Here is a 72089-nt window from a genome sequence, read left to right on the forward strand (position 1 = left end):
GCATAGTGCGTGCACCTTAGAGCTTTTACGTAGAGTAATTGTGTCACGTGCTTACATCAAAGGGCCCCAAAAGCTCTCAGAGTTCAAAGACGAGAGATTAATTTCTTTCTCGCCTTCACTATAATCTTTCTACAGGCACTATCCTTTTCTCGATATGTATTAAATGCGAAGCATTTCTAAGCGAACTTCGGTGACTTTGAGCGTATCCATCCATCCATCCATCCATCCATCCATCCATCCATCCATCCATCCATCCGTCCGTCCGTCCGTCCGTCCGTCCGTCCGTCCGTCCGTCCGTCCGTCCGTCCGTCCGTCCGTCCGTCCGTCCGTCCGTCCATCTATCTATCTATCTATCTATCTATCTATCTATCTATCTATCTATCTATCTATCTATCTATCTATCTATCTATCTATCTATCTATCTATCTATCTATCTATCTATCTATCTATCTATCTATCTATCTATCTATCTATCTATCTATCTATCTATCTATCTATCTATCTATCTATCTATCTATCTATCTATCTATCTATCTATCTATCTATCTATCCATCCATCCATCCATCTATCTATCTATCTATCTATCTATCTATCTATCTATCTATCTATCTATCTATCTATCTATCTATCTATCTATCTATCTATCTATCTATCTATCTATCTATCAATATATCTATCTATCTATCTATCTATCTATCTATCTATCTATCTATCTATCTATCTATCTATCTATCTATCTATCTATCTATCTATCTATCTATCTATCTATCTATCTATCTATCTATCTATCTATCTATCTATCTATCTATCTATCTATCTAGCCGCCTACGACTTTCAGCTCTCCTGGCGGTTTGGCAATGGTTTCAAAACCAAACTTGGTATGGCATAACATGACTGTATGACGAGCATATTTGACAAGTCATACCATGAAAACCATGATATGCATGTCATGAATGCCATGATTTACATTTCATGGTCTTGGTGCATTTCAGGTGGTTTCATTCACATGACATGTTGCAAAACTGCTATGGTATGACATGATTACATGGCAACACAAGCGACAGACCCTAACACGAAAAATATGACATGTGTGTCATGTAACAACATGACTACATGTCACGCTCATGGTGCTCTCGCAGCCATTTCGCTAGCGTCATATATACAAAATTCCGTAATACGGTAACTGAATGTATGACGATGGTTTGTGACTGGTGCAAACATGATAATAATGAGATACGTGTCATATAGCAAGATGACTACATGCCACGCTCATGATGCGCTGCTGCCTGTTTCGCTAGTTTCACTTATACCAAATTTGGTATTGATTGATTAGTGGAGTTTATTGGCGCAAGGGCCAGATGTGACCAAAGAGCGCCAGAGCGATGACAATGAACTGTGCAATGTGCAGTGTAGATAAAACAGATGTGACGTGGCTGTAAATGGGCCTAAAACAGTCGCTGTAGGTGCATATATATATATATATATATATATATATATATATATATATATATATATATATATATATATATATTGTAAAATTATGGCAATGATAAATGATATGTGCTATGGAAACATAAAATTATATAAAGTGATATGTATCTGAAATAAAAAACTTGGCATGGAGCACCAGTGCCTCGACAGAGCCCTTAAAACAAGAGCATGGAGGCCTGGGCTCATTGAAAGCTGCTATCAAAGCGGCATCCTCAGAACAGAGGATTCAATACTACATCCTTTAAAAAGCTTAAAACTGATTTTGCATCAAAAAGCGGCTCTTCACCGAGAAACATAATCGGATGTAGAGGAAGATTATAGCAGTATGCTAAAGCAAAATATTTATTTCTCTCACTTTCAGCTTCAGGACACTCCAGGAGGACGTGGAGGACGGTTAGCCTCTCACCACATCTACCACAAGTAGGAAGTTTATCGCCAGTCAGCAGAAAGCTATGAGTACCATAAGTGTGTCCTATTCTGAGGCGACAGAATAGGACATCAGTTCGCCGTGTTCTTGTAGCGGAGGGCCAGTAACCCAACCACGGCTTAATCAAATGAAGCTTATTATTTATTTCTGTGTCCCACAAGCGTTGCCAGTGGTTTCGCAGTTTCTTACGTAGGAAGGGTTTTAGGTCTGTTGCAGGGACAGTAGCGGTGGGGTTCATAGTGCGCAATGTAATTGAGGTGGCCATTTCGTCAGCTAACACATTGCCCTCGATGCTTCTATGGCCAGGTACCCAGCAAATAGTAACATGCTGGTTGGACATGTACGCAGTACATAGGACGGAATACAGCTCAATATTTACCGGATTTCTCAATCTGAAAAGTGATCCTAATGCATTTACGATGCTTAATGAGTCTGTGAATATAATTGATTTTTGTATGTTTGATTTCCGTATATGCTTCACAGCCGACAATAGTGCATAACCCTCAGCCGTAAATATACTTGTTTCCGGGTGCAGCACACCGGATTCCGAAAAGGATGGTCCGACGGCTGCATAAGCCACCCCTGCATGCGACTTAGAAGCGTCGGTATAAAACTCTGCGCATGAGTACTTGGACTGAAGTTCTCGGAAATGCATTTTAATATATGCTTCTGGTGCGTGTTTAGTGATCTCGACAAATTAGGTGTCACAGTGTATAAGCTGCCACTGCCACGGCGGTAAAAGTATCGCTGTGGGCGTAGGACAAAGTTCTAGCAGCGGAACACCCATTTCCTTACTTAAGTTTCTCACACGCAAAGAGAACGGCTTTCTCACTGTGGGGCGATTATGAAAGAGGGTGGCAGCGGTCATATCGTTTATAGTTGAATAAGATGGATGCTTGATGTTTGCGCGTACCTTTACAAAATATGTGAAACTGCTATAGGATCGCTGCAGGTGAAGTGACCACTGATTCGACTCTACATAGAGGCTCTGGATCGGACTTGTCCCGAAAGCACCGGTTGCAAGTGGGATACCCAGATGGTGAACGGGGTCTAGGATTTTTAATGCACTTGGCGTTGCGGAATGATAAATGATAGAGGCATAATCAAGGCGCGACCCGACAAGGCTTTTGTATAACTTCAAGAGGCACTTTCGATCACTACCCCATGTTGTACGTGACAGGAGTTTTAGGACGTTCATCGCTTTCAAACATTTCATTTTGACATATTTATTATGGGGAATAAACGTCAGCTTAGAATCTAAAGTGGTTCCCAGGAATTTATGCTCGCTGCTCACAGAGAGTTGGTCTCCCTTGATCGCAACATTTGGTAGTGGCATTACCCCTCGTTTGTTGGAGAAAAGTATGCAAGTACTTTTCTTCGTATTTATTTTAAACCATTTTCATCCGCCCATTTAGAGAATTTATTAATTCCAAGCTGCACTTGTCGTTCGCAGATAAACATATTGCATGATTTGAAACTCATCTGCACATCATCAACATACACGGAATAAAGCATCGTGCTTGGAATTACTGACTGCAGGGAGTTCATTTTTACAAGAAAGAGTATGCAACTAAGCACGCCCTCTTGCGGAACACCAGTCTCTTGGGTAAAAGCTCTAGAGAGAGCATTTCCCACTTTTACACGAAAGGTTCGGTTAGACAAATAACTTTTAATTGTGTTTAGCATGTTCCCACGGATGCCCATGGTGACAAGATCGTGGAGAATCCCGAATCGCCATGTGGTGTCGTAGGCCTTCTCTAAGTCTAGAAATACCGAAAGTACGAACTGCCTATGAATAAATGCATCTTTGATGTATGTCTCTGTACGAACAAGGTGGTCTGTTGTCGACCTCCCCTCTCTAAAACCACACTGAAGGGGGTCTAGTACACTGTTGATTTCTAGAAAGTGGATTAAGCGCCGGTTTATCATTTTCTCATATAGTTTGCATAGACAGCTTGTTAGCGCTATTGGCCTGTAGCTGGCAGCCAAGGACGGATCTTTGCGTTGTTTAAGTACTGTGATGACTATAGCTTCTTTCCATGGCAATAGAATATACCCAGCTGCCCACATGATAGTGAAGAGAGTTAGGAGTGTTTTTAGTGCTTCGGGGTGAAGGTACTTGACCATTTCGTATGTTATACGATTGACACCTGGCGCCGAGTTGTTGCAGCACGCAAGAGATGCCTTAAGTTCAGCTAATGTAAATAGGCAGTTGTAAGTCTCACTGGATGGACGTTTACATTTAAGGGGCTGCCGCTCTTCGCGTTCTTTGAATTTTAAGAACGTTTCTGTATAGTTTGATGCACTTGAGACGTATTCAAAGTGTTCGCCTAGGCAGTCCGCCTGCTCCTGTAGGCTCTCACCTCGGCTACTTACCAAGGGTAGGGGGTGCGACTCCCGACCCATTAACTTGTTTACCCTATTCCAAACTTTTGTTTCGTCGGTGTAAGAATTGATACCAGAGATGTACCTATTCCAACTTTCTTTCTTTGCAAGACGACGCGTTCTTCTAGCTTGTGACTTCACCTGTTTGAAATTGACGACGTTTTCAGCCGTTGGGTAATTTCGGAGTAATCTCCAAGCTTTATTTTGACTATTTCGCGCTTTCCGACAATCGTCATTCCACCATGGTATGTGACGCCTATTAGTCATTCCGTTAGTTTTCTTAATACATTTCACTGCAGCGTCAATAATAAAATCTGTTAGGTATGCCACAGCATCGTCTATATTAAAATCAGCAATGTCCTCTCCATCTAAATATGTGTTTTCTCGGAACAGTTCCAGTTGGCTGACTTGGTGTTCTAACGAGGAAATTCAGGTGAGCATGTATCTTCTTTAGTTAGCTTCAACATTATCGGGAAGTGGTCCCTCCCAAAGGGGTTCTTGAGAACAGACCACTCGAGATAAGGAATTAGTGTACTCGTGACAATACTCAGGTCTATAGAAGAGTATGTGTTGTGCGTAGTGCTATAATATGTTGATTCTTTTTTGTTAAGTAGACATGCACCTGACGAAAACAGAAAGTGTTCTATTAGGCGTCCTCGTACATCGAAACGGGAGTCGCCCCATAGAGGATTATGTGCATTTAGATCACCAACGACTATATAAGGCAGAGGAAGGTCATCAATGAAACTTTGAAATTCTGTCTTCGAAAGTTGATAGCACGGAGGAATGTAAATAGAAGTAATTGTTAGTAGCTTCCCGAACAGCACTGCTCGGACAGCAACTGCCTCAAGAGAAGTTCGGAGGTTTATTTGCTTACAGGCAACACCTTTATCAACTATTATAGCGACACCGCCCACGAGGCGGCATCGTCGTCATGGTCTTTGCGGAAGATGGCATATTGCTTTAGAAAGTTTGTTTGTGTGGACTTGAGATGTGTTTCCTGAACACACAGTACCTTTGGAGTATGTTTATTAAGGAGTTCTCCAATATTATTGAGGTTATGGAGAAGTCCTCTCACATTACACTGTAAAATCTGCGTGTCCGTTTTAGATGTTTTGTGCTGTGTGCTCAAGGATAGAAAATTAGCTCACGAACCCTTTCCAGGGGCCGTCACACGAGATTTTTCTGTTTTGGATCGGTCGACGGAGTTGCGCCGATCCTTAGGCGCTTGCTGCACCCTCATGCTCGGAGTTGTGTCCATTGCCTCTAGCGAGGCACTGGACAAGCGCTCTTGCGAGCGCTGCAGTTGTTTTGAGGGCCTCGCCTCTAAAGACAAGGCCTTCGCGGCCCCCAGCCCGGAGGTTGGTGGGTCCTTCTTCGATGGCGGAGCAGCACTGGCTGCAACCACCGAGGCGGCGGATGGCGTCACCGCTGGCTCACTACGCGTGTGCCAGACAAGCGCCGGGGGCCGTCGTGGCATTGCCCCCTGACGCACCACTTCGGCAAAGCTGGTTTCTGGCAGGTAGGACACCTGCCTTCGTGCCTCCCTAAATGAAATGTTTTGTTTTACTTTAATTGTGACAATTTCTTTTTCTTTTTTCCAGCTTGGGCATGACCGTGAGTATGCGGCATGCTCCCCGTTACAGTTCGCACAGTGAAGAGAGTTTTCACAGGCATCAGATGTGTGTTCGTCAGCACTGCTTTTCGCACAAGTTAGGCGGCCTCGGCAGTTCTGAGAACTGTGGCCGAACCACTGGCATTTCAAACATCGGAGGGGGTTTGATATATATGGCCTCACTCGAAGCTTGATATACCCAGCCTCAACGGAATCAGGCAGTACACTTGAATTGAAGGTAAGTATCAGGTGTTTAGTCTGGACTTCTTTGCCATCACGCCTCATGCTAATTCGTTTCACGTTTATGACATTCTGTTCGCTGAAACCCTCCAGGAGTTCAGCCTCCGTCAGCCCTAACAGGTCATCATCTAAGACAACGCCACGGGTGGTGTTCATGGTTCGGTGTGGGGTTACTAATTTTTTGGTATCTCCAAATTTCACTAGGTTAGGCAATTTTTTCATATTGTTTCTGGTCGCGGAGCTCCAACAGGAGGTCACCACTTGCCATTCTCGAAGCTTTATATCCTGGGCCAAAGATTTCTGTCAAAGACTTTGAAACAAGAAAAGGTGAAATTGTTCGCACTGGTTTGCCGGGTGTGTGAGCGTGGATAACGTGGAATCGGGGAAAGGATACTCTCTGGTGACCAAAAAACTGGAATACTTGATCGGTGCGCCCTCTTTTCTGAGGGCGATCAGGGAGTGGGGGGAAGGAGCTAGCCATAAGAAAAGGTTTATTTCGGCAGCGGCGCCAGCCACCCACCATGGAGTCCTACAAGGGGACGCTGCAGGGTCTGTAAGCACAGGACCTGCAGACGCCAGCAGTACACCACCACTATAACCGAATATGGTGTATCCAAGGTAGGATAGCCACACAAGGTTAACCCTTGCCGCCAGGAAACACAGAAGTCAACGGAAGAGAGTAGAGGACAGGAAAGATTTAAAGTAAGAGAAAAGACGAAGATGTGAGGGGGAGACAGGAAAAGGCGATTGCCAATTCCCCCCCCAGGCGGGTTAATCCGGGGGTGCCGTCTACGTGAAGCCAGGGCCAAAGGGGTTTGTTGCCTCTGCCGGGGGGCCTTAAAGATCCAATCACCCAGCGTCAGCTCCACCCCTAGGATCCCCTTTTCCCCGGACACGGCAAAGCCACGCACGGCTAGGCGTGGGAGGGAGTCAAAACTTCCCCGTTAGCTCGGGTCCGTGGTGTCGCTACACACCAAACGCCTACCTGCGCAGGCGGCCCTGCGGGGCCAAATTTTGTATTACGGGACGTGAATGGAGGACGAATCTATGAGACTGGTGCAAGCATGGTAAACATGAGATGCGTGTCTTGTAACAACATGACTATATGCTAGGCTCACGATGCGCTCGCGGTCGTTTCGCTAGCTTCATATAGGCCAAATTTGCTATTACGTGACATCAATGGATGACGAAGGTATGTGACTGGTGCAAACGTGATAATCATGAGATGCGTATCATTTGACAACAAGACTACATGGCACAGTCAAGGCGCCTATACACTTCCTCTTGACAGGGCGCGCGTGCGCGCCAGCATTCGTTTCGTCGCGTCACTCTAGAGTGGCCACGCCTGGCGCCAGTCGTGCCATATACGTGCCGGCGCACGCCACGCTACGCTTATTCACGCATGCGCGTTTGAGTGCGTCCGGCGTCCTTCCGTCCCTAAAAGACGCAGAGGCAGTGATGTCTGGGTAACGGATCGGCGCGAAACGCAGCATGTCGCATTTCGCTCCGGTTACCATAAGGCCTATAGAGGCCTGTAGACTATCAGGCCTATAGACTATAGAGTTCGCGCATTTTGTCAAAATAGCGTAGCTGTGCCCAGCCTGCGCGTGCGTCAACGCTACATGTGAGTATATTAGGCCCTCCATAATGCGCTCGCGGCCATTTTGCTTGTTCCACTTATACCAAATTTGATGTTACGCGACGTCAATGGATGACAAAATATATGACTGGTACAAACATTATAATCGTGACACGCTTGTCATGTAAAAACATGACAACTTACGACGCCAATAGCGTGCTCGTGGCCGTTATACTATATATACATATACTACATAAGCTATCATGGGACATGAATAGATGCCAAAGGTAAACGACTCATCCAAACATGATAATCATGACACGGCATTCATGTACGGCGTCATTTATCTCCACCTCATAAAGTTGTGCTGATTTGAAAGTGACATATGAACCTATGGTATTCGCGCTTTGCATATCATCGATTCCCACTGTACGTGAGATCTGCATTTTTTTTCTTCATAAAACATGTGCAATATCACGGCTCATTATTTAGGCAATCAAAATCTCACGCTTTTCGAAAAAAGGCTGTGAGTTTTGCTGGCACCATCGAGAACGCGCAAAAGGAAATGAACTCACCTGAGAGCGCTCGATAGGCAATCGAGACGAGGTAGAACGGGCGCGACTGCTCAACGAAGTACAGTGACAATGGACAACTGATATCCCTCGTACGTGAATAAATTGAGAGCTCATTTTACCATGATGTCACGTGATTAGGCTCCTGTCAAAAAAGCGACAAAACCCAAATAAAGGATTGCTTGATTGATTTGTGGGGTTTAACGTCCCAAAACCACCATCTTCAGAAATTTCGACCACCTGGGGTTTTTTAACGTGCACCCAAATCTGAGCACACGGGCCTACAACCCTAATTAAGGATAATACACAAACTCTTCAAGGCTATTTATCTCATGCTTATCGAAGGTTTTCAGGTTTCAAACTGGCAACAGTCAGAGGGTTGAGGGGGGCTTGCGCCATGGTAGCGTTGTCGAAGAACTTGCATGATAACGAAAGCCTCAGCCTTTACGCTGATCCTACGCAAAACAAGTACAGCATTTGCGCATTCAGCTACAAAATGAAAGTGTGTTCATGTTATACATATTCATTTGTTGTTTCCCAAATGTATTCGATAACTCAAAATAAGTTATTTCGAATATTTTTTCCGGTGTGGTGAGATACTAATAACAAATTTTACTGCAATTGACAAAATAAAACTTGCGAAAAGGCTTCTTCAGAAGATAATGCAGTTAAGGAATTGGAGAAAAGAAAGCTCCAACAAACGTTTCATTTAGGAAAAATCGGTGAATCCTACGCACCGTGGCAATCGACCATGTGCAAAGTACAGATTAGGAAGGTTGATATGTCACTTTAAAATCAACACAACGTTACTAGTTGGACGTAAGTGATGCCGTACCCCACTACCATGTCATGATTATCATACTTTCGCCTGCTATTTATGTTCATCGTTCATTCATCACACGTAATGCCAAACTTGGTATATATGAAGCTAGCGAAACGGTCACGAGCACGCTATTAGCGTAGCAGGCAGTCATGTTTTACGTGACACGCAAATTAATAATATCAAGTTTGGACATGTCGTTTAGCCTTGTCTCCTATTCACGTCACGTCAAACCAAATTTGGTATATGTAGAGCTAGCGAATTGGCCGCAAGCACACCGTGAGTGTATAGCATGTAGTCATATTTTACATGGCACACACGTTATAATTACCATGTTTGGAGGTGCCATTCATCTTCTTCGTTTATTCACGCCACGGGATGACAAGTTTGGTATATTTATTGCTAGTGAAACGGCCACGAGCACGCTTTGAGGGTAGCATGTTGTAATGTCTCACGTGACACGCTTGTCGTGATTATTATGTTTTGACGTGCTATTTACCTTCCTCGTCTGTTTACGTCAAGGAATACTAAATTCAGTACATGTGGTGCTAGCGAAACCACCAATAGCCCGCTATTATCGTAGCTTGTAGTCATGTTCCACATGACACGCATGTCATTATTTTCATGTATGGACGTCTCAGTTGCCTTCGTCCTCTAATCATGTCCCGCATACCAAGTTATGGTGTATGTGGAGCTAGTCAAATGGCTACGAGCACGCTTCGAGCTCAGCTTGTTGTCATGCTTTACATGACACGCTTATCATGACTATAATGTTTCGACACGTCATTTACCCTTGTCGTCTGCTCACGTCACGTAATACAAAATTTGGTACATGGGGAGCTAGCGAAGTGGCTGTGAGCGCACTTTGTGCGTAGCATGTAGTCACGTTTTAAATGACACGCATGTCATAATTATCTTGTTTAGACGTGTCATTTCTCTTAGTCGTCCATCAAGGGCCCGTAATGCGAAATTCACTATATGTGACAGTAGCGAAACGACCACAAGCGCACCGTGAGCGTTATGTCATGCATACGTCATGCACATGGCATGCATGTTATGAATTTCACGATAGGGTCTGTCATTTACGCTCGCCATGCAATAATGCCTTACCATACCAGTTTTGCAATATGTCATGTGAATGAAACACCACAAGAGCAGCAGGACCATGAAATGTAAATGAAGGCATTCACAGCATACATATCGTGATAGTTATGTTATGACAAGCCAGGTATGCTCGTCATACAGGCTTGTTATGGCATACCTATTTTGGTATAGATACGATTATCGAAACAGCCAAGAAAGCTAAAAGTTTTAAGTGAATAATTTAGGTAGATAGATAGATAGACAGATAGACAGACAGATAGATATATAGATGGATAGATAGATAGATAGATAGATAGATAGATAGATAGATAGATAGATAGACACGTTCAAAATTGCCGAAGGTCTCTAAAGGCTGGTGCACACCGGCGACTAGCAGCAGTCTCGCGACCATTAGCGACTGGTCACAAATAGTCGCGAACGGTCGCAACGGGTCGCAAAGCGACTGCTTTGGCTAGTCTCTTCCTGACCAATTTTGCGGTCACGCGACTGTGGTCGCGAAGTTGCTGCAACCAATCAGCGATGCTCAACTTTTGTTGTTTGTTTTTCACTGCGCTGGCGAGAACGGATAAAAACAAGAGATGCGGTACGCTCAGTTTGATCAGCTGGCGGCGATCAGCTGATCAGCGCCAGTCTCCAGAGTTCTCACTAGTAACGAGATCTGGACGTGACTCCGCTTTTGCTACTTCCGGTCGCTCGCATGCAGCCTCTGCCGGTGTGACCATCAGTCGCTTTTCGGTCGCCATTCGCAAATGGTCGCACGACCGCTGCTATTCGCTGGTGTGCACCAGCCTGAAGCGACTAGCCAAAGCAGTTGCTTTGCGACCATTTGCGACCATTCACGACTATTTGCGACCCAGAAACGCTTCACAGTTAAACGCATCGTTTCGAAGCCTGACCAGCTTATTCTTCAAGGGCGATAAACCCGAGATGTGTAGCGCTTATATACGATTGCTTGTCGTACGTGCGAGGTTTACTGTAGCTCGTCGCAAGCCCTGGCAGTTGAGGGAGAGCCCTGTATCATTGAGAATTTTATGTTTACCACTTTCTCTTGAATGTGCCTGGATTGCAGGAGGAGCCACTGGCGAAGTTTACATTCGTTATCCGAGATCACCGCGTCGTCTGGACTGAAATGGTGGTTAAGCAAGTCGCAGTGTTCTGCCACTGCACTCCACTCACTGTTCCATTGACGGAGCTAGTTCTTGTGCTGCCACATTATTTTGTCGGAAGAGAAGGTATTGGGACACTGGCCGAGACCGTCTTAGGCGCGCAAGGCAATGAGAGCGTTGTTGCGCTTCTTGCAGGCAAGTGATCTTAGAGACCGACTGTAAGCAGCGTCATGGATTGTGTTGTTGTCCATTTGCATTTTTTTCTTTAACGTCTCTTTTATGTCATCTTTCATTCCCCAACATTTCCCCCAGCACAGGTTAGCCAGCCGGTCGGAAAAATGACTAACCTTCTCGCCCTTCCTCCGTCCATCTTCCTCCTTGGTTTTCCCAGTGTGTAGAGCGGGAGAGGCAGTGCAGGCAATGCGGTACTTGACGCCTTGAGCTTTTTCCGCAGGTGCGTGATTTACGAGCTTAGAGATGGAGGTATGGGTGTGGGTGCATTCCCATAAGTCATCCGCCCACCTTGAGTAGTTTTATTCCTCTGCCTAAAGTTTCCGAACCTGCGTAAAAAGCTCAGGGTGTCATGTATCAGGTCACGCACGCCGGCTGCCCCACTTCTATACGTTATGTGAACCAAGAGCTTTCATAAAAGACTGTGGCAGCACCAGAATGTGCCCCAATAATTTAACGGGGAACGTAGCGCAGTGGCAGATTACTGCGAGCGGTTTGACCACCAAGTCAGTCCTAAGAATGCGGTGATCTTGGGAAAAAAGGGAACCTTCTCTGGCGGCAACTCCTCGAATTCTGATACATTCAGCTGACAACGGAAAACATTAAGCCGTCCAAGGAGACATCTTATCCCTATGGTCAGTGCTTGTGACGAGTCACGGCAAACCTCACGCACCCTACATGCAATCGCAGGTAAGCGCTGCACGTTCCTTGCTGTCTCTCTCTTGAAGAGAAAGCTGGTCGGGCTCTTAAGCGTCAGGTTTTCTTCAAGCGTGAGAACCCCTTCAAAAACGTGCGCAAGGTTATTTGCTTTGTTTGCTTATATGTCCTCCCTATACAGTATCTACTCAATGACTTTAACGATTACTATGACACTACAGCAAGTGCAAAAAAACATTCTCTAAGAATCAAGACGTACAAAAGGATTCTACTGGTTTAGGCCACTCTATCGAGTGATTCCTCTCCGTTTGCTCACTTTCGCAGAAACGCGACGGCCCTGAAGTCATGGTTCGTTAAGGAAACTGGTACATGAACGAGAGATTGCAGGCTGTTCTCTCCGTCACGGCTAACCTCTGCAGCATCGCTCTTCTGGTTTACCATAGCTTGACTCTCCGGATCCATATTAAGCACTGTGACATCCTCCGCGCCAGCACAAGAAAGGTTTTCGCGGACCATGGAGACCTACCACTGTTCTCTGGATGCGACGACATGGTATGCGAGCAATACAAGGCTGCCATGAAACCCCCCATGAACAAGTCCTACGGCCCTTGTAAGAACTCTTGCGTGTTTGTCTGCGATGGTTGGAAGCACCAACATCGCTGCTCTCTGTCGTTGACGCGGCTGAAGACTCGATGTATAAGCATGCGCCCGATGCTGTATTTCACGCTTCCTACAATGGCCATAAGCAGGTTCGAACCTTCTCGTCCGCGGCGAGCGTCCAAATGTAGGTAACTGCTCTGGCAAAGTGCTGCATGACATTGTCAGAGAGCAGCCTGCAAAATCTGAAGAGGTTATGTCCGAACACCATCTGTCATGGCCAGAAGAACCCCACTCTGGCCCACTTGCGATTCTTCTCGACCTCTTTGGAAGATGGAACACTCAGTTTCGGTTCCAAGTCAACGTCAGACTGTCACCGTTTCGCGTGGAGAGCAACAAGCCGGAGCTGAAATTTGTTCCTAGGGCTCCTTTTCGTTCATGGATCGCTACCATGCGGCTATTAATCGGCAAGTTCACAGAGTCGACACAATCGCTTCACTACGAATGGTATCTTCGAGGAATGCCGCGCCTCTTCGACGTTCCAGCGTCACGCTCTAGCAAAATAATTTCCAGTATTAAGGGAATGAACAAACTCACACTAGACATGCTTGTCCCAGCCATGACAGCACCCGAGTCAAGAATAGTGCGAATGCCAATGTGTGACCTTACTGAGACAGCGATTCCCCTCTTTGCAACTGGTCGTCTGGTCTTGCTCTTGAAGGAGTACTTAATGTGGGCAAGACGCTTCTCGCCCGAGGATATCGTAGAAGTGGAAAACGTGTGTCTCTGCCGCTTTGTTGTCCGTATTTTGGGGCTCGGGGTCGAGACACAACAGACGCTCAAAGTGATCCCGGGCCTACGTGTCACCTACGAGCTTGGCTGGAAGGCTCACAATGAAATGGCGGATGTCACATTGAGGATCGCAGGTCTGCTTCAATCGGCTCATGCACGCCACTGCCTTGTCGAGATTGAAAATGCAGAAGGTATCGAATGGCTCAGCGTGTTTCTCATACGCCTGGCACCTGAAAATTTCATTCGAGACATTAGAGATGTCCTCATCAATAGTGTGTGCTTCGAAGTAAATTATTCTTTCAGCTCCGTGCCCAGAGCTCCGGCATCCCGTGGAACAGTGATTGTTTTGTGGCTCGTGTTCTGCCAAAACCGTCACGGCGAGCTAGTTTTTTTCTCGACTGGTTGAATCTAATGATCGCACGCTGGCGGCTGCACGAGCAGGGCATAACCAGCGTTCTCAAGCCGGGCTCCTTACAGAGACATCGATGGAGCTTCCGTGGCGCCCTGACGGTTGCCCAGGACTACTTTTTATTTCTTTTGTACCACTCAGACCTTCAACCAACCACCAACCACGGTGGCAGTGGCCGCGTGATTGCGGACGAAGTGATAAGAGGCCTGCTACACGAGCTGATGTGCAACCAAACCTGCAGTCGAAGCAACAGAAGCCGAGTGGGGCATGTCCAGCTTTCGAACAACACTCTACTGTCATACTAGCCCCGCACCACGTGGACATCAAGGCACTTCTGGCTGCCCTGTCCCCATACAGGCTGGCCGTCGTGCAGGACTTGAGTACTGCGTACGCAAGGTTGTCTAGACTTGCTCAGGACAGAATTTTCTTCGTCGCATCGTGCTACTCACTCTCCTCTAGCATCCACTATGTGGGCTTGCTGTACGGCGATTCGAGGCGTCGCTGCAACAAACCCGTGAAGGAGCTCCCGGTGTTTGCCGCAGCGTTTAGCTGCAAGCTGCCTTTCCCACATATCTTGACTGAACGTGGTGTGTGGCATATGTTTTATTTATTTTCGTATTCGTGATTTTCTTCAGAAGCCTTTTTATGGTAATTGTGGGACAATAAACACTTGTGTATCTTCGGGCCATTTTGCTCTTCCTCTTTCTTCCTTTTTAAGCAGCGTTTTTTTTATTTCGCGTGAGTGAAAGCTTCGAGCAGAACATTCACAACTGAAAAGGTGCTTTCTAATTTTGGTTTGCCAAGTAAATACTGAAAATAATAAAATACTTAATTACGTGTCTAAGAAACCGCTATTAAAGAAAGCCTGCCTTAGGCTAACCACACATATTCAGGCATTTTTCGATGAAGATATTCCTCATTTACCTATGTAAGCCAAATAAATGCCTGAAGTACTCAAATCCTTATCAACGTATCCAAGAAGCCGCACTTAAAAAAATGCAAGGCCTGCGCGTAAGCACAGCACAGTCGGAGCGAAAGCTAGAAGAGTGGCCTTACAGAGCTGTCCGGAACACTCATTGGGTAACTATTGCAAGCACACTTGCTTGACGCCCGCTAGGACAATAAAATGAAGTTTTTCGGGTAGTAGGCCGCCATTCGCTATGCTATTTTTCATCATTCTTCTGGGAAGCGTCGTATCCGGTAAACATTTGCAAGGAACTTGCAAAAAAAAGGAACTTGAAAGGAATTTAAGAACCCGTGCTTAAATTAAAATGAAACGCTGCCATAGGTTACGTACATCTTTTCAGGCAATTTTTGATGAAGAAGATAGCACTCGTTTTAAATTCGGAGCTGACGAAGGCAGTTATCTCGTCTGATGTGTAAGCAATCACATACAGACAGCTGCAGACTCGTACACACATCACACCAACGACACTAAGAAGGATAAATCCTGACTTCTCCAGCCCCACCGCGGTGGTCTAGGGGCTAAGGTACTTGGCTGCTGACCCGCAGGGCGCGGGTTCGAATCCCGGCTGCGGCGGCTGCATTTCCGATGGAGGCGGAAATGTTGTAGGCCCGTGTGCTCAGATTTGGGTGCACGTTAAAGAACCCCAGGTGGTCGAAATTTCCGGAGCCCTCCACTACGGTGTCTCTCATAATCATATGGTGGTTTTTGGGACGTTAAACCCCACATATCAATCGATCCTGACTTCTCCACTGTATGTCTGCACTGTGGCAACGAATATAACGATTTCAACCACATGCTCTGGCTGTGCCCTGACAACGTGGGTACGGAGTTTTCTGACCAGTCTTTTGGGACTTCGCCTTTCTAAGGACAGAGCTCATCGCTCCGCTCAAGGCTGTACGGAAGGCGCGGGCCGTCGTCGAAAGTCTGTCTACCAGTAGCGACTTGCACTCGAAAAAAAGCGAGTAAAAAGGGTGTCTTTTTCCCACAACAATTATCGTCATATATATTGTGTTCCATTCTTGCGCTATCGCCCCGCGCCCGGCACATTCCGGTCATGATCGACATGCCCATTATCAGGGTTACATTGCATTCTCGATAGGAATGTGGCCAGCACCGAATTTTCAAGAAAGGAAGCGCACGCAAGCCTGATGACGATTAGTAGTGTGGGCAAAAAGACACCCTTATTACTCGATATTTTTTTAGAGTGTGGGTGGAGCCACCGGATTGATTAGTGGGGCTTTCAGTACAGCTTTCTTTCTTCTCAGGACCTCAATAATATTCATACCCAGTCACGTGTTACGGTTGTATCATATCGCGCATTCACAAACATCACCGTGTAGCCCGCCCGTCTTTCACCACGTGCGGCATGACATTTGTCTTTTTGAGCCTCTCACGACGTCAAGAACTCCGTCGCTGCAAGAAAAAAAAGAAAAACAAAGCAAAAACTTGAAGTGGCTTGGTTTGCTTTCGTTTTTTACCGACAACGACAGAGATAAGACCAGCGAGTTATAATGCAATAAATAATTGTATCGGGCCAGTTGGTAAAAATCCATCTTGCTTGGAAGCACAGCCACTATTACAAAGAACACACAACACAAGCGCTTGTGTTGTGTGTTCTTTGTAATAGTGGCTGCGCTTCCTAGCAAGAAGAAGAGAGTTATAACGGTATAGAGGCTAGTCATTTTCTAATTCCATGGCAGGGAATCTGTTTATAGATCAGAAAAAAAAAACGTTGCCCGACTGCACCGGAAGTTTTTATGATGATGACGATGAAGAGCTCAGATGAATGGCTCTCACCCACAAAGGAGTATGGGCAAAGAACCGGGCGGCAGGATAATTAAAAGAAACTAAAACCAATTTGCAAATTTAGCCTAAAGATGAAGCTGCGAATAGATGAAATCGGTTGCTGAGCAAGCAGACAAACCATCTCGTGTTCCAACCGACATAAGTGCGAATTATAAACTAAGGACCTGAAAAAGTACCCGTAAACCAGCCTGGTGATCTCTTTTTTTTCCCTTGATGTAGTCAACATAGCTCTCAATACATCTATGTGGCAGTAATTCAATGAAGTGCCGTTAAGTGATTGATAAAGGTACTGTAAATTTACTTCTATTTCTGACCTCTGCTATGCGGCTTGTAAAAATATTTTTTTTCTGATATAAAAAATGACAAGAGAATGAAAAAAAATGCTCAGTTGGTTTATTTTGTTGCAAAAAATGCACACCAGAGATGCCTTGTGTCCAGTTTTACATAAGTAATAATTTAGTAGGGGAATCGCACAGCACAATCCGGTCTAAGTAACTTCTAACTGGCAAAATACGCACCTCTGTTTATTACAGTAATGCCTCAAATGCTCAAAATCGTTAGATTTATTCAATATAACTATTTATCATTGCACACAGGCATTTATGAACCTTAACGCTGTCACGTAAGCTGCATCTGGTAAAACGGGTATAATGGGTCTACTCAAGGATACCGCTGCTATAGTGTCCGCCATGTTGTTTAAATATAGCCTATGATGGCCTGGTATTCAGAGCAAATGCTTTTTTGTACGTTTTTTTTGGTAATAAATAGCGAAACGTAATTTTCAGTTCTGTATTCGCTGCCGCAAAAAGTGCAGTAAATACTGATAGTGATTCTGTAATGATCACTGCTGCTCATTCGCTGGATGGCCTCTTGCTTTGGGCGAGAAAAATGGCCAATAATTCTACAATTATTACCGGGGTATAGATTGGGAGTCTAATATAAAAGAACCAGTCAAGAAAAGAAGACTCCAACCCCAGCCTTTTCTTGTGACACAGATTGATCAGTCGCAAGTATATTGCTTATCTCCAAGTGAGCTGGATGATCTGCTTTTTGGTCCTTTAAATCCCAATGTGGTAAATGTCTCAAATTAGGTAGATATTTATCATCAAATTGTGTGCTAAGCATTATCTACAAGTTTCCTAGTGGGCCAATATGTTTAATTTCACATTCAGCTGCTCCAGCATTGCTTGTGTAAATATAATATGTGGGGTGTGTAATCGCGATCAATGTGTTTCAAAGAACAAGTTCAGTTCTTCAATGAAAACGTAACATAGGCGTTTCTGATGGGAACTGCATGTCTTTTAGAATGCTTGGACGGTTAGAATTTTGAACCTATTTAGCTGAGAAGGCTGGCGAACTTCATACAACACGCTGTTTCCAAGAACCTTTTGGAGAGCCAGGCACAAACGCAACGTTTCTCTTTCCCACAGTAGTAGAATTTCATTTTGTAAGATCCACTGCCAGAAAACAATACCTTTTCAAATTCTTTATACTAGGCCGCACATAAAGTTTATATATTATTATTAGCTTATCTGGTATAACCCTGTTTTACGGTTTGCGAGCTTCCGCAGTGACCCATGGTACGGTGTACCTCAGAGTGCACATTTATCAATGTGGCTTCTCCATTAATGCATCATTATATAGGATGTCTAAATAATAAGGGACTTTGCCTGTGGACAGAGCTCGTTACTATACATTCACGAGCTGTTGATTGGCTGCAGAAAAGAGGACGCATGGTGCACACTTTTCTTCACGTTCAGCGTCATATGAATGTTTTTAGGCGCCCTTCTAGCATAATAAAATTATTTGGTAAACTCCCCTATACTGATTGAAGATGTGTATTACTCGCAAAGAAAGCTACATCATCTGCATACACACATAACTAAATATCTTGATTTGATAGAATTGATCTTAGAAAGATGGTAAATAAAAACGCCACGTGTCTACTTATATTGATTTGGTGAAGGCCCATCTTTAAAGCAGTGATTTTCCCTTCCTCTTGAAAACTCCGAAACCAACGCAGTGATGTGGTTAGGAAAGTGGTGATACTTTATATATTTTAGGAAAATTGAAAGATCAATCTTATATGTTTTAGCCAAATGTAGAGTAACTAATGCACACTTTTTTCACCGACGCCCAGCCAGTTGTATTCGGCTGTGTAAATCAACTTGCACGCACTATTTATTTATTTATTTATTTATTTATTCAGTTACCCTCAAGGCCCGAGGGCATTACAGATGGGAGTGGGTACATACATACATGTATAGCATACAAAGCAAAATACAACAGAAAAATTGCAATCGTCGCTTGCTACAGGGTTGAACTGAGGCTACGTACAAATAAAATTAGTGACGGCAATTTTAAATAAAGCAGCATCTTTTATACCAACAATATCGCAAGGAAGATGATTCCAGCATACAGATGTTTTGGCACAAATGAATTATGAAAACACTTGGTGTGCGCTAAAGGAAGTCCTACTTTATGGCGATGATCAATGCGAGTGGAAACGTAAGTTGGTTGGGCCAATAATCTGCTTCTGAGTAACGGATTGGTGAAGTAAATTTTATGGAATATACACAGCCGAGACACTTTCCTGCGAAGAGACAGTAGGGGTAATGCTAGTGTAGTTTTCATTGATGTGACGCTCGAGGTGCGATGGTAATTTGAAAGGATGAAGCGCGCTGCCCGATTCTGCACTCGTTCTAATTCATAGATAAGCGAGTCATGACCTGGGTCCCAAACAGATGCTGCATATTCTAATCTGCTACGTACCAATACTTTGTAGAGTAAGAGTTTCAAGGAAACGGGTGCCTGATTAAAATTTCTTCGAAGGTAACCCAACGTGTTATTAGCTTTACCTGCAATATATTCAATGTGTGTCTTCCAAGACAATGTAGAAGTTATGTGGATACCTAGATACTTATAAGAATTTACTACTTCGAGAAGAACATTATTAATATGATACGACCTGATACTAGTGCTGTGTCGGTTAACATGCATGTACTTGCATTTGTTAACGTTTAACGCCATGCCCCAAGTCTCACACCATTCCTGAACCCGATCCATATCAGCCTGAAATTCTAGAACGTCTGAATGTCCCTTAATTGCCCGATAAATTACGCAGTCATCTGCGAAAAGACTCACTGAGGAAGTAATGTTTAGAGGCAAATCATTTATATAGACCAGAAAGAGCAATGGTCCCAACACGGAGCCCTGTGGGACCCCAGAGCCAACCGGGACCCTGGGCGAATCAAAGTTATTACCAGTTACAAATTGGGAACGGTTACTGAGAAAAGCAATCACCCACGCCAGGACGTTATCATCTATATTGAGGCTCCGTAATTTTAAAATGAGTAAATCATGAGGTACTTTGTCAAACGCTTTTGAGAAATCTAAAAAGATACAGTCAATGGGTGTGCCGTTGTCGAGAATAGAATGCAAATCATGTATAAAACATATTAGTTGCGTTTCACAGGAAAAGTTTTTACGAAATCCATGCTGCGAATCAGTAAAGAAAGAATTGCCCTCTAAAAATTTTACAAGCTGCGAATAAATTACGTGTTCCAGTATTTTGCATGGTATTGAAGTGATTGATACTGGTCTGTAATTTTCCGGACAAAGTTTATCACCTGACTTAAAGAATGGAATAATTCTTCCCACACTCCAATCATCCGGAAGACAGCCCGCTTCCAGAGATTGCTCAAATATTTTTGTTAAGATTATGGCGCTGTAGACTTTAGTGTTGATTAAAACTTGAAAGTAATGTTGTCAATTCCGGCGGAAGACGAGACTTTAAGATTTTCTATTATTTTTTGTACACCTGCTGTGTCAAAACGAATTGCTTCCATCGGGAGATAACCACTAGCTTGACAAACAGGGTTTGAAACTTTGTTGAGAAGACCTGACACTGCCGCCGCGAAGGTGTCACAGAGAATAACAGCGCAATCATCTTTATGGGTTACCCCGTCCGAAGTTTTAAGTGTTATTTCATGAGTATCTTTTTTATTCACCACCCTCCAAAATTGTCTCGGGTTGTTGACTAACATATTGGAGAGTGTGTTATTAAAGTAGGTTTCCTTTGCTGCTTTTGTGGCCCTCCTATATTCCCCATTAGCAACGTAGTAAGAATCCCATCTGGCCTGCGAGTTAGAAACTTTAGCGGACCGAAACAGCTTTTTTTTCTTATTATCCAACCTTTTCAAAGATTGGCTATACCAGGGAGCATGCTTATTGGTGGTGACTAGCCTCAGGGGAACAAACGTTTCAGTCAGGTATGCTACTTTTTCTTTGAACAAAATCCAGTTTGAATTAACGGAAAGAGCCTCGAATTCATCAAGATAGCTGTCCAGAAATAAACAAAGTTCTCTATTGATGGCATCAAAATCGGCAGCAGCGTAATCTCTAATGTGCTTTGTATAATTTTCATGGTGAGGAACGCAAACATCCATAGTGAAGTGGAGCAAAGAATGATCACTTAATTGAGGCAAACAAAGTGGAGACATGAACAGGTCAGGCACGTTGGTTAACACGAGATCTAAAACGCTCGAAGTAGTGCAACCAGATATTTGGCACCAGATCTATATTTGGCAACCAGATCTAAAAACAACTTGATGAGGTGTAAGATTTGTTATTATCAATAAACTTTGTTACTGGCCATTCGAAACCGTTTTAATTAGCTCAAACAGATTACATGTCAGCAATATCGGCCGTATTTTTTCTAAAGCGAATGCTATTCCCCGCTTTTGAAGAAGTGGAACGACTTTAGACAGCTTTCGTTCCGCAGGTATCTAAGCTTTTGTAAAAAAATGACCATATTAAGCACTTCAGTTGAGGAAATCTCCAGTATTACTTTTATCATTGCATCCGTCCCCCCCCCTCGGGTCCAGGTGCTGAAGAAGGTAAGTGCCTTATTACCACTGTTAGCTAATCTGCAGTAACCACCTCGAAATCTTCAACTTCTATTTGAGTTCGCAATTTGCAGTGGGATAGTTGCCCGATATATATATTGTAGCCCTTTCGCAACATTTTCTACTAAATCATAGAGTTCATAGCGAGAAAGAATGGAAGAGTTAATATTTTGAGCAGGTGGTAAAACTTCTTGAGATTTTAAAACAATACAACACCTTTTATTATCAGCCCTCAAAAAATTATCAAATCGTTTTCTAATATAGTCATGTTTTGCTGTACTTACTATGCGTTTGAAGTCCGCTGCTGCGAAATTATAACCACATCAATGTCTTGAACATTGGTGGACGATCACTTGTTTCTATGCAGCTTTGCATTTGCTTTAGCTCCTCATGCACTCTTCATTTCACCATGGACTCAAAGAATTCCCTGTGGCCGAGTTTAATCTAAAATTCACATCTTTTTCTGGTAGTTACAACACCACACTAAGACTCATAGCGTTTAAGTCACCTTCAATGCCTTTGCGACGAATAAAAGTAGCCTTAAAGCCTTTCTCTAATTTATCGTAGTTGACAAATGAGGTGACCTCTACGGCGACAAGTGTTTTCAGAAATTTAAAAACAAAACTAATAAGCAAGTGATCACGGTTAACAGCGCAGTCTAAAGCTTTCCACGAGCATATCTGTAAGAATGAGTTTGAATATTTTAGGTCTATTACGGATTTACACGGACCTCGGACAAAATTTTTGTCAGGACCTTTTCAAGAGCCCATTGCCACAAGCCCTTTCAGCCCAAACTCGTTTGGAAACCCCTAACCACATGATGTGAATGAAAGTCACCAGTAACTATTATATACTTTAGGCAGGCAGATAACATGCCCTCTCAACTTCATGTATCCGGCATCCCGGCCGAGAAATATGCATTTAAAAAAGAAAAAAACACAACTGTCGTTTAATACTATGTTGAGTATCAAAACTCGACAATCTGGAGGCATACGCCGATAACATACCTTAGCTTTGTGAGTGAACTTGGTTGATATCAAGGCAGCGAGTGCCCCACCTACCTCTTCTACGTCTGTCCAATTAAAATATACGATACGTTTGTAGGTAAAACTTTTTACCGAGTGAAAGCTAGCTTTCTTGCAGTGATATAATATCCGGAGAAAGTTTAAAAGATAGGCATATGTCTATGGCTGCAGAAACAGTTCATTTGTGATTCTTATGTTATGGTTGGTGAGGCCATTTCGATGATGAAAACCTAGCAGAAACTGCTTGGTCCAAAATGTCGTTTCGCAAAAAGCCTTCTTAGAGAGCTTCTCAGAGAACTCTTTCTTGGACAGATACTTTTTTATTTTGAATTATGCGAAAAAACTTTTGACGTGGGAGATTGGGTCCACTTCAGATCCTTGCGAAAGTCTGTATCCATGTCTGCAAAGGCTTTCGAATCATCCTTCAAGGGATCCAGATCATTTCGTTCTGTAGTTTTGAAAGGCCCTGCCTTAGGAGAGACCGATCGCTGACGTGCCGCCACACTGTCTATCCCCGTACGCTGCGACAATACTGAAGTCTGAGGATTCAGAAGTTGCGTATGTTCTACCGCAAGAATTGATTGATACGTTGTGTTTAACGTCCCAAAACTACTTATGATTATGAGAGACGCCGCAGTGAAGGGCTTCGTAACTTTCGACAACCTGGCGTTCTGAGCTCACAGGTCTAGAGCATTTTTGATGGCCGCCACAGCCGGGATTCGATTCCGCCAAGAAATTGAGACTGTTAACTTGAAATCGGTTGTGTCAAGGTTTCAGAAAGGTTGTTTGAGAGGTGTTTCATTGGCTTTGCCGTAGCCTTCTTTATGGCTTCTGTGACAAATTTTGTGAAGGGTGCAGCTATGGTGGTGGTATTACGAGCTGCAACGCCTGAATATCTTTTGGATCTCTCCTGCATTTACGCAACTGCTTCCCTCCGAGAGCCCCGCTTGCGTTGTACAATATCAAATATACAAAGCTCTCTTTCTTATGCTGCACAGTCTGCAGAGCCTGCAGGGTGCACCCCATTACATAAGCAGCCCCTCTCTTCATCAGTGCTGCAGTCGCGACTGTCATGGCTCTCACCACACCAGTGGCATCTAAGAAATGATCGGCATCTTATAATGCTATGTTCATATCGCCGACATTTCGAACACTGTAGGGGTTTGGGGAAAAGTGGCTCTATGGTATATATGCGTGGTCATGCCTTATTATCTGAAGGTCTTACTCTTCTTTCATTCTCCGCAAAATAACGAACACACGAAAGCACCATAGGAATGTCAAAGTTGACGAAGAACACATTAGAAAAAAAAGTCACTATCACTGTTTCGGCTGGGTATTTTCTTTTAGCTATCGTACTTGTGCACCTCTACTCTGAAATCACACCCACCACCGAAAACAAATCCTGTACTTCTGCAGCCGTCAGGCTTGTGTCTACACCTCGGAATATTCCTTTCGAGCATGCTAGGTGTGCTGGAAGCCTGAACTGCGTCGCAGTTTTATCACCGTGCTACAGCTTCAGAGCGAGCTACATGGCACCACCTGCGTCGCTAGAATGACCGAATATCTAGAACAAAGAATGGCACGATAACCATGAGAAAAGCCTACATCGTTTTATATCGCTAGTTTCCTACAACGCTAGTACAGAAACAAATCCTAGATGATTGGCTAGTTGCAAAACTTGTTCCAATACACAAATCATGGAAAGCAAGACATAGGAAACTACCGGCCCATTTCATTGAGAGGCGTGTGCTGCAAACTTCTGGAGCACATAATATCAAAATTAATCTAGAGTTATCTTGAAAACAAGAGGGCGTTTGTATCTAATCTGCACAGCTTTTGACGGAACATATCCACTGTTACCCAATTGGTAAAAACATTTAATGACTTTTCGACTGCACTAAATAACAGAAATCAGATCGGCGCTCTACGTTTAGATTTATCGAAGGCTTTTGACTGGGCTGTGCACACCAACTTAATAAATAAGGTAATGGAACTGAATAAAACTTATGAAGTTGTAGCGTAGATCCGCTCATACCTCAACCCAATACGTCGAAATAAATGACAGCAAATTGGATCTGCTAAACATAACTTCAGGCATACCACAGGGATCCATTTTGGGATCCCTGCTTTTCTTTATTTACATAAATGGTATTGATAATGACGTAAGTGACGACATAACCGTCAAGTTGTTCGCAGATAATTGGCTAATATACCTTGAAATCAATAACCAGAATGATCAGGCGTCATTTAAGCAAGCTCGTAGAGCCTTAGAATGATGGGCCACTAAATGGCAAATGAAAATCAATGAATCCAAACCAGCTATGCTCAGAGTTACGAACAGAAAAAAAAACTTGCAGTTAAATGTCAGTATAAGATAAATTTTATAACTCCAAACGAAGCTTACTCAATAAAATACCTAGGCCTAATAATTTCAAATGACTTAAGATGGAAACCACACGTGAACAGCATTTTTTTGCCGAAAAAAGTTATGGTGCCTTCATCGCAAACTAAAGCTAGCAACACCATTCGTTAGGCTGCTTGCATATTTGACCTACGTAAGGCCAACGCTAGAATACGCCAGTGCAGTGTGGGACCCCTTTTAGTCGAGGTTAATAAATCGAATAGAAAAAATACAGAGAAAAGCAGCAAGGCTAATTTTATCGCATTATTTACGAAGTGACTCTGTTTCTAAAATCCTTCGGTTGCTTAAGTTGCCTACGCTGGCTCATCGCCGGAAAGTCGGTCGACCTAAATTTCTTTTTTTGTTATCAAAAGGACACCGTAATAATGAAACTAAATCCTACCTTGTTCCCAGGCCTTCCAGCAATGTCAGATCATGCAATCAATTTGTGTATTCGGTTACTAAATGCGATCTTTGTGTATATGCGTATTCCTTTTTTCCACGAACGATATAAGAGTCGAATCAATTGCCAGTACTGGTACTGAATCCGAAGAACATAAAAAGCTTTGAACAGCGCATTAAAAATATGTGGTGAACGTTGAGTGTTGTTATAGTATTGTACATATATTACCTTGTTGTTCGAAAATACATCACGTAGTTACTTCGCATTGCATACTGTACCACCATCACAATATATTTATGTACGTTTTTAATAACAGCGTTTAAATATTTTTCCTTTGTGTATTTAAAAAATCTGTCTTATATACAGTACATTGTACTTGTTTTTTGTTTTTTCACTGTACCCACGCTGTTATGGCCATAACGGCCAACAGTATTTGGAAATGAATAAATAAATACCACTGTCATTCCGGCAATTTCGGAGGGGATCAGCCTTGTTCGGGTTGAGGGTCTTTATTGTTTGTTATTGACTCATTTACACTTGCTATAGGAAGGAGCATATAACTTCTGACTCTGTGGAGGTATCTGATTCTAGTAAAGCTTCATTGAGATGAACGGTGAACAATGTAACACTCGTAGTATATATTTTTCATGCTGGGCAAATTACCATAGGTTAAATTTTAAAACATTTCATACAGGATTCCCTTGTTGCCCTCATTCTCAAGTTTAAAAAAATAATTAGGTTGCTTGACTTGAACGTCATAAGTTGAGTTGCCCTGTAGGTTGATTTTCTTCGCAAGAATTTTGCCACTGACAGACAGTCATTGAAAGTTGTGTTCATGAAGTACTCGGCATGTTATAATGAAAGCTGTTAATGCGGACAGCAAGACGTCTGTTAACAAAAACGACCCTGATGGACAGTTTCTGGCAGTAACCGCCACAGTGCTATAGTACCGGTGCTAGAAAAAGTCAAGTCACGTCAAGCAAGTGATTACAACGCGAGCGGCTACAGGAACCAGTGTGCTTGGGCCAAAAAGCTGTGACCAAGAGAGTGTGACGTTCCCTTCCAGAATAGGTGCCCAGCTTGCCACTCCGAATGCCTTAAAATTGCCGTCCCTAGGTGAACCAAATTAATGATCGATCGCTGTGTAAGTATTGAGAAAAATAAGCAGACAAAAGAGAATAAAATATAAAAGCTTGGTGAAGTTATTTAACATATAAATAAATGACCTGAAAAATTTAGGAATAGTGGCGAAGCGGTAGACACATAGAGTAAAATCAATAAACGTGTGACATAAAAGCCAGTAAGATGAAAACAGCATTGAATTAACGGAATAAACTGACGAAAATGCCACAGTGGATAAAGAAGTCGGGTAAATACTCCAGGTCGATGTAGGAGCAACAAAGTGCAGAAAGTAAAACAAAACAAAAAGCGCTAGTCGTGCCAAATGCTTTAAATATTTTATTGCGATTTATATGGGCACTCTCGGCTGGATTATGCCGACGGTGGCGACGACGGCGTCACTCACCCTATATATATATATATATATATATATATATATTATTACGAGGCAGTGGGCATGGCTCTACCGTCGTGGACAACAGTTCGATGAAAAAGAAGTGGACTCGGCGCGCGAGAGACTGGCAGCTCTGAAGCGTCACTTTGGCATGTAAATATAGGAAATACGCTCATTTCTCTCTTCCGTGTGTGTGCGAGCTCCGTAACAAATTGGTGGAGGTGCTGGGTAACGAAGCGCCATACAACGGAGCTCCGCAGTGGTCGTCAAATCGGAGTTTCCGTGATGGAACACGGGACTGATCCCACGGCCACCTCTCCATCGGCCTCGGCGACGCCCGCACCATCCACGGCAACGCCTCCACTGGCCCCACCCCCACCCACGTACGTGCTGACGCATCCGAAGCATCCTGGAACGTTCTGCGGTACGGACCAAGTTGATGTCGACGACTGGATAGCCGACTACGAACGCACCAGTGCTCTCAACCGGTATGATCCGACTCTTATGCTGGCCAATGTGCTGTTTTACCTGAAAGGCACGGCCAAAGTCTGGTACGAGAACCATGAGGAGGAGATCGGCAGTTGGGACACCTTCAAGGAAAAGCTTCGCGACTTATTTGGGAAGCCCATCGGTCGAAAGGCGGCTGCAAAGAAGGAGTTGTCTATACGTGCTCAGACGTCCACAGAGCCGTATATCTCATATATACAGGACGTGCTGGCTCTATGCCGTAAAGTTGACAACGACATGTCGGAGTCTGACAAGGTTGGCCACGTCCTCAAGGGCATAGCGGACGACGCGTTCAACCTGCTAATGTGCCGGAACTGTGCGACCGTCGACGAAATTATTGAGGAATGCCGGCGTTTTGAACTGGCCAAAAGCAGGCGGATTTCAAGATCATTTACTCGACTGCCGAACACCGCAGCGACGTCCTCCTGCGAAGATGGACTGTCCTCCCATCGGCAGTCTTCACCAGCGTCTGAAATTACGCGAATTGTCCGGCGGGAAATCGAAGCAATTACACCTACTCTTCCCGCCAACGGCCACGTCGATTTGCAAGTACCTCAGGTTTGCTTGGTACAGTCGATTGTGCGGGAAGAACTGAGCAATTTGGGCTTCGATGTCTGCGCCGTTGCTCAGTCTCGACCAATTGGCTTCCGTTCAAGGTCGCCGCCTCGCCCCAGGTCACCACCCCAAGAAAGGTCTTATCCACGCTCTCGCAATCCGGCCGAATGGAGAACTGCGGATGATCGGCCGATCTGCTTTAACTGCCGCCGCATAGGTCACGTCGCACGGTATTGCCACAACCATTGGTCTTCGTCCCGAAACCAGTATAACACTGCTCGCCGCACCGATAGCTACCGTCGTTTCCAACCTCCTGAGCCGATCGCCGACAACTACCGCCGGCCTCTGCCCGTCGATTCCTACGCCTGCGATGCCCCTGATACGCAGCACAGCCGCTCACCGTCGCCTCGACGTCACCAGTCTCGTTCGCCGCCAGGACGTCGCCCGTCGTCCCCTTCTCCTCTACGACGACGCCCGACCTCCCCGCTCAATTCTCACCAGGGAAACTAAGCGGTGCAGCTCTTGGAGGTGAAGCTGCATCCTCGGTACCGACCTCAAATCCTCTCCTTGTACTGCCGACACGACGAAATTTGATCGACGTCGACGTTGACGGCCTGACTGTTTCTGCACTTGTTGACACTGGGGCGCATATTTCTGTGATGAGTGCCCGACTTCGTCGCCGCCTGAAGAAAGTGCTCACACCGGCTGCCCCTGGCGTTATTCGTGTCGCCGACGGAAGAAGTCTTGCCATCACAGGAATGTGCACAGCACGCATCACTATCGCCGATCACCCCACATCTGTTCTCTTTGCAGTTATTGAGCAGTGCCCAAATGACCTAATTCTTGGTTTAGATTTCTTGTCCACCCATGCTGCTCTCATCGACTGTGCAACCGGCGTTCTTCAACTTGAACTGCCTCGACTTGGACCTGTGCCGTCCTCACCGTCACACCGCTTGTGCGCTGTTGATTATGTTCGGCTGTCACCGCAAGCCACCACGTGTGTTGCCTTAACGATATCACCAGCTCTTCCTGACGGTGACTACATAGTGTCTCCATTGGTGGATGTGCTCTTGGCTCGAAGTGTTGCTGTGCCGCATACAATCGTGACTATTGTGGACAACTACGTTCAGCTTCCGCTCCTTAACTTCAGTAGTTCGACCCAAGTTCTCCCGCAAGGCATTTCGTTAGCCCACGTTTCCCCACTTGATGCATGTAGCATCGTGGCATTGGACCCTGAAGACTGTTCGTCCCATACTGCAGCCAGCCGAGCAAACGCACCTAGCGACGAAATCACGATGATGATCGCCCCTGATCTTCTGCCCTGTCAGTTGGCGCAACTTCACCACGTTCTGACTACCTACCGAGATATTTTCGACTTCGATGACCGCCCTTTAGGTCAAACGTCCTTCGTGCGTCATCAAATACATACCGGCGATGCTAATCCTGTTAGACGGCGACCGTATCGTGTTTCCCAGTCCGAACGCCAGGTCATACAACGAGAAGTCGAGAAAATGCTCTCCAAAGGAGTCATAGAGGCCTCTTCAAGTCCATGGGCGTCACCTGTTGTTTTAGTGAAAAAGAAGGATGGCAGCTGGAGATTTTGCGTTGACTACCGTGCCTTGAACAAGATAACCCGCAAAGACGTATATCCGCTGCCACGAATCGACGACGCCCTTGATTGCCTTCATGGCGCGCGATACTTCTCATCTATTGATCTGCGTTCGGGCTACTGGCAAATTTCTGTCGACGACTTAGACCGAGAAAAGACTGCCTTCATCACACCGGACGGCCTTTATCAGTTCAAGGTTATGCCTTTTGGGCTGTGCAACGCCCCGGCAACGTTCGAACGCATGATGGACTCTCTTCTTCGTGGTTATAAATGGTCCATCTGTCTTTGCTACCTCGACGATGTGATTGTTTTTTCCCCAACATTTGAAACTCACTTAACTCGTTTGTCGACCATTTTAGCCGTTTTTCGTCGAGCAGGACTCCAGCTGAACTCGAAAAAGTGCAATTTCGGCCGACAACAAATCACGATCCTTGGTCATCTTGTAAGTGCTGCTGGCGTCCGACCTGACCCTGACAAGATTAGCGCTGTCAAGAATTTCCCTCTGCCTTCTTCAACCAAAGATGTTCGGAGTTTTGTGGGCTTATGCTCGTACTTCCGCCGCTTTATACGCGATTTCGCTACAATTGCACGACCACTAACTGATCTTCTCAAAAAGAACGTGCCCTTCTCGTGGGGCCAAGACCAAGCAGCTGCGTTTTCCACGCTGATCGACCTGCTCATTTCACCACCAATACTGGCTCACTTTGACCCGTCTGCGACGACTGAAGTACGCACAGACGCCAGTGCTCACGGAATCGGCGCCGTCCTCGCTCAACACCAGGGAGGCCAAACGCGTGTTATTGCGTATGCCAGCCGCCTTCTCTCCACATCTGAGCGAAACTATTCGATAACAGAGCGCGAGTGTCTTGCGTTGGTCTGGGCTGTAGCGAAATTTCGCCCCTACTTGTATGGCCGCGAGTTTTCAGTTATTACGGACCACCACGCTCTGTGTTGGCTGTCGTCGCTCAAGGACCCAACTGGCCGCCTAGGTCGCTGGGCTCTACGTCTCCAGGAGTATAACTTCGACGTAATTTATAAGTCGGGCAGGTTGCACCAAGATGCTGATTGTCTCTCGCGTTATCCGGTGGACCCTACTAGCCTCGCTGTCCATGAAGGCGATTCTTGTGTGCTCGCCATATCTGATTTGCACGACATCGGCACAGAGCAGCGCCGGGACGCAACCCTCAAGAAGGTCATTCAGCGAGTATCTTCAGGACATTCCGACCCTTCTCTCCGTCAATATGTCCTTCGCAACGACATTCTGTATCGTCGCAACATGAAGTCTGATGGCCCGGAATATTTGTTAGTTATTCCCCAACACATGCGTGCCACTATTCTTCAACATCTGCATGACGCACCGACGGCGGGACACCTGGGTTTTTCACGCACCTATCACCGCGTGCGGCAACGGTTCTTTTGGCCTGGCATGTATAAATTTGTGCGCCGTTATGTCGCTGCTTGCGAGCGCTGCCAGCGTCGGAAACGTCCTGCTCTCCGTCCGGCTGGCCTGCTCCAACCTATCGACATTCCCCCGGAACCATTCTTCCGCATCGGCCTCGACTTGCTCGGACCTTTCCCGACGTCCGTGTCAGGCAACAAGTGGATCGCTGTCGCAACCGACTATGCGACCAGATACGCGATAACTCGTGCATTGCCAACTAGCTGCGCTACAGACGTCGCAGACTTTCTCCTAAATGACGTCATTCTGCGGCATGGAGCTCCGCGCCAGCTTTTGACGGATCGGGGCCGCTGCTTCCTCGCAAAAGTTATCGACGAAATCCTCCGGAGCTGCTCTACCGAACATCACCTTACTACTGCCTACCATCCCCAGACTAACGGTCTCACGGAGCGTCTCAACCGAACTCTTACAGACATGTTGTCTATGTACGTCTCTGCTGACCACCGTAACTGGGACGCAATGCTCCCCTACGTCACATTTGCATATAATTCGTCAAGACATGACACCGCCGGCTACTCTCCATTCTTTCTTTTGTACGGCTGCAACCCTGCGTTGCCATTCGACACACTCCTTCCTTCTGCTACTATCCAACCAACGGTCTATGCGCAGGACGCTGCTTCTCGAGCCCGCGTCGCTCGCCAAATCGCGCACACTCGGCTCAGTGCTTCTCAGGCCGCACAAAAAGTCCGCTACGATGACTCGCACCGCGACGTTGACTACCCTGATGACTCTCTTGTCCTACTCTGGACGCCGTATCGACGTGAAGGTTTGTGCGAGAAGCTCCTCCCACGATACACAGGACCCTACAAAGTTCTCCGCAAGGTCACCGACGTCGACTACCTCATCACTCCCGTTCAACCGCACTCATCCTCTGCTACACCATCTACTGATGTTGTTCATGTGTCGCGCCTAAAGCCCTACTATACTGCCAGTCCTGATTGACTTAGGGGCGCCGTGACGGCGCTTTGTTCGCCGGGGGTGATATTACGAGGCAGTGGGCATGGCTCTACCGTCGTGGACAACAGTTCGATGAAAAAGAAGTGGACTCGGCGCGCGAGAGACTGGCAGCTCTGAAGCGTCACTTTGGCATGTAAATATAGGAAATACGCTCATTTCTCTCTTCCGTGTGTGTGCGAGCTCCGTAACAATATATATATATATATATATATATATATATATATATATATATATATATATATATATATATATATATATATATATGGTGGGGTGATATTCAATGGATCCGGTGGAAAATGCAGTATAAAAAGAGGTCGACAAACGTGCGAAAAAACACTAGTTTTACTAACGTTTCGGCAGGTGGGCCTGCCTTCGTCGGAGTGAATGGTTACACATGGCACACAGGGCACATATATAAGCCGCTTCTTTGCGTATCACACGGCTAAGTCATTACCAGTAGTATAGGAAACAAGATTATATATCACCAAAGGTACGTGGCTATAGTGTATATACAGCTGAAAACGCGTATCATTATACAATAGTGAATTGGCACGTATTAGATACCCTACAACTAGTGTGGAATGAAACAGGTCAGCAAAATAACAAACTGCGCACGCAGTAGCTCACTCGGTCATACGTTCTGCGGGATAAACACAGCCTAAAAACATTCAGTAAGCCTTTAAAAAAGAAAAAGAAGTTTAGAGAGATAAACAAAATCACAAAGCAGGCAGAGCAAAATGAATGCGAGTAAATGATGAAGTGACAAAGGCCACCTACATTATGTAGGTAATATTTGACAATAGGCCAACATCGTGCGAAGAATATACACTTGTCAGTAAAACAAAAAAAAGCGATTTACTAAGGCAATATGCAAGTAAGCGTACCCGGGCTCTCGTTCATGCCGGCAGATAGTGTTTTGAATTTATGAATTAAAAATGACTCTTTTACTTCGCGTTCATGGTGTGATTTAAAACCCGATTCCAGTATTGTAGCTTTCATGTTACTGAATGAATGACCTGCCTCGGTGACATGCCTTGAAATCGGTAAGTTAGGAAGGGCATGCACATGAGCTTTATGATTATTGAAACGGTATCGAAAAGCAGTTTCAGTATGACCTATGTATTGTACATGACAGATTGAGCATTCTAGCAAATATACGACATTTGCAGTATCACAAGTAAAACTGCCCTTAATTTTGAACTTGAAGTTCGTCGCAGTACTGGCTGCCAGTGTTGTTGTCGTCATGTGTGCGCACACTTTACAGCGGGGCTTTTTACAAGGACGGCAACCAAGCGCCTGGTCGTTATTGCTCTGTCTGGTTTTAGAGGAAGTTAATAAATCTCGCAAATTTCTGCCTCGTCTGTACACAACACGTAGTGGTTCTGGAAACGCTTTTGCAAGGCGTTCGCTCTGCATAAGTATGTTGTGGTGTTTACGGAAAATTGATGCTACGTTAGGTGCCGATGCGTTATGGGTTAAAACCAGGTTAACCTGTGAATGACTTTTAGGATTTTTCTTGGGGATGCAGAGTGTTGTACGGTCTTGTGCGTCGGCACGCCTTACTGCGTCATCGACTAACTTGGGCGGATATTTCTGTTTAAGAAGTGCAGTGCGTAGCTGGTTACAGTTATTATCAAAGTCAGATTGCTCAGAGCAAATTCTCTTAAAGCGTAAGGCCTGGCTGTAAGGTATGCTGGATTTGCAGTGCCTTTTGTGGCTGCTTTGAAAGTGTAAATACCTCTGTCTATCAGTCGGCTTGCGGTACAGTTTAGTGCTCAATTTTGCATTATCGAGACAAACGGTTACATCGAGAAAGTTAATGGTCTCTGGTGAATATGTGTGCGAAAAGGATATGGAAGGGTGAGCATTATCAAAGTCCGAAATAAAAGACAAAAGTTCCTCCTCTCCATGTGGCCAAATCATGAAAATGTCGTCAATAAATCTTTTATAATAAAAAGGTTTTAGCGAACGACCCAACAAGAATTTGTTCTCAAGGGATCCCATAAATATATTTGCATAGCTTGGCCCGATCTTAGTACCCATAGACGTACCACTTACTTGAACATAATGCACTCCATTGAATTCAAAGTTGTTGTACTGAAGAATCATTTCAAGCAGTATAGCTATAGTCGAGCTATCAATGGACTTGTCGAGAGCGGAGTGATCGTAAGCCTCAACCACGGACCTTATACCATCCAAGTGCGGTATGCTTGTGTAGAGAGACGCAACATCGAGAGTTACAAGAAGAGCGTTGTTAGGTATAATAAGGTTGGCAATATCAGAAAGGAAGTCGTTAGTATCTCGCAGAAATGACTGGAACGTAGGGGGTATCTGGTTTATCAGGCTATCTACGTAACGCGACAAGTTTTCTGTCACGGTACCTATGCCGGAAACAATTGGGCGACCAGGATTGTTGTGTTTGTGGATTTTCGGCAACAAATAGAATCTACCAGCTGCCGGACTAAGAGGGATTAGAGAAGCTGCCCTATCATTTAGTTTTTTCTCCTTTATTAGTTTTCTTATTGTGCCGTCTAATATCGCTTTATAATCCTCAGTCGGATCGGCCTCGAGTTGCTTATAAAATGACCTATCATCAAGTTGCCTGTTCGCTTCAGCAATATATTTGGTCGTGTCCATGACAACGATGGCACCTCCTTTGTCCGCAGGTTTTATTGTGATGTCGGTGCGTTTGCCAAGGTTTGCTATAGCTTTTCTTTCTAGGGTCGATAGGTTTCGACGAAAGGACTGGGGTTCATTATAAGCTTGAATGATATCTCGCTGCACTGCTTTAATAAATATGTCCAAGTGTTTGTCACGTTGTGACCCCGGTGTCCAACGTTTAGCCGAGGGTAAAGCGGTTGGATCGTCGGCGGGAGTCGGCTGATCGAAGAAATATTCGCGTAGTCTCATATTTCGTGCGAAGTTGTCTAAATCTTTGTATAACTGAAATTCATTATAGTTACCACTTGCTGGACAGAAGCTTAAACCACGGGATAAAAGACTAAGTTCTTCTTTAGATAAGATAGCAGTTGAAATATTAATAATGTTGTCGGGTGCAGGTTTACATGTTCTTTCCTTGGCCGAAGATGGAGGTGTTGAGTTTCGAAGTTTTACACCATCTCTGAGCAATTTCTTGCGTTTCTGTGCGTTAAGCTTGGAACGTTTCTTTTGCTCATATGCTCTTAGGGACGATGATTCCTCTGGAGAAAGGCTAAACTGATCGAGTAGTTGGCGCTCCCTGTTTATCAGCGATTTCACGGAAGATCGATAATGGTTTAATACAATGTGTACTAGCTCAAGTGAGGCGTTCTTTAAGGTGTCAAACCACTTCCTCGCGTTGCATTTCGATAGCTTTGATGTTGCTGGCTGTAGACAGAGACTTAAACCTCTAGGCGGAATGGAAGCCGCTAAATATGCTTCTAGAGTAGACACATGTAGCTCGTAACGGACACGTTTCTCGACAGACTTCCTAATTAATTGAAACTGCTTAGAACACTTTGAACTCAGGATACTATTCGACAATGAGTGCTGTAGTCAATTATTCGGTTTTCTTTTTAAAACGTCTGAATATTTGCGTCGAAGTGGGTACCTGGAGCCCGTAAGGGAAACTGCCGTCTTTCGTGGGTCTTGTGGAGCCAAGCTGGCTGATGTTCCTGGTGCGGAATTCCTCTGGGCAGAGCAGGAGTAGCACTTCTCGTTCCGGGGCACACAAGGATGATCCGCTGACCGCTGGTTGGCGGACGCTGTAGGCGTTGATTCGGCGAGCATGGCATTGCAGCGTGGCTCCTTCAAGGTGGGTTCGTTGCGAGAAGAACTTGCATGACCCTGGATGCTTTTGGTCGGCCGGATAGCCCCAGGTTGTCTTTTGCGGGTCTTGGCGGTTTCTGGCGTAGTCCGGTGGCTTCTTTGTGGGGTAAGCCCCCGAAGGTGCTGGGGCGAAGAAACAGCATCGCCCCAACCATTTGAGGGCGTCGCGCTTTGAGGGCGTTGCGCTGATGGCAAGTCACATACGCCAGCTTTGCTTCGACTCCCCAAGTGAAGCAACTTCAAATGGTTGGGGCGATGCTGTTTCTTCGCCCCAGCACCTTCGGGGGCTTACCCCACAAAGAAGCCACCGGACTACGCCAGAAACCGCCAAGACCCGCAAAAGACAACCTGGGGCTATCCGGCCGACCAAAAGCATCCAGGGTCATGCAAGTTCTTCTCGCAACGAACCCACCTTGAAGGAGCCACGCTGCAATGCCATGCTCGCCGAATCAACGCCTACAGCGTCCGCCAACCAGCGGTCAGCGGATCATCCTTGTGTGCCCCGGAACGAGAAGTGCTACTCCTGCTCTGCCCAGAGGAATTCCGCACCAGGAACATCAGCCAGCTTGGCTCCACAAGACCCACGAAAGACGGCAGTTTCCCTTACGGGCTCCAGGTACCCACTTCGACGCAAATATTCAGACGTTTTAAAAAGAAAACCGAATAATTGACTACAGCACTCATTGTCGAATAGTATCCTGAGTTCAAAGTGTTCTAAGCAGTTTCAATTAATTAGGAAGTCTGTCGAGAAACGTGTCCGTTACGAGCTACATGTGTCTACTCTAGAAGCATATTTAGCGGCTTCCATTCCGCCTAGAGGTTTAAGTCTCTGTCTACAGCCAGCAACATCAAAGCTATCGAAATGCAACGCGAGGAAGTGGTTTGACACCTTAAAGAACGCCTCACTTGAGCTAGTACACATTGTATTAAACCATTATCGATCTTCCGTGAAATCGCTGATAAACAGGGAGCGCCAACTACTCGATCAGTTTAGCCTTTCTCCAGAGGAATCATCGTCCCTAAGAGCATATGAGCAAAAGAAACGTTCCAAGCTTAACGCACAGAAACGCAAAAAATTGCTCAGAGATGGTGTAAAACTTCGAAACTCAACACCTCCATCTTCGGCCAAGGAAAGAACATGTAAACCTGCACCCGACAACATTATTAATATTTCAACTGCTATCTTATCTAAAGAAGAACTTAGTCTTTTATCCCGTGGTTTAAGCTTCTGTCCAGCAAGTGGTAACTATAATGAATTTCAGTTATACAAAGATTTAGACAACTTCGCACGAAGTATGAGACTACGCGAATATTTCTTCGATCAGCCGACTCCCGCCGACGATCCAACCGCTTTACCCTCGGCTAAACGTTGGACACCAGGGTCACAACGTGACAAACACTTGGACATATTTATTAAAGCAGTGCAGCGAGATATCATTCAAGCTTATAATGAACCCCAGTCCTTTCGTCGAAACCTATCGACCCTAGAAAGAAAAGCTATAGCAAACCTTGGCAAACGCACCGACATCACAATAAAACCTGCGGACAAAGGAGGTGCCATCGTTGTCATGGACACGACCAAATATATTGCTGAAGCGAACAGGCAACTTGATGATAGGTCATTTTATAAGCAACTCGAGGCCGATCCGACTGAGGATTATAAAGCGATATTAGACGGCACAATAAGAAAACTAATAAAGGAGAAAAAACTAAATGATAGGGCAGCTTCTCTAATCCCTCTTAGTCCGGCAGCTGGTAGATTCTATTTGTTGCCGAAAATCCACAAACACAACAATCCTGGTCGCCCAATTGTTTCCGGCATAGGTACCGTGACAGAAAACTTGTCGCGTTACGTAGATAGCCTGATAAACCAGATACCCCCTACGTTCCAGTCATTTCTGCGAGATACTAACGACTTCCTTTCTGATATTGCCAACCTTATTATACCTAACAACGCTCTTCTTGTAACTCTCGATGTTGCGTCTCTCTACACAAGCATACCGCACTTGGATGGTATAAGGTCCGTGGTTGAGGCTTACGATCACTCCGCTCTCGACAAGTCCATTGATAGCTCGACTATAGCTATACTGCTTGAAATGATTCTTCAGTACAACAACTTTGAATTCAATGGAGTGCATTATGTTCAAGTAAGTGGTACGTCTATGGGTACTAAGATCGGGCCAAGCTATGCAAATATATTTATGGGATCCCTTGAGAACAAATTCTTGTTGGGTCGTTCGCTAAAACCTTTTTATTATAAAAGATTTATTGACGACATTTTCATGATTTGGCCACATGGAGAGGAGGAACTTTTGTCTTTTATTTCAGACTTTAATAATGCTCACCCTTCCATATCCTTTTCGCACACATATTCACCAGAGACCATTAACTTTCTCGATGTAACCGTTTGTCTCGATAATGCAAAATTGAGCACTAAACTGTACCGCAAGCCGACTGATAGACAGAGGTATTTACACTTTCAAAGCAGCCACAAAAGGCACTGCAAATCCAGCATACCTTACAGCCAGGCCTTACGCTTTAAGAGAATTTGCTCTGAGCAATCTGACTTTGATAATAACTGTAACCAGCTACGCACTGCACTTCTTAAACAGAAATATCCGCCCAAGTTAGTCGATGACGCAGTAAGGCGTGCCGACGCACAAGACCGTACAACACTCTGCATCCCCAAGAAAAATCCTAAAAGTCATTCACAGGTTAACCTGGTTTTAACCCATAACGCATCGGCACCTAACGTAGCATCAATTTTCCGTAAACACCACAACATACTTATGCAGAGCGAACGCCTTGCAAAAGCGTTTCCAGAACCACTACGTGTTGTGTACAGACGAGGCAGAAATTTGCGAGATTTATTAACTTCCTCTAAAACCAGACAGAGCAATAACGACCAGGCGCTTGGTTGCCGTCCTTGTAAAAAGCCCCGCTGTAAAGTGTGCGCACACATGACGACAACAACACTGGCAGCCAGTACTGCGACGAACTTCAAGTTCAAAATTAAGGGCAGTTTTACTTGTGATACTGCAAATGTCGTATATTTGCTAGAATGCTCAATCTGTCATGTACAATACATAGGTCATACTGAAACTGCTTTTCGATACCGTTTCAATAATCATAAAGCTCATGTGCATGCCCTTCCTAACTTACCGATTTCAAGGCATGTCACCGAGGCAGGTCATTCATTCAGTAACATGAAAGCTACAATACTGGAATCGGGTTTTAAATCACACCATGAACGCGAAGTAAAAGAGTCATTTTTAATTCATAAATTCAAAACACTATCTGCCGGCATGAACGAGAGCCCGGGTACGCTTACTTGCATATTGCCTTAGTAAATCGCTTTTTTTTGTTTTACTGACAAGTGTATATTCTTCGCACGATGTTGGCCTATTGTCAAATATTACCTACATAATGTAGGTGGCCTTTGTCACTTCATCATTTACTCGCATTCATTTTGCTCTGCCTGCTTTGTGATTTTGTTTATCTCTCTAAACTTCTTTTTCTTTTTTAAAGGCTTACTGAATGTTTTTAGGCTGTGTTTATCCCGCAGAACGTATGACCGAGTGAGCTACTGCGTGCGCAGTTTGTTATTTTGCTGACCTGTTTCATTCCACACTAGTTGTAGGGTATCTAATACGTGCCAATTCACTATTGTATAATGATACGCGTTTTCAGCTGTATATACACTATAGCCACGTACCTTTGGTGATATATAATCTTGTTTCCTATACTACTGGTAATGACTTAGCCGTGTGATACGCAAAGAAGCGGCTTATATATGTGCCCTGTGTGCCATGTGTAACCATTCACTCCGACGAAGGCAGGCCCACCTGCCGAAACGTTAGTAAAACTAGTGTTTTTTCGCACGTTTGTCGACCTCTTTTTATACTGTATATATATATATATATATATATATATATATATATATATATATATATATATATATATATATATATATATATATATATATATATATATTATATATATAAATGCAACAAAGAAAAAAATCAGAAAAAGACTCCGGTGCGCAGAATCAAGCTTGGGTCTTCTGAATCGCGAGTGCGACGCGTTAACCACTGCGCCACTGAAGAGAAATTTTTTTTTGTCTACAGCCAGGCATTTACACACTTTCCCACCACAGCAACTTCGGTATGCGGCTCATGTTGCGAAACTTTCTTTTTTGCAAGAGAATCCATCAGTATCAACAATTTTTCTCCATATTATAATTTCCTGAATACTTCTCGTAGTTTACTTAATGAGTTGGTAAAATATGAACTCACTAATATATTATATACATCACAGTTCTAAATAGCCATACGAGTTTTTCATATACTCTAAAGCAGGAAAATCACGTCATAAAGTGCAGTACATTGACCTGCAGTTAAATACCTAATGCTGTGCAGTGTCAGCGATCATTTTTTCTTCAAAATTCTTTCAGAAAATCACTGGAACAAAGGTTGACTGCCCCAGATTTAACAAACTGGGGTGATTGGTGTGACGAAATAAGGCGTCAAAAAGAAAGGTACACTAAAGAAATAACGCAATCAAGCAATGCCCCTGAGGTCGACTCACACCGTAACTGTGAATTGAAAGAAAGAATCAAAGATATCACCCAGTGTGCAGAGGATTACACCAATCAACTAGCTGCAACTAATTGGGCCAAAATCTGTGATTCATTCGATGAAACGCTGAGTACGGCCAAAACATGGAACATACTGAAAGCCATGATAGACCCCACGAAGACAAAAAATGAAAACAGTAAAGCCGTTGAACGCTTGCTGCACTTATACCCTGGTACAAAAGAGGACCTCATTCAAGCCATGCATAAAAATGCTTTGGGGAAGACGGAGTGACGCCTTCATATCAAGGAGTCCCGCCGCGGTGGTCTAGTGACTAAGTAACTCGGCTGCTGACCCGCAGGTCGCGGGATCGAATCCCGGCTGCGGCGGCTGCATTTCCGATTGAGGCGAAAATGTTGTAGGCCCATGTACTCAGATTTGGGTGCACGTTAAAGAACCCCAGGTGGTCGAAGTTTCCGGAGCCCTCCACTATGGCGTCTCTCATAATCATATGGTGCTTTTGGGACGTTAAACCCCACATATCAATCAGCCGCCTTCATATCAAGGAAGGTATAAAGGATCACCACAACCTGATTTAGACAATCCTTTTACGGACGCTGAGATAAGAGCAGCCATATTTAGTAACAAGAACAAGACAGCCGCGGGTGCAGATAAAATCACCAAGGGTATGATCAGGAACCTAAATGACGAAGCCATTGAAGCTTTCACTAAATACATAAACAAACATTGGCTGGCTGGAACTGTCCCAACAGAATGAAAACATGCGATTGTGGTCATAGTGCACAAACCAGGAAAAGAAACTTGCCATTGAGAACATGAGACCTATCTCGCTCAAGTCCTGCTTAGAAAAAATCTTTGAAAAACTGGTGAACACCAGGCTCCTCAACCATCTCGAGAAGAACAACCTCATGCCCGAAACTATGTTTGGCTTTCGCTCACACCTTTTCACGCAAGATGTTCTACTACTTTTAAAAGAACAAGTATTAATGGACATCTCTAAGGTTGGAGAAAACGTCGTTATGGCAGTTGACATGAAGGAAGTCTTTGATAACATCAGTCATAAAGCAATACTTGAAGGTCTGTAGGAAGCTAACTGTGGAGAACGAATGTTCGACTACGTCAAAAGTTTTCTTAGTAACAGGACTGCAACAATCAAGCTGGGAGATTACGAATCCGATATCCTTAAACCTCCAAACAAAGGAACACCCCAAGGAGCGGTCATTTCACCGACACTTTTCAATGTCGCCATGACAGGCCTTGCAGGAAAACTTAAAGATATTGCCGGTGTACAACATGCGATATATGCAGATGATATTACGGTATGGAGAACCACAGGCAGCCTAGCAGAGAAAGATGATAGGTTACAACAGGCAGCTAACACCATAGAAGAGTACGCAAGGATACGGGGTCTTCAGTGCTCAGCCGAAAAGTCAGAGCTCACTCGCTTCACGAAGAGAAAAGCACGGAGGATCGACCCGAATCTAAAGCTGGAAGTCAAGCTTGACGGAAATGTCATTCCGGAGAAAGATACCGTACGCATACGAGGAATGTGGCTTGAAGCTAATCAGAGATGTCTGCACACACTAAATCAACTCAAAACATCAGTACAGCAGATCTCACGCATGATCTCGCGAATAATAAACAACCATAAAGGCATGGGAGAACAAGATACCCTAAAATTGGTCAAAAGCCTGGTCATCAGTCGCACTACATACTCACTTCCGTATCAAATTATGAACAGGGAAGAGAAGGAAAAAGCAAACCAAATAATTAGAATGGCCTACAAGACATCCCTGAGATTACCGCGGAATACTTCAAACGACAAGCTGCTGGCGCTTGGTCTTCATAACACAATTGAAGAATTATCCGAGGCCCAATTACTAGCGCAGGAAAATCATTTTTCCAGACCCCAACGAGCAGAGCAGTCCTAACAAAATTAGGGCGCGATACTTCTTTACAAACACACCAAGAAACTAAAGAAGTACCAAGCGAATTCAGAAAATGGTACACCATATTGCCAAAACCAAGCAACATAGATCCTACTCTGCATGCTGGAAGAAGAGAGGCAAGGGCTGACTACATGGACAAAAAGACAAGATTTTTGAACACGGCCAGATTCACTGACGCCGCACCTTATCAGACCAATGCAAAGAGATATGTGTGTGTAGCCACCGGCCATAGAGGGAAAATTACAGCCTGCGCTTCGATAGATGAGGCGTCGACAACACAAGCACAAGAAGTTGCCATAGCACTCGCGATAAAAGAGGAATGGACGCGAAACGCTCCATTGACAATCATTACAGATTCGCAAAAAGCTTGCAGAAACTATCTAAAGGGCAAAATTGGAGCACAAGCGCTCCGTATATTGGTTGGGACAGGGTCGGACCACACAGTGAAATACGTACAGGCTGACTTGGGCACCGGGGCACGAGGGCGTGACAGGGAGCCTGCGAGTGGATGAGGTGGCTCGACGCTTCACAAACTACCGAGCCACTCAAGCCAATGCAAGTGATGACCCTACACCCCTGGACCCTGGTTTCGCAACGATTTTATAGTACTACAGAGAAAATAGGCAGCTGTATCCACGTTCTCATAGCCAGCTCAGCGCTGCGGAGGCAACAGCGCTAAGAAAAATACGAACTAACACTTACATAAACCTGCACACTCTTCACCTGATCTACCGCACGGCGTACAGAGATATATGCCCGTGGTGTGGAGCCACCCCAACACTCTTTTCACATCACCTGGGAGTGTGCAGAGCACGACGAAGAGCACGACACCACTGGCATGTGGGAAGAATGGGAGGCGCTGCTGTCTAGCCCAGCCCTGGTGGATCAGCTGCGACTGATCCAAAGAGCTTAACGGATGGCTCGTGCCAGTGGGGCCCTGGAATAGGGGCACCACCCTGCCGGATAGACTTCGCTCTCCACCCCGTATATTCCTCGGGGCACTGGAGCTCAAGTCTGTCTGGGTTATGTATATGATAAAGTTTTGTACTACTACTACTACTACTACTACTTCAAAACTCTTTGCATAATATCCCGAAAGGAAACGGGACTCTAGCTGTCTAAAACACATCTTCGGTAGATTCAGGTTTCATACAAAGCAAACAATAAGTACTCCTTGGTATATACCCGCTCTTTCCTCTAGCCACGTGGTAACAGGCAAGGTAATAGTATGGAGGCTAAAAAAGAATGTTTTTAAACCACCTGGCACCAGTATTCGTTTCACATGCCTTAGGACTTCTTTTCTCTGCCCTCCACTGTACAATTTCCAGCACAAAAGCTCTAGGATCACAATGTCTATGAAATCAGAGTTTACACCATTGTGTGTTGCTCTACTTTAGTATTCTATAGAAAGGTGGTAGTTTAAAAATCTGAATGCCATCACAACATCACACAAAAATTTACTGGTCGCGTAACGGCCACCTTCTCGTTAACGAGTGCAGTGGAGTGTTCCGATAGACTGATTTAGGCAGATATTTTTTTGCACGCGGCATAGGTTTTATTTGCGAGACACAATGGATCTCGAAAAGTTAGTCGCTCTTGGTGAGAAGATGGGTCTTTCTTGCGCCGAACTACAAAAGTGGGTAAGCCAGAAGGAGAAAGAGGCGGTGGAGAGAGATAGGTTGGCAGCTGAGAGAGCCAAGGAAGAAAAAGCAGCGGAGTTGGAACGAGAGAGGTTGGCGGTCGAAAGAGCCAAAGCGGAAAAAGAAGCTGCATTGGAGAGAGAGAGAGGTTGGCAGCAGAGAGGGCCAAGGAAGAAAAAGCAGCTGAGTTGGAGAGAGAGAGAGAGGTTGGCAGCTGAGAGAGCCAAGGAAGAAAAAGCAGCCGAGTTGGAACGAGAGAGGTTGGCAGCTGAAAGGGCGAAAGAAGAAAGAGAGGCAAGGGAGCGACAGCTGAAAGAAGAAAGAGAGCAGCAGTTGAAGTTGGAGCTGGAGAGAGAAAAGCTGGCCGCTGAGAGGGCGAGAGAAGAAAGAGAGGCAGAGAAGCGACAGCTGAAAGAAGAAAGAGAGGAAAGGGAACGGCAGCGGCAGCACGAGATGGAACTCGAGCGGCTCCGGTTGCAACAGCGAAGTGAAACTGCCGTCCAACCTAGAGTTGAAAGCAGCGAACGGGAAGATCATGGCTTCTGCTTGAACCCAAGCAAGCTGCTCGTGGCGTTTGATGAAAGGAAGGACGACCTTGACGCGTACCTTCACCGATTCGAGACGATTGCGAAGAGCCAGAATTGGCCGGAACATCAATGGGCAACTGCTTTGAGTACTTGCTTGAGTGGTGAAGCGCTCAGTGCGTACGGTAGGCTGACGCCGACCGATGCAACCAACTATGCAAAAGGTGAAAGCTGCTTTGCTGAAGCGATTTAGATTTACTGTAGAAAGATTCCGGGACAGATTTCGGACAGGAAAGCCAGCTGATGGTGAGACGGCTACACAGTACGCCGCCCGACTTAGCCATTATTTCAACAGATGGATTGAACTTTCAGGGACAGCGCAGGAGTACGATGAACTTAGAGAGCTCCTAATTAGAGAACAATTTCTTACTAGTTGCCACCCAAGCCTGTCGCTGTACTTGAAAGAGAGGAGAGCTAAGTCACTTGAAGGCATGCTTGAATTAGCTGATCAATTCTTGGAAGCGCAAGGTGGCACTAATTTGGCCAGAGTCAAGAAGGATTGTCCCGATGATTCGAAGAAACTGACTCCCGAAGAAAAGAAGCGTGCACCAGAGAGCATTCCGTGATGTTTTCTGTGCAACCGAGTGGGTCACCGTGCTAACCACTGCCGAACTAACTTCACGAGCCCCACGGTTGTAAAATGTTTCAAATGTGGTCAGACTGGGCACATAACAGACGCTTGTCGGAACGGAGTGAGTCAAACTCACCAGGTATCCTGTGTGCAAGTGGCACCGAAATCTGATAATAATGCCGTCACCGATGGATTCGTAGAGTTGAAGAATGGGGGGAAAATTCCTATTGTGGGTGCTGTAATGTCAAAACAGCCAACCGGTGTTACGAAGGGAATGCCAACGCTGCCTGGAAAGGTTGCAGGCAAGAAGATTACGGTTCTAAGAGACACCGGTAGCTCCACGGTTATCGTGCGGAGAAATTTGGTACGGGAAAGTGAGTTGACAAGCAGAACGAAACCGGTTTGCCTAATTGACCGTACGGTTCGGATGCTTCCCGAAGCAGATATTGAGGTGGAAACCCCGTACTTCAGTGGGAAGGTTACTGCTTTATGCATGACGACCCCCCTTACGACTTTGTCATCGGAAACATCGCCGGGGCGTGAGGACCGCATGATCCGGAATGTTTGGGAGAAGACCCTAAGATAGAGCCCTCGCCAACCCAGCGACCGCGAGATACAGTGGAGGAGCATCCCGTGACGGATCTCACTAGAGCACAAGGTGAAGCCGCGGCGCAAGAGACAGCAAATGAGAAGACGATCGTGTTGAATGAGTTCACGCGCTGGGCAGCTGGACGTACGTCGGCACGACCCCAACCGACCGACAGTGTAAAGGTGACGGAGTCGGCCAGCCAGGTCCAATGTCATGACATGAACAAGCGGGTGACCGGATCGGTTGAGCGTTATCACCCGTTAACAGTGTCAGAAGTGATAACGATGGCTGAGACACCGCCTCAGACCACGTCGTTGGAAAAGGCTCGCCGAAAAAGAACGAGGAAACACATGAAGAGATCGAGCGAGCACCGTAAAAAGGGGCGCAAGCGCCGCTCGGAATGCATAGGATAAGTGCTGAAGTCGAATCAGAACGTGTTTGGCAGTGTTGAGTGCCATATGTTGTGTTAATGTTGTGTTATCCTGTGTCACAAGTGTCGAAGTGTTTGTGCTGTGATGTATAGTGTGGCATAATTGTTGTAAAGACAGAACCTTGTACGTTTGTATTATTTGGAATGTGTGATGAAGCGTTGTACTCATGTACCTGCGGTTATATTTCACGTGTGTGAGATTGCATTGTAATGTCCAATTGTATTGAGTGATATATTGTGAATGTGACGTGTCATGAGCGACGGACTATGTTACAGTCTGTGAGAGTGTGTGGTAACTGTTCGCGCTCGTTTGTGTGGTTTTGAATATTATGAGATAATATTCTTAAAGTGGGGGGCAGTGTCACAGAACGAGCGCTAAAAATGGGTGCGCCGCCAAATTCTTGCGGTAACGCGCGGAAGAGACGCCGGGAGGTCGAAAGAAAAAAAAAAGAAAACAAACATCCAAGGCTTCCCGGGCGCGCGCTCTCCCCTTGGAAGCGTGGCTTCGCCGACGAACCTCCTCACCCCACATCGGCGGCCGAGATAGCCCGCGAAAGTTCTAGAACGAAAGGGGCGTGGTCATACCGAGTTGAGTCATCGGCCGCGGAGGGCATTCCAACCGTCTCGCCCTCTTCCCAGCCTTCGCTGTGTATCGCGCCGACGAAATGACGAGAACCGTCTGGAATGTCGCGCGCAAGGTATTTAACCGAGCAGCCGAGATGAGAGATCAGGAGAAGACGGAAGTAGCGCCAGAGTGCGTAGGGATTCCGCCGTGTAGTCGGCGAAGGTTTTGTCCGTAGGGACGAAGCAGGAGATGAAGAGGATTTCCACCTGAGGGGTGACGACTCGAGCTACAGGCAAGAGTGTGTGTTTACCGCTATCGAGCGAAGACGCGTGGCGACAGCTGCGTGTGGGAAGCCGACGTGTTTCCGGCGAAGAAGTTTGAAGCTTGGAGAGTGGCCTATTGAAGACGTCAGGTTTCCTGGAAGAGAAACTTCGGCGAGGTTTCCTGAAAGAGGAACTTCGAGGGCAGCGGAACGACAACAACGCTGGACTTTGAGTGAGTGATTCTCGGAAGAGTATCATCTAGACTTTGGTTCCAAGAACTTTGGACTGGATAGGTTTTCTATCTCTTTAGTCTTTAAGTGTCTTGGTTGTTCAATGCATGCGACTGCATTGTAGTGTGTCGTTGTCTGTGTCCGTTGTTTTGAGTGTGGTTGATTGTACTGTGTAGTGCGTTGTTTGATTGGTGACGTATTGTATGTAACTACTGTGGAGTGTGCATTCTTGTGTATTGTTTTCGATCTGCCAATTTTGAGAATATAATATTGGTTTTGTTTATCAACTCTCGGCTCTGACTTGTTCTTTGGGCCACAGCCGGCGTCAGCTGGCGCGCCAAATAGGACCACTTTTAAATTGTTCACGCTTTCGTGGTGCGGTTCGGGGGGCCCATACATCGGCCCTTGGAATTAGCCCGGCGATCGCCTCCCCGAATTAACGGGACCGGTGTGACAAACACACAAGCGCGCATTAAAAAAAAACACCTGCACGACCATTTTTTTATCTTTATAATAACGCATTACCCTTCGTTCTTTGACGAAGTGTCATTCTTACATTTTATGTGCAAGTATGATGTATGCTGATCTCTATGTATAATGTCTGCAATGTGAATGCCATGTAAAAACACTTGTTCACATGTGCATATGTGTGCCATGTAAGGGACCCTGGGCCTTCGTCATGCTGCTGTGACAGCTTTTTGCCCGGGTGTCACTTCAGATTGTTTTCTGCTAAATAAAACTGAATTGAATTGAATTTAATAAGTGTTCTCGAAAATTTTTCATATTAAGTGAAAACTAAAATTTAGAGACAAGTTGTTTTAAAAATAAGTTCCACAGTTTTAAACCTCCCTGACTAAACTTGCGAAACAAGTCGTTTCTGCTCGTCCTTTTATATTCTGACTGGCACACGAAAGCCGCAAATACTCTAAGTAGCTTCCTAAACTTCAATCTGGAGCAGCTGAGAACTTGCATGAGACAGACCTGTTTACTGCAGATCACGCAGAAGCCTGCGCGTGCGAAAATTGAAAGGTCCCATAACGGCCACCTATCTAGCTTGATATTCCAATTCCCGTATCTTGACATTCCTCAATTCACTGGTGTCTTCATGTGAGGCCAGTGGTACACCAAGGTAAATCCCAGGTGTGTGTGTTCAATGCATGCTTTCAAAACTCACTGCGTTGTCTGCCACTGACCATGCCATATATCACTGCACTTGATAAGGTTTACATTCCTACCTGTCATATCACAAAACTGACGAATAGTTTTCATTGAAGCTGTAACAAGTCCTTCAACGTTAAAAGCGGCAAGTTATTTATATCTACCACTGTCCGCTGCTGACGGACATCTCTGGGAGAATTGTATTTCCATCATAACCAACAAGATGGTGCAATGAGCGCGCGTTGCGACATCGCGTGCCGTCCGCGCTCTAATCTCCTACGCGTCGTTTGCCCCGCTTCAAGGAGGAAAGTGACGCTCCCCTGCACGCCCTTATCTCGTGGTGGGGAGGAGGCAAAGATTGTAAGTCTTGGCTGGCCTCAGGCTTTACCTTGAACGATTCTATTGTAGTTACCGGGCGTGCAAAGGTCACCACAAGCATTGCAGTCTGCGTTTGCGAGAAGGGCGTGCTTGTCAGACACAGCGTAGTAAGAACTGAGACGCTTATTCGCGTGCATCTGTACCTGTGAGTAGATTTCGTGCATCATCAGGGCGTGAAAAAAGTGGGGCACGTTTCAATCTGCTTGCGATTCTGCGTGTAACATTCCAATTTGTTGCTATCGCACTCATTGCGTCGCCTTTGCGGCAAAGTTGTGACTTTTCTCTCACATTATGACTAAAGACAGGAACTTTAGGCAAAATGCCTTTTTTTTGCCGGAGTCCTTTTCAAGCCTGTTTCACATAAAACCTGAACTAAGGAATTGGAACCATGTTAATCACATATTTATTGGGCCTACCAGTGCGTATTTCAAGGTTCGTGCCTATATGAGCTTTTCAGTCTGTAAAAATGCGTTTTCACGTTCGCAGAGTAAACGTTTTGCTTAAATTCTAAATGAGCTCTTCATATGGAGGAAAACAAGAAGCCACTTAGTGTGGCCATATTAAGGACAACACGTGCACAGCGCACAAGTTTTTTAAATGTGAAGCATTCCTTAGCGAACTTCGGCGACTTTGAGCGTATCTATCTATCTATCTATCTATCTATCTATCTATCTATCTATCTATCTATCTATCTATCTATCTATCTATCTATCTATCTATCTATCTATCTATCTATCTATCTATCTATCTATCTATCTATCTATCTATCTATCTATCTATCTATCTATCTATCTATCTATCTATCTATCTATCTATCTATCTATCTATCTATCTATCTATCTATCTATCTATCTATCTATCTATCTATCTATCTATCTATCTATCTATCTATCTATCTATCTATCTATCTATCTATCTATCTATCTATCTATCTATCTATCTATCTATCTATCTATCTATCTATCTATCTATCTATCTATCTATCTATCTATCTATCTATCTATCTATCTATCTATCTATCTATCTATCTATCTATCTATCTATCTATCTATCTATCTATCTATCTATCTATCTATCTATCTATCTATCTATCTATCTATCTATCTCTATCCAGTCGCCAACGACTTTTAGCTCTCCTGGCCGTTTGGATAATGGTATCGATACCAAACTTGGTATGGCATAACATGATTGTATGGACAACATATTTGATTATTCGTAACATGAAAATCATGACATGTATGTCATAAATGTCATGATGTACATTTTATGGTTCTTCAGCTCTTGTGGTGATGCCCCGCCACGGTGGTCTAGTGGCTAAGGTACTCGGCTGCTGACCCGCAGGTCGCGGGATCAAATCCCGGCTGTGGCGGCTGCATTTCCGGTGGAGGCGGAAAGGTTGTAGGCCCGTGTACTCAGATTTGGGTGCACGTTAAAGAACCCCAGGTGGTCGATATTTCCGGAGCCCTCCACTACGGCGTCTCTCATAATCATGTAGTGGATTTATGACGTTAAACCCAACAAATCAATCAATCTTGTGGTGATTTTGCTCACATGGCATGTTGCAAAACTGGTGTGGTATGACATGAGTGCATGGAAAACACAAGCGACAGACCCTAACAAGAAAATCATCACTTGTGTGTCATGTAACAACATGACTACATGCCAAGCTCTTGATGTGCTCGCGGTCGTTTCGCTAGCGTCACATATACCAAATTTGGTATTACGGTATGTGAATGGATGACGAAAGTATGGGACTGGTGCAAATCTGATTATAATGAGATGCGTGTCATGTAACGACATGACTACATGCCTCCCTCATGATGTGCTGGCGGCCGTTTCACAAGCTTCACTTATACCAAATTTCGTATTACGAGACGTGAAGGGATGACGAAGGTACGATACTGGTGCAAACAAGATAAACATGAGTTGCGTGTCATGTGAGAACATGACTACATGCTAATGCGCTCGCGGCTGTTTCGCTGGCTTCACATGTACCAAACTCGGTATTCTGTGGCACGAACGGATGACATAGGTAAATGACACATCCAAACAAGGTAATCACGACATGCGCGTCATGTAACAACATGACTACATGCCACAATTATGATGCGCCTGCGGCTGTTTCTCTAGCTTCACGTATGCCAATTTGGTATTACGTGACATCAATAGATGACGAATGTATGTGACTGATTGAAACATGATAATCATGAGATGTGCGTCATGTGAGAACATGACGACATGCCACAGTCAGGCGCCAATACATTTTGACTTGGCGCGGCGTGCGTGCTATCCAGAGTTAATTTTGTTGCGTCACGCCGGCGTTGCCACGCCAGGCGCCGGTCCGGACGTATAGGCGCAGGCACGCGCAGCGCCGCGTTCTTTTGACGCTTGCGCGTTTCAGCGTGTCCGGCGTCCCTCCGTCACGAAAAGAGGGAGACGCAGTGTTGTCTGGGTAACGCATCGGCACGAAATGGAGCATGTCGCATTTTGCGCCGGTTTCCGTCGCACCCCGCCGGAGGTCACTGGTCGCGCTCGCGCCTGGCGTCATACTATACACCTTTTCACAGGAAGGAAAAAAACACCGCCATGATGGGCTTTGCGCCGGAGTACAAAGGCTAAGGGCGCAGCGTTTGCAGTGCATTTTCGAGGGGACGCACCGATTCGCACAGCCCAAGGCGGGCTATGGCGGCGCCCAGAAAGGCATTTATGAAAAGGTGAATAGAGTTCGCGCATTTTGCTTGCGTAGCGTCACTGTGCCCAGCGTGCGCGGGCGTCAACGCTACATTGGAGTACAATGAGCACTTCATGATGCGCTCGTGGCCGTTTTGCTAGCTTTAGATATACTAAATTTAGTATTACGTGACGTCAATGAATGACGAAATATATGACTGGTGCAAACATGATAATCCTGAGACGTGCGTCATGTAAGAACATTACAACATACTACGCTCATAGCGTGCTCGCGGACGTTTCGCTGACTCCACATTTACTAAATTTGGTATCACGTTACGTGAATAGATCAAAAAGGAAAACGACACATCCTAATATGATAATCATAACACGGAAGTCATGTACGGCATCATTTGCCTGCACATCATAAAGTTGTGCTGATGTTAAAGTGACATATTAACCTTTCTCATTTGTGTTTCGCATATCATCGATTCACAGTGTGCGTGGGATCTGCCAATTTTTATGTTGATGTTTTTAGGTACTGGTAAGATGTGATTATGGTTCGACGTAGCGTTAACGTGCGCATACACTGTGTTATATCGGTGAAAACAGATCATAAGTCGACGCACTGTTGCAGCCAACGTATATATTGACTCGGCCAATGCGCTCCGACGCATGTGATGCTTGCCAACGCTTCGATAACATCGCACTTGAAAGGCGCTTTTACGTCAGCGGGGCTTTTACCCCAGCGAGGAAAAGCGAAGCTAGCACCTATAGCACTAGCAGGCCCCCCTAAAAGATTTCTGTCGCTTGGTTCAAGAATAGTGCAGCATGGTTGTGTGAGTGTGGCTAGAGTGTATTGTACCGGAGCGAGGAGGGCTAATGCTAGTGTATCCACTGCCCCTTGAAGATCCCCGTCGTTAGGTTCGAGAGTAGTGCAGCTCGGTGGTTGCATTTGGAGGCTAGAGTACAGCGTATCTAGAACATGCGCTAATCAGCGGAAACTAAGCTAGCCTAGCACTGCCGACGACTGCCTACACATAAGTTTTGTTGGAATTTATGTTTTTCATAACGGCAGCTGTCGGAAGTCTGCCAAGCAATGCGAAGTAAAAAGAAGCCATAAATGACCTTTTAAGGCATTGGAGCGGTGGATTACAGCGCTCTCCGTCGATAAAAAAAAAACAGTCCATGTGAGAAGCCAGGGAGAAGAAATTGAAAAAAATACAGAATATTCTAAAGTTGATGTTCACTTTGAAGCACGCATAGACACAAAGCTGCGAAAATTGGTACGCAAATGCCAATTTATTAAAGTAACCCTTGAGTATGCGTGAATACCATGTATTTTGTGGTTATTCCATGGGCACACAGATTCATTTTCCTATTTTTATATCCACATCTGTGAACTCGCATGCATAGAACTCGCATGCACCTAATACACAGAATGCAGCCGTATGTTAAAGCTTTACTGACACAAGCCACATACAACTTTCTCGATTATACTGTTTAGTAATGCACAATTCAAACTTGTCGAGTAACAACAAGCAATGAAGGTAAGCACTAAGTTTTGGCAGTATGCATGAGGGACAGGATCGCTATCGCGTTCAGCTCTTAAAGGGGAACTTAAGGATACCCGCTTTTTTTTCGGACATGCAGGAAAGATTCGCCTCGTCCCCACTAGGCCCGTCCCTGACAGGGTTGCCTCAAAGCTTGAATCTGCCTTCTCAGATTCAAGCTTTCAAGATTCTCAGATTGTATGTGCTAAAGCACGTGTCTAATGTTTTGAGTGGTACTGTTTCAAATACTCTGGTTGTAATTGAAGCATTAAACGTGTTAGTTCACAAGTTCGCTTCAATAACTTTAGTGGACGGTGAGCGTTCTTTTTCGCATAAAACAAATACTGAATGAAAGTAAGCACAATTCAAGGTCGAAAGCCTTGAGGTAATGCTGGTTTGTCACTGTTTTATAGACTTTTCCACAATGTCAAATTACCCGAGCTTTCACCTAATGTGTTCAAGTGATTGTGCTTCTGCAAGTTTTTTTTGTGGAAATTATAAGTTTAGTTTTCATAAAGCACAGAATTTGCCTGCTGTGCGCTGTGTTAAAGTTGAATATTTGTCCTGAGCATGCTACTGAAGCAATTTTAAATTGTGCTAAAATAGGCCAGATTGATAGTTTTAGATGCCTATTTTTAGATAGTTTTAGATGCGATAGTTTTAAATACACCTAAAACAATATTTTTTCGTGCCTTAAGTTCCGATCTCTAACTATGACTCTTAGAACAGACGCATTGTCCTTGACCAGAAAGCTGTCATTTTGATGTTTTTTTTTATCAAGTTTCAAGTTTCCAGTTTTATTATTTCCAAAAACAAGGTACAAAATCTGGGACCCTCAGTTTGTCGATACAAATCAACGGTAAAACTTATACAGAGCAACAGGAAAATCTTACTATATACGGACATCAAAATGCACTTTTTTACCACAAATCAAGCCAAAACACGCAACATGGTATAAAAATAACGAAGAATAAACGAGTCAAACAGGTAAACGATCACAAGTGAAGTTATTTGAGAAAATGATTTTTGACGGACATTTTGAACAAAGGAATTGAAGTGCAACGCTTAATGCTAGAAGGTTCCAAAAGGATATCGCACTGAAAGCATTCCAAAAGGATATCGCACTGAAAGCGGAAGTTTTTTGCCCATAGTTAGTATGAGTGGTGGGTAACAGGGAATTTTTATCAGCTGCAAACTTGGTGACATTATTATTCTGCAAATGGTCACATGTAATAAATGGGCATACGAGTTGATTATAGAGCAGTTTGATGAATAAGGTGACAAGATTTAACCAGAACAAAAGATTTACTGGCAAGATGTGTAAGAGCGTAGTAACGTGTAGGCGTTCGATTGCAAAGAACTAGAAGCGACAATGCTGATAGACTGATTTTGAATGTGGTGTATTGATGATAAATGACAGGCATATGTGAATATTGAGAAGAAAACTGAGAAAAAAGTAAACCTAATGAAGTGTTAACGTGCCTCAGGTGGAAGTAGATTGAACAATGCAACTAACTGCTGTTGTTCTGCTACTTTTCTGTCGCACCAGCTATTGGCAATAATATTGCAATATTATTCTATTGCAAAAAAAGATTACCTTCTTTTTAGGTCTGCTGGTCTCATGTCGCAAGTTTCCCACAGGATTGGTGCCTTCGCTTGCAACTATGAACTTTGTTCTGCTGAACATCAGGTCTAAAGTGCGCGTGTACCTATTGAGCCAAGGTGTCAGGCGGCAGCACTTTTCTGCCTCTCACAGCAGTAGTGGTGGTCAACTTTTTCACCAAAAATTTGGGGGAATAAGGTAGCTCAGGGGCCTTCGCAGAAGCTCATGGGGCTACTTTTTGAAATGAGCACCCAGAAGCCGCTCAGCGCCAAGTCGGTAAATTTGGTGCTCAGTCAGAGATCCAAGCCCCGCCGCGGTGGTGTAGTGGCTAAGCTACTCGGCTGCTGACCCGCAGATTGCAGGATCGAATCCCAGCTGCGGCGGCTGTATTTCCGATGGAGGCGGAAAAGTTGTAGGCCCGTGTGCTCAGATTTGGGCGCACGTTAAAGAACCCCAAGTGGTCAAAATTCCCGGAGCCCTCCACTACGGCGTCTCTCGTAATCATATGGTGGTTTTGGGACGTTAAACCCCACATATCAATCAATCAGTCAGAGATCCAATGTGTTTCCCTTGCAGAGACATTTGTCAAATAGGAAAGGGAAATATTTGGTGCGTGAACGCTATAACTTTGTCTCATTACTTACGAGACAGTACAATCAGTAGCTACCCAACACGCTGTACAAACTTTATTTTTCTTCGACAGAGGGTGCAGAAGAATTAGTGATGGAGTTCACCGGCTTTTGACTGGCTCGTTGCGGAGCTGGATAAACATTTTATGACACACCGCCGTAGCGATTCATGATGTTGTCATGGGTTCGTGACGTGAATGAATGGAGCACACGGCGAGTCGAATAATAGACTGTTTATTTAGACGAACATGTGCCCAGTAAACTGAAAGTCTGATTACAGTAGCATTCTTGCACTGATAGCGGGGAACAAATAGTCGGCCGTCAATCAACTAACAAGCGGAAAACCGTGTCGCCATTTATACCTTTGCCATCGAATATTCTGTCGTTATCGCTAGAGGTGACGTAGGTTCCTGAATAATCTGTAATGCTCACGACGTGGGCGTAATCTTTAAACGATCTACTACAGCCTTGTAGCTTATCGAACATCGTAGGCACAGTTTGCGCTGAACGTTGTGTACCGGCGCGATAGCAAAGCATGTGGGAAGAAACTTGGCTTTGCCCCCCTCTGAAAAAGGCACCATCCCACTGCTTTAATAGCAAATTACGAAGGTAGAATAATAAAGAAAATAAACAATAGGTTGAAGTGATAAAGCACACCACCAACAACAAAATACGGTCCTCAGGTTCGCGCCTGTAATGGCTTGCTGCGCATGACATAGACGACTTCTGGTCGAGCACGGCACCACTGAGAGTTCGTAATACCGTCAGAAGCAACCTCGTAGTCAAGTGGGCTGAGACGTCGAATGACTCTGTACGGTCCGAAGTACCGTCGCAAAAGGTTTCGCTGAGCTCACGTCGGCGTCCATACCCAGACACGGTCCACGGGCTGGTACTCCACGGAGCTTCGTCGAAGATTGTAACAGCGGCTGTCGGTCACCTGCTGATTCTTATTGCGCAGGCGTGCGAGTTAATGAGCTTCTTCAGCGCGCTAAAGGTAGGCGGTAACGTCGAAGTTCTCTTCGTCAGTGACGTTTGGAAGCATAGCATCGAGCGTCCTTGCCTGACTTTTTCAACACAAACTTGTACTGCGCCATTTGCGCCGTTTCTTTCCCGGCCGTACTGTATGCAAAGTTCACGTACGGAAAGATCTCATCCCACGTCTTGTGCTGGACGTCGACGTACATGGCCAGTATATCAGCGATGATCTTATTAAGACGTTTGGTGCGGCCGTTGGTCTGTGGATGGTAGGCAGTGGTCCGGCGGTGACTTGTCTGGCTGTACCTCAGGATCGCCTGAGTTATACCCGCCGTAAAGGCCATACCTACACCAGTTATGAAGACCTGTGGGGCTCTGTGATGCAGAGCCATCTTCTCGATGAAGAACATTGCTACTTCGAAGGCACTGCGTTTGGGCAGGGCCTTTATCTCAGCGTTGCGTGTGAGGTAGTCAGTAGCTACGACGATCCATTTGTTCCCGGCATTCGACGTCGGCAACGACCCCAGTAAGTGCATGCCGATTTGCTGGAATGGTCGGCGAGGTGGCTCAATGAACATGAGAAGTCCGGCTGGCCTAGTCAGCACTGTCTTTCGTCGCTATTGCATTACGACTATGGCGGGCATTGGCAGGGGTGGTCATAGTGGTCTCTGTAGTGATGGTGGCCTTGGGCTTGCAAAAGTTGTCAGGTGTAGCCCCGTACTCTGGTTGTAGTCCTCGCTGCCGGCGGCTAGCTCACTGATCAAGGTTAGTATCCACGTCCTCGTCCCGGTGGGGGCTTGGCTCACGGTCGGAGGGGGGCGTTTGGTACATGGGCTGGGAAGCACCTCCACCAGATACCATGGGGTCGTGACGTGGACGAATGATACACACGGCGAGTGGAATAAAAAAACTGTTTATTTGGGCGAACCTGTGTCCAATACACAAAAAGTTCGATTACAGTAGCAGTCTTGCACTGACTGAGTGGCGAACGGAGGGTCAGCCATCGATCAACTGGCAAGCGGCGAACTGTGTCGGCATTTTGTACTCTTGCTGGCGAATATTCAAGCGATATTGCTAGCGGCGATGTAGATTCCTGAATAATCTGTAAAGCTCACGAAGCGGGCGTAATCTTAACAAAACGATCTACTACAGCCTCGAAGCTTCTGGAACATCGTAGGCGCGGTTTGCGCTGAACGTAGTGTAACGGGGGAGATAACAAAACGTGAGGAAAGGAACGTGGCAATATCCACAAGCGGAAGTATTGTCGACCGAGAAAGTCTGACCAAAAACTCCCCTTATAAATACTTATTCCGAGGTGTTTCATATTTTTAGTCCACTACCATTTCAATGTGCACGAAAACCTAACCTTTGTGCGTGCTAGATATATTATAACAATGAAACAAACAATTGTACCATGTCCGCTCTTGACACTTGTTGGTATTTTTTAACACGAAGCTATTTTATCGAATTTAAAAATCCAGTTCTTTCACTCTGCGACGTAGAGCAGGTCTTCTTTCTCTAGATACTCCTCATAAAAATTCTAGGCAATTAATTGTTAAAAAAAAGAACCAGATATCAGAAACGAGGTATCGCTATCGCGTTGGCCAAAGTAAGTTCAAGTTTCGCAAGTTCAAGTTGGTTGATGGTCAGCTTTGAAAACTGATTGATAGCATAGTTTTTACGATAGAGCAATGAAAAAATAGATACAGGGAGAGATGGAATTGCCGACTGATATTACCGAAGAGAGATAGAGAGAGAGAGATAATCAGAGAAGAAGGGCAGGGAGGTTAACCAAGCTTGGCTCGGTTGGCTACGCTACACTTGGGGTGGGGGAAAGAGAGAATAATAGAAAGGATAGAGATAGAAAAGAAGAGTAGTAGGAAAGAGAGTGATGAATAGTCAGCTTGAGACTAAACAGCACGGGCTCACACTGTTCTTTCACAAGCGGTCGTGAAGTTTGGTGGTTCTTAAAAGGTACAAGAGAACTTTCGTGGCTGCGCGTATGGGAAACCGTCGGCCAAAGTCAAGGTCCCAGGATCTTCTGTTCTGTAAGTGGCCGTGAATCCAGCTGACCGAGCTTGGCTTCCATAATAAGTCGTTCAGACTGGTATGCTGGGCAAAGGCATGAAATGTGCTCAAGCGTTTCCTCGCAGGTGCAGATGTTGCCTGCCGAAGTGCTCGCCATTCCTAGGAGACATGGTTTATCGCCTGGCTTGCTACTTTAGAAGTCGGATGCTGACAATAATTTACTCATGCGTCATATATACACCACACTGTAATAATAATAATAATAATAATAATAATAATAATAATAATAATAATAATAATAATAATAATAATAATAATAATAATAATAATAATAATAATAATAATAATAATAATAATAATAATAATAATAACTGCGGATGTATGTCCCGAAAGTACGATAATATTATGAGAAATAGCGCAGTGTAGGGCTCGCAAAATCTTGAACGACAGGTGTTACTTTGCGTGCCCTGAAATCGCATCGCACAGACCTGTACACTTCTGGCTTTATTGTAATGTGACCACTGTGAAAGGTATCGAACCCGCGACCTTTTGGTCATCAGCCGAAAGCACTAGCCACTGTTTTACCAACCACGCAATGAATAGGTACTCTAAAAAACCAACATATATACCCAAAAATTATCCTTCATAATGTTTTGTTCTGAGATATTCACGTGGAAAATACAGTATTTGAACAGTGGTTATGTATAAAAGATACTATAAAGCTAACTAGAAAAATTGCTCCACGTTTGCCCCGTTGTCAGAATGTAAAACACGCGCTTTGTTGGCATAGGTGTCCTTCGTGAAATGAGAAGCCACGTCCGCTCTAACCATTGAGTTCTCGTGGCAGCCCGCGGAGACTCTTAAACTCATATTAATTGTTTATACGCGCTTTTCAGTGTTAAAGACTTTGTAACATCGCTCCGTGGCTGATATTGCATCGTTGTCGACGGGGCTCATACGACACCGCATTTGAATGCTTCGTGAAAGAGAACCCCTCAAGAAGCGCTTGAATTCATTCAAGTCGCAACAGCTGGCCGTTCCTATTTTGTTTCTCTCATGAGCCATGAGCATATCTGCGTTTGTGTTGTCGCAGTTACTTTATTTTTGTTTGCTGTACTTACGTAGTGACGAAAGCTTACTGTGAGCAAGAAAAATGCAGCACAAAAAGCTGCACAATGAACAAGCGCATGAACTGTTTATTGCATAGCTTGATGAATTACATAGCACATGCGCAAGAAATCAATGAAAGAGAAGAGAAGAATTTAATATAATAACACTTTTGCAACCTCACATACATGTCGATATATGTAAGTTTGCCACGGGAAGGGGGTATCGAACTTGACCGCCGAAATGTTTTCAGTTTCGCAGTTGTATATATGTATACACGCCCACTGAAAATACATGAGTTAACGTAAACAAAGAAAAGGTTCCCGACCACCACCCTATCTCCAAAAAAAAAAAAAACAATTTCAGGCTGCTTTCTCAGCTTAAAACGTGAAGTGCGGAGACAAGGCCTTGTTGTTAGGGTTGTGCATGATAGAAAAACAGCGTGGAAAGCGACATGACACATAACTGAGAGAACGTACTTACCGTTGACTCTCAACATTTATTGGAAGACAAAAAAATTGGCAGATCCCACGTACAGTGGGAATTGATGATATGCAAATCACGAATGAGGAAAGTTTATATGTCAGTTTAAAATCAGGACAACGTTTCGAGGTGGAGGTAAATGATGCCGTACATAGCTTTCATGTCATAGTTATTATGTTTGGACGCGTCATTCACCTTCATCAGCTATTCACGCCACCTGATACCAAATTGGGTATATGTGGAGCAAGCGAAACGGCCGCGAGCGTGCTACGAGCGTAGCATGTAGCTATGTTTTACATGACATGCAATCATGATTATCATGTTTGGACGTGTCATTTAACTTCGTCGTCTATTGAAGTCATGCAATACCGATTTGGTATACGTGAAGCTAGAGAAACGCCCGCGAGCACATCATGAGCGTGGCATATGGTCATGATGTTAAATGAAACGCATCTCATTATTACCATGTTTGCACCAGTCACATACCTTCGTCGTCCATTCACGTCCCGTAATACCAAACTTGGAATATGTGAAGCTAGCAAAACGCCGGGGAGAGCATCATGAAGGGCTCGATATACGGTGACGTAACTTTGACGAGTGCACGCTAGGCGCAGCGACGTGACGCTAGCAAAATGCGAACAATCTATAGTCTGACGACAGACCAGCGTCTGTCGGTGCCGTCTGGCGGCAACCAGTGTGAAATGCGACATGCTGCATTTCGCACCAACGATGCTACACAGAATGCACCGCGTCTGCCTAGCTTCGTGACGAAGGGACGCCTGGCGTGCTCAAAAACGCATGCGTCAAAGCAACGCTGTGCGGCGCGTGCCTGCGACTATATGCCAGGTAGATCGGCGCCTGGAGTGGCATCGCCGGCAGACGCGACAAAACGAACGCTGGAGCACACGCGCACCGGGTCACGTCTAAGTGTATTGGCGCCTTGAGTGTGGCATGTAGTCATGCTCTTAGATGACACGCATCTCATAATTATTATGTTTGCACCAGTCACATACCTTCGTAATCCATTCGCATGACGTACCACAAATTTTGGCATATATTAATCTAGCGAGACGGCTGCAAGCGCATCATGAGCGCAGCATGTAGTCATGTTGTTGCATGACACGCATCACATGATTATCATGCTTGCACCAGTCAAATCTCTGCGTTGTCCATTCACGTCCCGTAATACCAAATTCGGTGTATGTGATGCTAGCGAATCGGCTGCGAGGGCATCATCAGTGTGGCTTGTAGTCATAATGTCACATGACGCGCATCTCATGATTATCATGTTTGCATCAGTCACATACCTTCGTCATCCATTCGCATCATGTAACGCCGAAATAGGTATATGTGAAGCTAGCGAGACGGCTGCAAGCGCATCATTAGCGTGGCGTGTAGGGATGATTCATGAGTTACATGACATGCGAGTTATGATTTCCACGTTAGGGTTTGTCGTTTGTGTTAACCATGCAATCATGTCATACGCTACCACTTTTGCAACATGTCATGTGGACGAGACCACCACGAAAGTACCAAGACAATGAAGTGTAACTCATGACATTCATGACATACACGTCATGACTAGTCAAACATGCTCGTCAGACAGTCTTGTTATGCCATAATAAATTTGGTATTGATATCATAGTCCGAACTGCCAGGAGAGCTACAAGTCTTAGGCGGCTAGATAGATAGATAGATACGCTTAAAGTCGCCGAAGTTCTCTAAGAAATGCTTCGCATTCAATACATCGTCTCTGATTGTAATTATGGCCGATACATTGATTTTTTGATATACAATGTTTTTAGAGGCGATGCACTTGTTTTTAAGAATAAGCTAGTGATTCTGTGGTTCTCTATGTCCCAAAAAGGGCACAAAGCTGTTTAAGTAGAGGAAGTGGGTATCAACACCATTTTCGTATTTGTCCCACTAAGGGCATAAAGCTGTTTAAGTAGAGGAAGTGCGTATCAACACAATTTTTGTATTTGTCCCACTAAGGGCATAAAGTTGCTTAAGGAGAGGAAGTGGGTATCAACACCATTTTCGTATTCCCCTTACTGCGTTTGTATACGCAAAGTTTGAGGATATCGCGAATCCTCCTCAGCTCCTGTGATGAATGTGGTGCGCTTTTGAAGTGCGCGCCTTTGAAAAGCGCCAGTCAAAGAGGGCTGAGCGAGTGCACGCGCACTTGTGCTCTAATGACAACGACAACGTTGAAGAGCGTCGCGCACGAGGACTGCTGGTGCAACAGTAAAAATATAAAAAAAAGACGGGGCGAATCACGTGTCCACACGCTGGCGGGCTAGAGTTGGAGAGAGATCGTAAGTCGACGAAGAGCAGGACAGTGCAAAGAGGACGTGGCGAGCGAAATGATATCACCAGACCTTCTAGTTCGGTTGAAGATGAACTAGAAGATGATAACCAATTGCAAGGATATTCAACTTTATGAATCGAGACAATCGAGCTGTTTTCCATTGCGTCGCGGGTCGCAGAAAGCACTCAGAATGTGTATTGGCTAGATTGTAACACAGAGAATAGCGTTCGCGTGAAGAAAGACGTACAGAGGCTTCTGCTTGACTTGTATGGCAGCGTCGTAGCCTTGCGTTCATGAATACCATTGAGCATCCACGTGGTCGGTGGTGGTGCAGACACATGTTTCAGCAAACACATACGAAATATTCTTGCGCAGATTTGTTTTCGCAACGTGCGATATGTTACCTCAAAATCAGCACAGCCTTACGAGGTGGAGGTAAATGATGCCGTACATGGCTTCCGTGTCATCATCATCATGTTTGGATGTGTCGTTCACCTTCGTCATCTATTCACGTCATGTGACACTAAATTTAATATATGGGGAGTTAGCGAAACGGCCCTAAGCACGCTATGAGCGTGCTATGTTGTCATGTTGCTACAGGACATGCGTGTCAGGGTTATCATGCTTGCATCAGTCATATATTTCGTCATCCATTGGCGTCACGTAACACCAAATTTGCTATATGTGGAGCTTGCGAAACAGCCACGAGTGCATCATAAAGAGTCCATTAAACTCCAATGTAGCGTGGACGCGCGCACGCAGGCCACAGCGACGCTGCGTTAGCAAAAGGCGAGCACTCTATAGACAAATTACACCGTACTTACGTCACGAAAATGCCGTTGCGCTGTCTTGGTAGGCAAAAGACGCTCTGCCTACCGCAGTTTCCACTGTGTTTTCAATGGTGTATGTGGTGTTCTCACTCAAGCAACGAGAAAAAAAAATGGTGAGCCGAAGAACTGCGTCACGGCTGGATGTAAGTCGCGTCTCGCAACTTAGTTTTGTTTGTTGACGCACATCGCAGCCTTCAGTGCTTATAGCTGTCACAACGCTTATAATATATGGTGTCTCACAGCGTCGTGTTGTTGGGGTACATCGCAGCCTCCAGCGCTTACGGTGGCAGTTACGGGCCGGCGTCGCGATAACTTTACCCATAATGTCGACATTGGCCTACCTGTGTTCACAAACATGGAATGGGTCTATAGCCTGACGCTAGGCGCGATCAGCGTCCATCGGCGTGGACGGCGGCAACCAGCGAAAAATGCGACTGGCTGCATTCGCGCCGATGCGTTATCCAGACAACCCCGCGTCTCCTTCTTTTCTTGACGGAAAGACGCCGGACGCGCTGAAACACGCATGTGTCAAAGCAACGCAGCGCGGTGCACGCCTGCCAGTATATGGCGGGAGTGGCGCCTGGCGTGACGCGACGAAATGAACGCTGGCAAGCACGCGCACCACGTCACGTCGAAGTTTATTGGAGCCTTGACTGTGACCTGTAGTCATGTTCTCACATGGCACGCATCTCATGGTTATCATGTGTGCACCAGTCACATACCTTCGTCATCCATTGTCGTCACGTAATACCAAACTTGGCATATGTGAAGCTAGCGAAACGGCCGCGAGCGCATCATCAGTGTGGCATGTAGTCATGTTGTTACATGACACGCATGTCGTGAGTATTACGTTTGAATGTGTCATTAACCTATGCCGTCCATTGGCGTCACGTAATACCGTGTTTGGTATATGTGAAGCGAGCTAAATGGCCGCAAGCGCATCATGAGCGTAGCATGTAGTCATATTGTTACATGACGCGCATCTCTTATGTATCAGATTTGCACCAGTATTATACCTTCGTCATTTGTTCAGGTTCTGTATTACCAAATTTGGTATAAGTGAGGATATCGAAACGGCTGCCAGCACATCATGAGCAAGGTATGTAGTCACGTTGTTACATGACATGCATCTCATGATTTTCATGTTATGGTCTATCGCTTGTGTTCGCCATGCAATCATGCCTTACCATACCAGTTTTTCAACATGCCATGTGATAGAAACCATCGCAAGAGCTGCAGGACCATGAGTTGTAAATCATGACATTCATCACATACATGTCACGATCTTCATGTTATGACCAGGGAAATATATTCTTCATTCAGTCATGTTGTGTCATACCAAGTTTAGTATCGATACCATTATCGAAACGGGCAAGAGGAGAAGAAGGAAGGGAAGAAATGAAAGGCAGGGAGGTCAACCAGACGCACGTCTCATTTACTACCCTGTACTGGGGGAAGTGGTGAGGGAATTAAAGAAGAGAGAGACCAGTGAAGGGCAACGTGTGTGTTGATGTGACCACTTCCATTGCACGTTTATAAGCGGTCGCGTAGTCCAGTCGTCTTTAGAAAACTTAGCAATGCTCGCGTCGCTTTGCTGGCCTGCCACGCGTAGAGCCATCAACGAAGTATCCGCTCCTCGAAAAAAAGGTCTACTCTCTAGTGTTTCTAACGTTTCGCGTAGCAAGTTGCGTTCGCTCGCAAAACGTTCACATAAACACAGTATGTTCTATAGTCTCGTCAGTATCGCACGATTCCCATCGGCAGCTATATGCCATTCCTATGCGAATGGAGTACACCTTCGTAAAAGCTACTCTTAATCACAGGCGGCACAGTAAAGTTGCATCCTGGCGGGAGAGGTCCGATAGAACTTGAAGCTTTCTCGATGGGTCGAATTTGTGTAAGCGGCGGTTCCCGACACTGGGGTCACTCAGCCAAGTTTCCGACATGGTGTTTGCGAACGAGTTCAGGCCCCTTACAGCGTCGGTTCTCGACAATAGAATTGGGGTTGTCTGTGCGTCCGCGTGGGCTGATCGGGCAGCATTCTCAGCAAGGTCGTTATCGAGAATACCACAATGTCCCGGTAACCACTGGAACACCACGTCATGTCCTTTCGATAAAACTTCGTGAAGCACTTCTCTTATTTCATTCACTAGTTGTTATGCACCCTTTGTCGTAAAGCTGATTGCAAGCTCTTAAGGGATGCCTTGGAGTCGCAGAACACAGCCAATGTTTGAGGCCGAGCTTCCGCGATATAAAGTATAGCAGCACGTAAGGTGCCAAGCTCCGCTGCTGTGGATGTTGTCCTATGTGACAGTTTGAACTTTATAGTCACCTGGTACGTCGGGATGACAACAGCACCTGTGGAGCTGTCAGCCGAGACCGATCCGTTGGTGTAAATGTGGGTCATCTGGCCGTATTTTTCGTTGAGTAGCGACAATGTCACCTGTCGTAGGACCACTGTTGAATGACGGCTCCTGTTCGTTATTCCCGGAACAGTGAGGCACACCTTCAACAGAAACACCATTTAAGAAACATAGGTCGTGCTCGGAGGCGAATGACACGAGGTTTCTTCCTTTAGCGTTGATCGTCGAACTACCCCAGATTAAGTGATGTGCTTTAAAGTCTCCAGTTATAACCCACGTGCCCATAGTTGTTGTCAGTATGTCTTGTAGTCGGTCTTGTTCAAACCGTCCGGATGGTGATATGTAGACACCAATGAGTGTGAATGACACTTTTTCTTTTTTAACACGCAAGCAGACATACTGATTGTCGTCATGTGGTTGAACTGCGTGATGCACATATGTGAAATCTGTGCGGATGTAAACAACCTTGATGCGTTCCTCGAACGTTGAAGAAACGAAATATTCATACCCGGATAGTTTATGAGGTTGTTGCACGTTTGGTTCATATATAACTATTACAGGAATACGATTCATAAATATATATTGACGGAATGAAGAGATGCGGGATCTCAGGCCTCTCGTGTTCCACTGCAGTATCGACGCTTGTCGGACCTCGTTGCGGAAGGAGAAAATTGGTCGAGCCATGGTTGCTACTGGAGACTTGCAAACACTGGACTTAGAGCATCCAGTACTTGTAGTGCACTCTGTGCGAGTGCAGAACGGGCAGGAGAGCTAAAAGTCATAGGCGGATAGATAGATAGATAGAGAGATAGATAGATAGATAGATAGACAGATAGATGATAGATAGATAGATACCTATATAAATGAATAGACATAGATAGATAGATAGATAGATAGATGAATAGATAGATATGCTCTCAGTTTTCCAAAGTTCGCAAAAAATGATTCGCAATTATTATATTGTATGGGTGTTACCAGATACGCACACACTTGTGTATAGTTAAGTGAAGCATCGTCTGTCGGTTATGAGCGGATTTCAGTCACCTCCAACAGCATAATGGCTTGTAGTTTAGCACAAGGCTATGACCTAGAGAAACACTGTATATCGAATAACTTTTTTGCTACATGTCACTTGCGTAGGGCTCGAAAATTTTGAAACAAAGTGAAGCACTAGGTTTGATAGTGCATATATTCAGAATGATCGCATTGTAGCTTATGTGACAAATGAAATGGCATTTGCCCCTTTGTGGAGAGCGATATCGGAATGTGCTTACAAAAATTCCTTTAAAATAACGACTGCTTTGCCATTTACTAAGAGACGGCAACAAGCTGTCCCGTGTCATGAGTATGAGCATCAGCATGAAACCACACAAAAAAGCAGTGACTGTGTTTAGGAGTTTGATTGAACGATATGAAGGTTTTAACGTTTCAAAACCACCATATGATTATGAGAGACGGCGCAGTGGAGGGTTACGGAAATTTCGACCCCCTGGAACTCTTTAACGTTCACCCAAATCTGACGACATGGTCCTACAACTTTTTCAACTCCATCAGAAATGCAGCCACCACCACAGGGATTCCATCCCGCGACCTGCGGGTCAGCAGCCGACCACCTTAGCCACTAGACTGCTTAGAAGAATTGTCGACGATTTATAGTGCGATGTACTTACTTCTCTATGGGAGAGCCTTAAGCTTTCCCATTTGGGTGGCTAATATGGAGCGACTAGAAGCCCATACAAATTGTGTTTAGAAAAAGTTGTTAACAATTCAGAGTACGAAGTACACTACTATGTGAATGCATAAACCATACCTGGGCCTCACACCACGCCACGCGTCGAGAGAACGTAGCTGCGTACACCCTGCGCGAGTTGTGTGTGTAGAAAAAGATGTTAACAATTTAGAGTACCGTGTACTCTACTATGGGAGAGCAGAAGGACGTCCGATGGGTACTACTGCACGGCCATTCATCAAGAATGTGTGTTAAAGAAGAGTGGTGAATGACTTAGAGTACTTGGTACTCTACTATGAGAGAGCATATAGCCGTCCCGTGGGCCTCATGCGTACGATTGTTTAGGAGAATTTTATTTCCGGATATATCTTGCACAGCTTATGTGCACACAGAAAAATGGACAATGGTGATCAATGCGTATGTACAATGCAAGCTGTTATAAACAGCGAAAGAACTTAAAGCGCATGCAGTGACGTACAATGCAAAAATTGGACAACAAAGACAGGATATTCATGACATCGAGATGATTAAACTTGAATAAACAGTAAGGCTATATGAACAAACAAGGGGAGGTCATTCACAGTGTAGGGTGATGTTTTGCATTCACCTGCGAGGACAATTTGCTCTCACGCTCAAGAACAAAGTTGCACAAAAAGGACATGTTTCTATCGAAGAAAAGTACACATTGTAATGTCACAGTGGTACAAGCTCTAGCCCACCTCCTCAATAGGGGAAGAAAGGCATAGACACTCTGTTGTTTTTTACGATAATAATTCGCGTCGACCAGCGTCGGAGGAAAGCTTGCTCTCTCAGCAAGACTAGTTCTGCGTTAGGATGCATAAGCATTATGTTTCTTAGGAGATGCAGTAGGGGAAATATGCCTCTCTGGGGGCGTCCCCTCAGACGGGCCAATCTCTTCGGTTCCATTAGACGAAGGCTCCGATAGCCATTAAGAGTACGACAAAGTTATCCCTGTGGCTAGACTTCCATTGCATACTGATTTGGAACATTCGGGTAACCATGCACCAAAAGGTGCGCGCTACTATACATTCATGGAAGACACGGTTCAGTGTTTCGACGCGACCGCATTGCGGGCATGTGGCGGAGGGCGCCACGCCCCAGGCCGCAAGGCGGTCGGCCGTTGGTAAAGCCTCCCATTCGCTAAGCCAGCTTAGGTCACGGACATCGGAGGGGAGGGACGTGTTTGTAAGAGTCCAACGTCTTTGGATGATTACGGAATCAGCATTTGCTACAATGAAGCCGAACAATGGCGAGAACCAAATAGTGTTTTTTTCGTTTCAACTGTACTTGTGGCACAAGCTTAATTTACAAAGCTTTGCTTAAAGTAGAAGCTTAGACTGAAAGAGTTAATGGTAATACCGAACAATAGGGCTGTTTTCTGTTAGGAACAGCAAGTCTTATTCGAAATTCCTGCTTATTGCGAGAACGCACGCTTGTAAGGACGGGCAACGGCATCACGTTGTTGCCTATGGCCCAGGACCTCTGCACGACGAAGGGTATGGACACACAGAAGTCTTCTACGAGTCTTATTCGTAATGTAGGAAAAGGTACGGGGGTGGAGCTTCTATACACACTTACGGCTACGCGATACAGTCTCGTCCATCATGCGCTTCACACGTAGCGCTGTGGAAAGTGATGGCTGTGCGCGATAAGTGTTTTATATCTACGCAGACGGTGCTTGGCGATTGATGTATACAAAAAAAAAAAGGTGGAGTTTTGTCTCGGATACAACGACGCGAAGTGACAAATAAATTCAAGCACATACGATTTATCTTCCTGATGTGAGCTGCATTTGTGCGAAAAAGCTACTTGCGATAAATGAAGGCAGTATGTTTCCTAGCTATCACAGCAAGTAAGGGTACAACCTTAGGATTACAATAATTTGCGGAGGGATACGCGCTATTCGTCTCTGTGGCCTTCTCTACATTGCCAAGGAAAGTTGTTCACAAGTATAGCTTCCTTATATCCTTCCAACGTATACAACTCATGATTTTGAAGAATATGTGAAATTAAGCAGGAGGGTTGGGGTGACCTTGGTTTAATAGAACATGCTCGACCGAAAGGCGCTGATATAATTGCAAATAACCAGTTTAATTTCAATGCAACTGATCACAAAATAAAGTTTTTAGAAAACTTCTCACAAACATTAAAAAACTTTCGCGCTCATATTAGGCTACACTGTGGGAGAGCCTGGAAAAGTACACTGCAAGGCTGCACAGCAGCGCCGATCGTGTGATGTTTTTAAAATATCAGGGGAGGTCGTGGCTGTACGTATGAGTGTAAATACCCTCCACTCGCTCAAGCGCTCGTCCTCATTTTGTCCTGTTGTGATATCGGTTTGGAGAATAATCACTGCCGCCGTGCCTTCACGCCCAAACTTCAAAATTTTCATCAGTACAGCTAAATGAATGCCAAAAAATTTCTTTGAATTAACGAGTGCGGAGATAAATGCATCAAGTTGTGAGCGATATGCACTGTCAGAAACAGTCGAGCTCTCTCCCAATAACTCGGAAACATGTATTGATAGGCGTGACGAACAATCTTCAAGTGCGCTGGTCCACGCGGTTGTGAGGTGTAGCTTACGAGTAGCGCGATAGTACGTTTTTGGAATGCAGCCTTAGTAACACGAAATTCTTGAATAAGGCAAAAACAACAATACTTTAAAGGCCTACAAATATCAACGTAAGGCTAAATAATAACTCAACAGAAGGTATATGGTCGTGAATGAAGTTAAGAAGCTTAACAGAGGCTTAATTAGGATTCCAAGACCGAGAATGACTAAGACATGAAGCCTATGAGTGTGTACGTAGGCTTCAATGACAGAACAAATGCAAATCAAATTTTCTTTTCTAACGCAGACTAATCACACAAAATCTATAAAACACGTTGAACGGTATAGTTACAAATTATTAATCCACATATATCCTGAATAATGGACGTTCACGAAATGTGCTCGAAATATCCATGTTCCTTCACATAAAAAAAATGAGGACGGGCGAGTGGTAAGTTTACGTTCGAACAGAATCCAAAGTAAATTGCGATTTCATCGACGAATTTTGAATTGAATAGCTCAAATAGTGTATTTTACATATAATTAAAAAGAAGAATCGTTTAAGGCTTGATCTAGGTAGTCTGCACAATATATTTAAACCTTTACTGCCGGATACAGAAAAACTTCAAGCAAGTAATTAACGAAATGCGTGCCATTTTATTGCCGGCTGCCAAGCACTAACGTGGCATGTAACTTTCAGCATGAAACATCTAGTGGAATCTCGTTCAAGGTATTTTGTGTTAAAACCAATTGTTTTGGAGCTCATGGAAGAGAGCGCGAAGGGCGTCCAACAACTCTCACTTCTTCGTCTTTTCTCGTCTAGATTATGTAAGTTATATCTTCAATAAATTTGTTTATTTGGTGTGTTCTAAAGTACGTATTCAATTGCTGGGTTCTCACTTCTTAGGCATATGGAGAATGTGCGACATACTCAAAAGTATGCACTGTAGTTCAGTTTTAGATACTTTAACTCCGTAATCATTTAAAGGTTGCCACCTAAAGCTGTAAAATTGAAACAATTTGTTTTTCTGCTCGGCGGCTATATGTTTCCGGTAATAAAAGGTTAAGAATGGGAGATTTCGTTAATCCGCAAGCACATGCACTTATCTGCTATAAAAATTCGCCGTACCTGTGGAAACAGCGGCGTTGCTTCAAGTGGAAACGAAGTCCTAGTTGCGTAGACTGGGGCTCGTCTAATACCCGTGCCTATTCGCTATTTAAATGAACATGAGAGGGCGCATGCGGAGTTGCAGTATATATGGTGGATTCACGGAGGCCACCGCTTCCGTTGTCACTAACACAAATAGTCCGTTTTATGCAGTGTGATTACAGTTCGCGCTGCTTTTTGGAAGGGGAGTGGGTTGTTGACGCGGAGCGTCTTATTTTTGCGGGCACTAGTAGTCCAGCAAGCGCGAGCGGCGTTTTGGAAGCGGTCGCGCTGTGTGTGTATTGCACATGGCGCACCGTGTCTCTGCGAAATTTGTTTACATACTTCGGGCGCGCAGCGAGATGTAGTCACTAGATACAATGGCCATTTAATAGGCTCGAGTTAACAAGTTAACACTGGTGCTTCACATGGAAAAAAGAAATCCGCTAGGCCGTTCATTTTCTCTTCATCGTACCGTGCTTCTATCGTATACGACTGGCGCTTGGACTGTTTGGACATCAGTACGCAGCTTTCCTATATTGCCGCTAGGTGCCGCATGAATATTGTTGCGGGGTTACGGCTATCATTATGCGCTGGTTTCGCGAGGAAGAGGACGATGACATGTGTGTGTTCGAAAATACAACAGCCGCCGGACTATTGTCCCATATTTCAAGCAGAGCTTTTAGGAACTATTCTAGCACTTAGACGACTTTTAGTAAAGGATTCAGCGATCGGTATAGTTACTGATGCATAGTTACTTCATAATCCTGGCGCCACTCGCCAAGCAGTACACCTCCATAGCGTCAAAGACGGTGCAAACAGTTGCCTCGGCCGGGACGACAATAGAGAGGTCATTCGCATAGGCGAACATTGCCACCGGGGGGCCACCTGGCGGAATGGGAATTCTACCAATGCTGGCGTCTTTAGAAAGCTGGTCAAGAGCGGTTCGAATGCAAGCACGTAGAGAGCAGGTGAAAGTGGATCGCCCTGCCTGACTCCACGGCACACCGAAACGCTCCGAGGCGTGATATTTTATGACAACAGCAGAACTAGGACGAAAATAGAGAGCCCGGACCATGCAGATGAACTTGGTCCCGAACTTGACTGAAAAGCCTGCCTGCTTTAAAACATTAAAATGTACTTATGACTGATAATATAAAACGCCTCTGTTTGATCAAAAGAACAAAAAAGTCCA

The sequence above is a fragment of the Rhipicephalus microplus genome, unplaced genomic scaffold (genome assembly GCF_043290135.1).
Source record: "Rhipicephalus microplus isolate Deutch F79 unplaced genomic scaffold, USDA_Rmic scaffold_20, whole genome shotgun sequence".
Classification (NCBI taxonomy): Eukaryota; Metazoa; Arthropoda; class Arachnida; order Ixodida; family Ixodidae; genus Rhipicephalus; species Rhipicephalus microplus.